Source organism: Trichosurus vulpecula, chromosome 1 (assembly GCF_011100635.1).
Source record: "Trichosurus vulpecula isolate mTriVul1 chromosome 1, mTriVul1.pri, whole genome shotgun sequence".
Lineage (NCBI taxonomy): Eukaryota > Metazoa > Chordata > Mammalia > Diprotodontia > Phalangeridae > Trichosurus > Trichosurus vulpecula.
In genome coordinates this window covers 190376531-190448619 of record NC_050573.1, presented here as the reverse complement: position 1 = coordinate 190448619, position 72089 = coordinate 190376531, and the positions used below count along the sequence as shown (strand labels likewise).

Here is a 72089-nt window from a genome sequence, read left to right as displayed (position 1 = left end):
ACTTTCTTTTTTTTTTTTGGAGGGGGGAAGGTAGGGCAATTGGGGTTAAGTGACTTGCCCAAGGGTCACACAGCTATTAAGTGTGTCAAATGTCTAAGGCTAGATTTGAACTCAGGTCCTCCTGATTCCAGAGCCGGTGCTCTACTCCCTGTACCACCTAGCTGCTCCCTAGGCACTTTTTATAATTATCTCATTTAATCCCCACAACAACTCAGTGAGATAGATGTTACACATGAGGAAAACAGAAGTTAAGTGACTTTCCTGGGACCGTAACGTTAGCAAGTATCTGAAGCTGGATTTGAACTTGTGCCTTCCTGACTACCCAGCACTCAATCCACTGTGCAACTAGCTCTCATTCTGGGCCCATTTCATTGTCTTCTACAGACGTCCAATGCTGATGGCTCATCAAAGTATGTGTTATCAAAGACTAAGCCACCGGGGTGCAAACTCTGGAAGCTTCTACCAATTTGGAAAAAAAATAAATTCTAGTCCAACAAAAGACTTAGCCTGCTAATCAAAGACCAGCCCAATTAAGAAGAGATTCATTTACCAATACTTTGGCAATTTGATGACTTTTTTTTTAACCACAGCAGCCGAAAAAATAAACAAAAATTTTGAAATGATCTTCCTTTCTACAAGGTCTTCTTCTGCTTCCATAATGACAATGAAAGATTGGTAGGAAAGATGGAAATGCATGCAAAAAAAAAATCACAGTTTTAAATAGTCTCCAATACTCTAAAGAATGTGTGACTTCATCATTGTGTGTATTCCTTCTACAATGCATCTAAGCAAATGAACCATGCCTGCTCATCCTATGTGACTCTCATCACTAAATTCCCATAATCTGATGCAAGGGTCGCTCCAATATTCTGGGAGGCTTTCTCAGGTTTTCTTGACACTTCATGGGTACCAATGTAGTGTTGGTTTGCTCTTGGGCTAAGTTACTGACCCGGATTTGGGAGTGGGTGGGTCCCCAGTCATACATTTGTCTGATGACATCCTTTAGACAATTTCTATATAATTCCACCTCTGTAATGTTTTGAAGCCTGCTTATACCCACCATGGGACTTCATAGATCAGCAATGAAAATCAGTTTAACTCTTGGTAATTTAAACATATTCATATTTATGTGTAGATAACTTTAAAAGGAAACTAAAAAGCTAGAGTATTCGTATGAGAGCATTCAGAATGGTCTTGAGTCTAATCTCACAGGAAAAACTGTTAAAGGCACTGGAGACGTTTACCTTCAACAGGACTGGAGGAGGAGAAGATAATTCTCTTTCAGCATTTGAAGAGTCGCTATGTGGAAGAGGGAGAATTGTTCTGTTTGGCCCCAGAGGGCAGAACTGGAAGCAAAGGGGAGAAGATGAAAAGAGGCAAATTTTGACTTTTTTTCAGAGAAAGACTTCTTAATGGTCAGAGGCAGCTAGATGGAGCAGAAGACAGAGCAACTGACTGGAACTTAGGAACATTTGCATTCAAATAGAGCTTTAGAAACTTACTAGCTCTGTAACCATGGCCAAGTCACTGACCCTCTGTCTGCCACATCTGTAAAACAAGGATAATAATAGTACCTGGGTAGTTCAGTGGTGCAGTGGATAGAGTACTCGGGCCTGAGTTCAAATTTGGCTTCAGATACTTACTAGCTGTGTGACCCTGGGCAAGTCACTTAATCCTGCTTGCCTTGGTTTCCTCAGCTGTAAAATGAGCTGAAGAAGGCAATGGCAAACCATTCTAGTATCTTTGCCAAAATCCCAAAATAGAGGCACGAAGAGTCGGAAACAACTGAACGGTACCTACCTCCCTGGGTTACTGTGAGAACAAAATGACATAGTATTTGTGAAGCACTTTGCAAACCTTGGAGTGCTATATACATACTAGCTATTATTATTACTATTAGAGCCATCTAAAAGAATGAACAGTCTCAGAAAGTAGTAGGTTCCTCTTCATTAGAGCTCACTGAGAAGAGCCCAAAAAGCCACTTGTCAGGCATTTTATAGTAGAGCATTTCCTTTGGTGATGGAGTGCACCAGACAGCTGCTAAGGTCCTGTCTAATACTGAAGTTCTGTGATTCTATGATGTGATCAGTGTGTGTGTATGTGTGTGTGTTTAGATAATACCTACCTGTTTATTGCTACTGACACTCTAGAGTGACAGTGAGAAATGAAAATATAGCTTCCGGGAAGCAGGGCCAGAGAGTCCTAGTGATTTTGGAGATATGAGAGATAGTCTATAAAGCTCTATTCCTATAGTAAATATCATGGAGGCTGCAGAAGGGAAGAGGTACCAGGAAGTATCTTCTATCTGGTTATTTCCAGTTCTAGATGAGGACTTAGATGAGGACTTTCACACTAAGCAGGAGCAAATCCACTGAACCACTTCAGTCACTAGAGTTGCTTCCATTCTCCAAATACTACCAACTTTCCTTTATTCCATACTGTACAACTGGAGAGGAAGAGGAGGACATTGAAATACATGTGTGCATATGTGCGTGTGTGTGTATTACATGTATATAATATATGTATATATAGTATATGTGTGTATATATAGTATGTATCTATTGTATATATGTATATATTATACAATATGCATATATAATTGTAATAGTAATGTAAATTTGAAGATCTCTCCTACCCATTAATAGGCCCATGTGATCTGCTTAAATCACAGGAAGCCTAAGTCACATGTAGTGGGAGGAGCTTGCTGACCTTGCTGAATGAGAGGAACAGGAAAGGGTAGAGCAGAAAATGCTCAGAGCAGTTGGGACGAAGGGTGAGAGCAGACCCAAGTGGGCTAGCTGTGCTGTGAGTGTGTTTATGGGAAGGCCTCAAGTGGGGAGGAGGAGAGGCAGAAGGTTATAGGATGGTGAGGCTCCATGCTGTGATACTGTGTTTTAAGTTCCTTGCTGTTATGATAAAGTGGGGAGTTGGTTGCTGCTTGGATGGATTGGATTTGTTGGTTTTGGAATCTGGTTTTCTGGTGTCTGGATAAATATTTTATTTCTTCTACTTTCTATATGAGTCTCATATTCTGCGACAGGGCTGTCCAAAATGCAGGCCATGGGCCGCATGCAGCCCAAAATGCAATTTATGTGACCCACCTACAAGCATAGAAATTTACATAAATGCTTTAGTAAACGAAGCCAAGCTACTGCAGAGTTCTCACTAAAATGGCAAATCAAACTATATTGTCTATTCTTTCAATAAAAACCTAAGGTTGGACAGCCCTGTTCTGAGATACAGAACCACACAGGCATATTCACAATTATCATCGATGTTGTGCTTATTGCCTTGCTAATATAATTGGATATAATATATTATATATATACATATATTATACATGTAATATATTTTGTTTAAATTAATTAAATTAATATATGTTTAAATATCTGTATGTGTATATACAAATTACATATTTTTAAAGTGTGTGTGTGTGTGTGCATGTACGTGTGTATGTGCTTGATGTAAGAAAAAATTTCCTAACAAAGCCTGCCATCCAAAAGCAGAATGGGCAGGCAACCTCATGAGGTAATGGATTCCCACTTGTTGGGGAACCCAAGGTAAAGACAGAGGATCATTTGGAAGGCATAGGATGGAGGGAGTTCCTTGAATTCAATTTCCTTGTCAGTTAATCTGAATATTATTTTATCTCTATATTTGGGAATCGCATTTCTGTATTTCCCCTGATGTGTCCTTATCAGGTTTGTTGTCATACTTATTATTCTTATTTGTCTTTTAAGAATAGATTATAATAATGCCTTTGCCAGCTCTGTCATTTCAAAATTACTCATTTTATCTCCTCTGTTTTAAATGTACTACCTCCTGACATCCATTATCATACTTGTATATTTTATATATCTATGTCCTAAGTTCTCTTCTGCCTACCATCACACATCCCACAACACCAAATTCTAAAAATCCATCATTGAAACATATTTCAGATTATTGTTTTAAAATTTTATCCCTTTCAGATTGGTTCCAAAGGATTTTTCTTCTCTCATTTACACTGACTACTATGTGTTCAAATGTGAAATATAAAATATGATAAAGAATTCTGAACAACATGGCTACCCAAGGCCACCAAACTAAGCTCTTACAAGGAAGTTTCCAATTATCCTACCCCTACTACATTCTTTCTAATGAACGGAAATTGCAATCAGTAGATTAACCATGGAGTAAATTCATATAAAAAGTATCATTAAAGCAGATTAAATTAAAACAGATATAATTAAGGCCTCTGAAAGTAATTTTGACTAATACTTTGTTTATTCATAATATAGATGTAGCAACCACTAACCTTAGGCACTTTCAGATGCTGTTCTATATTTTAATTATGATATGTGCTTTTATGTTTCAGTTCAAAATATCCATTATAGGCTTGAGTAGCCAATAGTCTATAGCTAATGACATTTAAAATGATTTCAATGTTACTGGCCAAACGCCACAGAGGTACACCAATGCTTCTAATTTGAAACCTACAAACAGAGCATATATGCACACATATAAAGCAGACTTCTGCAAGGATATTTTAAGTGTATTTTTTATTCATTATATGTTCATTTTTTATTTGTTCTTCAGATACCTTTATCTGCACTACCATGATCACAGAGTCTGAAGGAACCTTAGAGGTCATGTAGTCCAATACCCTCATTTTACAGTTGGTTTTGCTCTGCTTTAGGGAGTTCATTCCCTTTGGTAAGGCAAAAGTTTTCAACATGATGAAAAGAGTTTTTGTTTGTTTGCTCTGTTCTTAATTACTATCCAGCTCAAGGTGACCCAACTCTCTTCATTTAACACCTTTACTCTGCACAGACATGTCTGCCTAATTTACCAGGCAAGTCAGAACGCCAATGAAAATTATTCCTTGACCCTACCAAAGATTCATCTGAAAGATACCAGTGATGTTGGAGAGAACTTTAAGTGCCTGCTTCTTCTCTCAGTCTCAAATTGCTCCTCTCATCCTCACCCCCCCTCCTTTTTCCCATTAAATTTAATTGTTTTTCAGGGTTATGAAATTCAAGTTCAAGATGCCTCATTCTCAATTGGTGGTCAACTTCTAGATGGTACTTAAAACCTGAAAGAGCAAGTCAAATCTCAATTATTCAACTAACTGAGGCAGGAGGTTGCTGACATCCACAGATCATCCAAAAGCCAATGCATTTGACTTCTTACCATGATTTAAAATGATCAAAATTGTCTGGGCTGATTTCATCTCTATGGAAGGCCCTAAAAATACAGAGGGAGGAGGGTGTGTGTGTGTGTGTGTGTGTGTGTGTGTGTGTGTGTGTGCATGAGACAGAGAGAAACAGAGACAGAGAAAAACAGAGACAGACAGAAGAGACAGAGATGAGAGAGACAGAGAGACAGAGACAGAGAGAAAGACAGAGAGAGACAGAGACAGAGAGAGAGAGAGAGACAGAGAGACAGAGAAAGAGAGAGAGAGAGAGAGAGAGAGAAGAGAGAGATTGCTTTGGGGAACAAACGTCCATGAAAATGATGTGGCCAAGAGAAAGGAAAAGGCTGCCAAAATCCACATAAGTTTAGAAAACTCTAACTTACAAAGAACTTACTAATAACTGGAGGCTTTCGACAATGGAAGTGGTCATCTCTTAAGGTGGTAAGCATACTGTCACTGGAGATACAAAGGTAGAGGCTAGACAGTCATCTGACAAAGAGAGTGCCAAAAGCTTATGTAGAAAATTGGACCACATGACCTCTGGGGTCCTCCTCTTCTAGGAGAATGGCAGCTACCCCATCAGGTCAAATATTGACTAGCCCCTTTTCACAAGCTACAACCCCCTGGTCTCATTACCAAACTCTGTCTGCTCTCCATGATGCAGGGGTATACATGTTAGCACTGAATATAAATAAACATAAACTCTTGGACATAATGATACTTCAAAGATCCGGCTGCTAATATTTCTCTTGAACTATAGCAACAACATGATGACCAACTCTTTTAGCCAGCAAATCTCCTCAAAAAAAAGTGATCCGACAGATGCTGAGAGGTGAAGAGGATCGCAAAATTGAAATGTAACTTATAAAACTAAACCTGGGAAGGCTTCTTTAAAAAAATTGAGAAGTGCATTTTGGAAAACAGAAGGGAAGGGGATAAGAGAAAAAGAGCCGGGAGTAATAGAAGAGAAGGCATACTGGAGGAAGGGGTAATCAAAATGCATCTGTCGAGGGGGAGGGGGAGGAGAGAGATGGAGAGAAAATTTGGATTTCAGAATCTTGTGGAAGTGAATGTTGAAAACTGAAAATAAATAAATTTATATAAAAAGAAGTGCATTTTGCTTTTCAAATAGCTAAATCCTTGGTGTGGGTATTAATATTTACATATAAGACATTCTCCTTTTACCATCTCTGCATTATCACAATCACTAAGGCATTAAAAAAAATCCACAAGGCTCTCAGAGAACTTCACAGTACAGTAGCAACTGGGAATGAATATTTCTTTCATTTTGTTTTTAACAGACTAGAGCACAAAGACTCAGACTAAGAAAGGAGTTCCACATTTATACCTAGAGACCATCCTTCACATGCCTACTAAGGTACTTCAAGAAAATGAAGAGATTTAATGACCACGACTAAGTATCAATTTTACCCTCTGGGTATGGTATTTATTTACTCTATTTAAATTTCAGGGAGAGGCAAGTACACTTTCCCATATTACATCCTTCTACCTATTTATGACCCTGTTTCACTTGCATGGGTTATGAAGATACACATTAGCCTGATAGACTGAGTTAGGGTATAATGATTATGTGGCAGAGAACTGCTTATTTTCATAATGGCAGCTCCCAAGATAGGTGTAATCCTCAAGGAAGGGATATCAGATTATGATTCAAGCAGTGTGCCTGGGGGCCTATTTGTTTGTGAGAAATGCCCAGAGGTACACAGAAGGCCTCTTTATTTTAAACTATTAAAAACAAACAAGTATTAACTTTTCTGGTGAAACCTAGGAGTGGCATTCTCTTTTATTTGTAGGGCATTTTATTCTAAGGCATTTCCCTGCACTCCCTTTCCATTCTGAGATCAGCAGCTGCTGGGCCCTTTTTTTTGCCCATCCCTTTCAATCAAACTTTATATGGTTCTCACCACTAGCAAGAAAATCCTTTCTTTCAACAACAATCTATTATAGATTTACTATATATGAACAGTCAAATTCACTGTCCATCTAATTCAGAAGATGACAAAAAATTGTTGGGGCTACATTACACCTAAACACTCTTAGAGTTCCTCCAATGCTGAGGTTCTTGGGCAAACTAATCTGAAGGTATCTAAAGGTGTTACATTGATATCAAAACCCAAGTGTGCTTCAAAAAAAAGCTTCTATTCTCCATTCTTTGTGTGTATTCTGCTGCCCAGTAACAAAGTTCATTGGTGAAGAATGTGATCAGCTTTACTATCTTATTCCATAGGTTCTTGCAATATTCCTAGCCTGAATTCTTTAAAAGAGATAGGTGAAGGAGAAAACTATGGGGCGGGGAGGGGAAGGGAGGAGAGGGAGGGGAAAAAAAGGAAGAAGGATGAAAAATGAGGGGAAGATAAGAGGATAGATAAGAAGAAATGATACCTTAGGCATGTGTACCACTTTGTTACTACGGGACAAAATGAACTCAACTTTACGATGAATCCTAATAGAAGTCTATTTTCACACAGAGATTTTACCTCTGCTAGTCCAGGCTAATTCTGATTTCCACCCTCTTCAGTATTTGTCCATTTTGAGATACTATGAATAGGGGCAGCTGGGTGGCACAGTGAGTAGAGCACTGGCCCTGGAGTCAGGAGGACCTGAGTTCAAATCTGGCCTAAGACACTTGACATGTACTAGCTGTGTGACCTTGGGCAAGTCACTTAACCCCAACTGCCCTGCCAAAAAAGCAAAAAAAAAAAGGGATACTATGAATAAAAAAGAAAATATTATATAAAAAGGGTTCTACAAATAAAAGATATATAGTATTCCCAATTCCCTATCCTACTCCTCACAGGAGTTACTCCAAACCTCTTCTCCTCAAGCTGCCCACACTTTCCCCCTCCCCTAACCTTCTCAGTTGAGGAACTCACCTCATCCTTTATTTAAAAAAACTGAGGCCATTTGCTTGTCCTCTTCTCTTCATCTCAAAAACTCTTGACATTATCTCCCATTGTAGATATCCTTACACCTGGCCATGGCCAACTCATCTACATGATGATCCTCCTGTCTTCTACAGCATATTGCTGCTTCAGTTAATCCCCCTTTCTCTAATCTTTAAACCCTCCCTAGTTATGGTTTCTTTCATACTGCTTTCAAACGTGCCCAAGCTTTACCATCTTTAAAAAAACAAAATAAAACAAACAAAAAAAAAACCTTTAGTAGGCACTATCATCCCCTCAAGCTATCATCCAATATTTCTTCTCTTATTTTCAGCCAAACTTGAAAAAATACTGTCTAAGCTTTTTATCCCTACGTCTTTTCTCCTCACTCCTAAAGCCTTTGTGATCTGGCTTTCAACCTCTTCACTCAACTGAAACACCCCTCTCCAGTTATCCATGAACTTCCTTATTGCCAGAGGCTATGGGCAAAGCAGAATTGAAACAGCTCAAAGGAAACACAGGATGGGCAAGTTTGGAGTATCCACCCCAAATGTTCACAAGGACTATTAGTGCCTCGGCCACTGTCAGACACATTGAATCTTGACTCAAGCATAGTGATGTCATTTTGGTCCTCTTCGAAAACGAAGGCCAACAACCAACCAACCTACTGCCCGATCAGAAGGTCATCTTTTTGTCTTCAACTCCATGAGTTCTCTGCTGCATTTGACATTGATGACCATCCCCTCTTCCTAGATAGCTTTTCCTCTCTGGATTTTCATAACACTACTCTCCTGGTTGTCCTCCTACCAACCTGATGCTTTCTTCTCAGTCACTTTTGCTAATCCATTAACCGTATCATTTCCCCTAATTTTGAATTACCTCAAGGATCTGTTCTAAGGAACTACTCTCTATATACTCTATGTCTTTATGAGTTCATGAAGTCCTATGTGTTTAATTATCACCTAAATGCTAATGACTCAGATCCATAAAGTCAGCTCCAGTCTCTTTCCTGAGCTTCAGTTCTGCAGTACTAGATAAATAGGACATTTCAAATCAGATGTTCTAGGGACATCTCAAATTCAATATACTCAAACCAAAACTAGTTATTTTTCCCCCAAAACCCATCTGTCTACCAAATGTTCTTATTACTCTTAAGGATGCCTCTTTCAGTTTCCCTCGTTTGTAAACTTGGAATAATCCTCAACACCTCACTCTCTCTCACCCAACATATACAATCTGTTGCCATATCTTGCCAATTCTATCTATACAAAATCTCTTGCATCTGACCCCCTTTTCTCTACTCATATAACCAATATCTTAGTTGAAAGACTTACTGCCTGAACTATTACAATGACCTCATAACTGGCCTCCCTGCCTCAATTCTCTTCCCATTTCAATCCAATCTCCATACACAAAAAAGTTATTTTTCTTAAGTGCAGATCTGACCACACTGCTCTCCTACTCAATAAACTACAATGCTTCCCTATTGCCTCTAGAATAAAATATAAATTTACATCATGGTCTTGGACTATCTTTCCAGAACACTACTTTTCTTCTTTTACTCTATTGTCTAGCCAAATTGACCTTATTTATGGCAGGTTGTTTCTCATTTCCAAAGAAATCTTTGCACTAGCCATCCTTCATTCCATGAATGTATTCCCTCCACACGTGTGGTTCACTGGATCCCTCATTTATTTAAAGACTCAAGTCAAGTACTAACTTCCACATAAAGCCTTTTCCTACTTCCTCCCAACTGCTAATGCCCTCTCTCCCTCCCTATCTAGTTTTTAATCTTTCTATTAATTCTGCATATATTTATCCTGAATATACAAATATATATATATATGTGTGTGTGTGTACATTATATGTGTATGTACATATACATATACATAAATATATGTGGGTATATCTACATCTATATCTATCTATATATCCATATCTATATCTACATATGCATCTTCCCCGATAGGATGTAAGCTCCTTGAGAGTAGGAATTGTTTTATTTTTTTTCTCCTTGTGTCTCCAGGGTCTAACACAGTCCCTAGAACATAGCAGGTACCTTAAAAAATGCTGATTGATTGACTGATTGACATACATCACTTGCCCTGAACTGCAGATTTGCCCCCTTCATTCCATCCATTCTTCCGGGGAGTTAATGATCATATTCAGTACCATGTGTTCCCCTTTTCCTCATGGTAACATCACAATCTCTAAACTACAAAATTCTATTGACGTATCAATAGCCCATGAGTGCTAGCAATAAGGATGCCACAAAAATGTCTCCTAAGAACCGTGAAATCCCAGTACTACCCTCCAAATTAAAGTCTCCAGTTTTGCAAAGGAAGTTGAGATCTTCAAATGAATTGATTATAGGCTGCATAGACCCTACTCCTCAATAGCTATCAAGAAGAGTTAGACACAAAGTACAGAAGTACCTAGTGGCACAACTCCCTATTTATATATTTATCTGAAAATGCCCTTGACCACAGTATTAAAAAAAATCAAAATCAGCTGTCAGCTCTCAGTAGGTGAAAGATTGCTTTACTCTATGAATGTTCATCTTCAGAACTCAGCATTTCCTTTGTGAGGAAAATCTATTCAAGCATCCATTTCTCTATAGGCTACATACTTTGATTCAGTCAGGGGGCCAACAAATGCTGATATTTCAAGAAACCTAATCTCTTAATGATTGGTATCAGAGAAAGGAGTATGACCTGGAGAGAGTCATCTTGAAACAAGCCCAATCGCAAGAATACCTGAGACTATAAACATTGCAGAAAGGTAGTCTTGCCACCAACTTAGCATCAACTGACTCTAATCTGTTAGTAGAGGGGTGTTCCATCCAGAGAAGAGGAATTCCACATTCCATTACACACTGGGATGCCATATTCATTGGTTATCCTATGTGGCAGAGGCAGGACCTCAGTGTTCTTAATTCCAAGGCAGTTCTGCCTTTCATCATAATTGATATCTGATTAATACACTGATCACAATTTACACTGCAGGTATACATTGCCTGGGGGTAGTGGGGACACTGACAACCAGGTACTAGCCCTTCTCACACAGTCTTCCTCAAAAGCAGTCACAATGCAGAGCTTAGGAGAGGGCATGGAGATTACCAGCTCCTTTCCTTACCCTGTAATGCACTGTCTGGACAAACTGAGACCTAGCAAAGACCTTATTTTAGAAAATTCAAGGTCACCCATAGCATCCTGGGCCATCACCAGTCATCTTGACTTTTGTCTTGCCACTGGACTTCAATGACTCTGGAGGAGAGAGTGAGAATGACTTTGCACAACTCTGCCTCACTCAAGTCCAAGCAATTTACAAGTCAAAACATCACCCTCCTGATGTCATTGGTCCTTTTCGAGAATGAAGGATGAACAACACTGGTTCTTCTATTGCGTAAAAAGCACAAGTTCTATTTGCTAGCCCCTATGGGTAGCATGGACAAAGCTAGCCCATGAATGTATGAAATAATTTTATTATTATAAATGCAGATTATTATGCAACAAAGTGATAGAAACTACAGAATACATTGCATCAGGTTGAAAATACTACAGAATACCTAGCAAGAGGTGACCTGATGGATAGAACTATACATCAAAAGTTCACTATCTTTCACGGACTGAGAGATGACAAATCTCCATACTGCAAATACAAACTTCAAAGTATCCGTAGGAACTCAAACATCAAACTATACTAGAACTGGAGCATTAATCACTCAGCTATCGTACTGATGCATAAAAAAATTTGGGAATAACAATTTCAACAGATATTACCATACCAAGGATTAATTTCCAAGCTATGTGTAATGAAAAAAATTCGAAATATAGAGACCTCCTAGGTCTTCCACTAGAAGTCAATATTATGTGAAAATAAGACGAGGTCCATATCTCCCTTGTCTTCCTGCCTATATCTGGAGTTATTCCAAGGATTGTTTTAGTGAGCCCAAAGAAGATGAGTTTATAAGCCAGGACTTTTATTCAACTACAAAAAAACACTTATCATTAACCATATGCAATAATCCACAGAATATTAAAAGAAAAAATAAATGAATGATGACAAAATAGTGATTTTTCTTGGGACTTTGCATCTGAACCCAATTAAAAAAGATGAGGAAACCAAGACAACAGTAGTAATAATAATAATAAATTCAATAATAACCTGGAGTTCACATTTACGTGGCACTTTAAAGTCTGCAAAGCACAACCATGTCTCCCACAAGACATCAGCAGGTAAAAACACAAGAGGGAAGAGTTATGGAATTGCCAGTGTCTATATTAGCGAGTATCAATCATGGAAGGCTTCCTTAACTGAGAATGAGTTTTCCCTGAATTTTGATGATGGTGAAAAGCACTCTTCAGTAAAGAGTGGGGAGAGCAGTATTAGATTTTGATATTTTGTCTTCACCAAAAATACAAAGGTGGGGCCAAGCAGATCATATGCAAGGGATAACAAACAGCAGAGTGGTTCCCATTAAGGAGCCAAGGAGAGAGGAAGTTGTTGCAGATGGGGAGGTCAAGAGAAGAAACTCAAGTTGGTGGAGGTCTTGGAATGCTGATGTGAAGGGTTTAAATATGCACAAGATCCTATCACATAAGAATCTGATGGGCCAGTTCCCTTCAGGCTTACTCCAAAAACAAAATCTCAATAAAAGCTCAATTGCCAAGAATCCCTACCCCACAGCTTTCTGTTTGGTGTATTTTAATTAAAAATTAACCAAGGTGTTAGAGAAGACTCTTTCCACTGTTTACTGTAGCAGATACCTTTTTCACCTTGTGTTAATGCATCTGGTGGATGTAAACTATTTTTAGACTTAAAGCTGATCTACCCCAGCTCTGAGAGGCAATAAAGGATGGTCTTATCAAGGAGAAAAGGGCCCTTGGGTACAGAATAGCTTCACATAATGGCCTGGACATAAACAGTGTCATTCTATTTCCTTCCTGAATAGAACAGTGGCAGCTTTCAATTAATTGCAGATGGGGGTGGGGGGCGGGGAGACCTGGGGTGTGTCTTAAGGAATTCTACCCCCCAAAATTCTCTCGCTCTTTTAACTATTGAGTTAAAATGTTAAATAGGAATGGGAGTGGGCAGTGGGCAGAGGGCACATCAAGACAAACTTGGCATGAAAAATCTAGCTCTATTTCATGAGTTTATAAACAGCAACTTCCCCTAGAAACTAAGTAGAGACCAATAGTCTGTTCCAACCTGATGTTCATTGCTACAAGGCTGCTCTTCAGCCTTGGAAACTCAGAGACAGAACTATCTTTGTTCTCCAGATTGCCCTAGCATATAGATCCATTCCAAAATGAGCAAGATTCTTGTGTTCTTAATTAAATGTAAAACTGGGGGAGTCAGAAAGAAAGAAACAGCTAAAGGGTGGTGGGGGGTGGAATACCACAATTCAGTCCTGCAAAACAAGTGAAAGAATCTATTTGGCAATCATTCATGTTAGCATACTAGGGGTGATTTTTTTAGAAAATAATTTTCAGAAATCTGTGACTTTCCATGGGCCAGAAAATTACATAATCAAGGTGTAGAGGGAAACATGAATAAAGTTGATGAAGTTTACTATAAGTCTAAGTCTAAACCATCAATGTTGGACAGAAAGATTCTGAGCATTCAACACCCCATTCCTGCCCTAGACAGTTAACTTACCTGCAGAAGCTAACACACCCTTTTCCTGTCAGGCCTAGTTAATAAAATGGGGAAGTAGATCTGCAAATTCAGTGGGGGGCACTTTGTCATTTGAACAAAACAAATTACTAACCTATTAGTACAAAGAAGGTTCTGAGGAGGGTTAACTCTGTTCCTTCTTGCTTTCTAGCCTAATGCTTTGTTACATTTAGAAGGCTCTTAACATTGACACCTACCCTCCTAAGTTTCCTTCAAGTGGCATAGTGTAGCGTAGTGATCAATTTGGAGTCAGCGGAATCACAGCTATGCCACTTGAATGACCCAGTGCTTAGCACACTGCCTGGTATATGGTAGGTACTTGTTCATTTGATGACTTGAGGCAAGTCAAAACCATTTAATAGTTCTAAGCTTTGGTTTCTTCATCAGTAAAATGAAGGGGCTGAACTCAAAGTTTTCTTCCAGCTCTAAATCTATGATACTAAGTTCTAAAGTTCTATGATCCTATCTAGTTTGGCTTCTGTTTTTGACAGATTGAAAAAAAAAAAGACCTAGAAAGATTAAGTGACTTGCCTAGGGTCACATAGGTTGATGGCACAAATAAGTTAATTCTAAAGCCATAACTGGATTTCTAAGGCTCCTGGCCCCCAGTCCAGTGTTCTTTCCATTACACCACGGTCACTATAACTAAACTCCGAATCTCCTCCAAATTTAGTAGACAATCTAATTCTAGAATAAATACTAGCAACATTAATTCACAGTACTCCATACATAACAGAACATATTTTTTCTAATGGTATTCAGAGTCAGGGAAAATCTCACTATTTCTAAGACTAGTATTTAGAAGGTACTTTCTGACTACCATTTTTATTGTTCCACTACTGCCAAGATAACCTACCTCTGCCAGGGACTAGTATTAAATTCATCTCTTTAGTAAGCAAATATTCATATCATGTCCTTTTTTTATTAGAAGACATTTTCCTCATCTATGTGATTCTTTGATGGCCCTGATACATAAATAAATCCAAAGATATCTAAAGGGTTTCATTTCTCCCCATTAGCCAACTTTTTGTTGGTTGTGTCTTCTCATCATGTCAAGTGATGACAGATTGAAATGGAATGGAATAAGTCAGCATGCCTGGAAATGCCTCTATGTCATTACACATTCCCACTTCAGATTTAAGATGTCACCAACAATAACCTATACTGTATCTGGGTATATGGTATAACTATTGCTGCTGCTGGGCATTGACTTCAATGGAGAAAGTCATGAAATGGAGCTGGATTTCATCCACTAAAAATTTAGCTGGGCTCCCACCACTGCCAGAAAGTTCCCTTACTCTACTCTTATTTTCTCCTTACCTCATTCCTTAAAGAGACCATTCCAAACTTCTGCCTCAGTTTTTTAAGATCCACTCAAAGCACCCCTCTCATCTATCCTTGGCAGGTGTAACAGATGGCTTAACTTCCTTTTCTGAGACCAATAATAGGAGCGGCCTCATGTCCCTTCTTACATACTTCAAAACTTTCTAGCATCATCATCAATTCCCTTATCCCTATCACTATCTTCCAGAGGAAGAGGTATTCCTACACTTTGTTAAGGCTAATCCTTCTTCAAGTAGAACCCATCCCTTCTTGCCTCTTCCCGGATCTTGCTCTAGCAATCATCTTTCTCATGCATCCTCTGATTTCTCCTTATCCACAGGCTCTTTCATTTCTATTCAGGACTTCCCACCTCTAAGACCTTTTTTGACCCTTCAACCCAATCCAGCTACCATCCCAACTATGTCTCATCTTCCCTTCATAGGCAATGTTCTCTAAAAAAATTGTCTACTCTGGATGTTTTTACTTCTTCCCCACCTATGCTCTCCTCAACCCTTTATAAACTTTATCTATGCTTCCATCCACAAAATTCTACTGAAATTGTGCCCTGGCCTCCATTGGCTCTGTTTAGGTCAGGGTTGTAGGGGACTGTCTGCTCAGTACCAGTGGTCAGGTGTGTCAAGAAGAATTTTCATGAAACTCTTAAGAACAACCAAATAATGTGGAAGCAGGTTAAGCAAACAGGCTCATTAGCACAAACCCATGATCTGAAACAGGTTGGATAGGGAAAGGAATGCCAGTGGGATATGTTGCCCTCACATAGAAAATGGCACCAGAATTTTGACCATATGGGGCATACTACCTCTTTTTCCTATTATCACCTGGCAAGAAAAGGTACCAGACCCTGGGGTCTTTTCTCAAGCTGAACTGCCAAACATTTAATCTCTACTTCAAAGAGCACAACTGTGATGGGCTGGCCATGTCGCTCAAAAGCCAAACATTTTCTTCATCTATATGATTCTTTGATGGCCTCAATACATAGATAAATCTTAAAAGACTATTGCTTTCCTAAAAGACCATTTTACGGAGAACTGACATAAGGCAAGCACTCACAAAGAGGTCAGAAGAATTGATACAAGGACATTCTCAAGGCTCTCTGAAGAACTTTGGAATCAATTTCACAACATGGGAGATACCGGCAAAAGACTGCCCAGCATGGTGTGCTCACATCAAATATGGTACTGTACTCTATGAGTGCAACAGAATTGCAGAAGCTCAAAAGAAATGTGCGATGTGCAAATTTAGAGATATCTCCACTACAAATATTCATGTGGACTATTTGTGCCCGATCTGTGGTAGAGCCTTCTGAGCTCATATTACTCTGATCAGCCACTGCCAGATACACTATACTGTGCCTCCAACATAGTGATGTCATTTTGGTCCTCTTTAAGAATGAAGAACAGCAACGAACCAACCCCAACCAAACTAGGTAAGATCATGTTTTATCTACTTTTTATATTTCCCTTAGTAGCTATAAAAATGCATTAAAATAATTTGTTGAATTGTTTATTAAAAGCCTTCAACAGAATTTTGTAGAGGGGCCCTCCAATGTCCATTTCAAAAAATCCATTAATTATTTTAGGTATAATCAAAGAAATGCAGAATCTCAGAGCTGGAAAGAACTTCAGAGCTTATCAGGCCTAACTCTATCTAAATAAGAATTCCCTATATAATATATACAACCATTGTTCCTCAAGCCTCCAGGAATGTGGAAGCCCTTACCTCTTGTTGTAGCCTCTTCCATGTCACCTCAGAGTGCTGCTACTACCTTTCCAATTCATTATTTCTTCCACAATCCAATGACAAAAAAAGAGCTATCACTAAGATGAGGTGGCTGAACAATGATCTTAAAAGATTGTTCAATTGTAAAATATGCTACCTTTGGGCAATACTTTTAGTCTTTCAGCAACATAAAAAAACATGCCCTCTCCCCCTCTGCAGGCTAAACTGATCAACTGAAATCTTATCACAATGAAGAATGAGTCAGATTTTGATTATACCTTTTCAATTGACCCTCAGTTGCCTCTTCCCTTCTGATTGGTGGCCTGGAGTGTGGAGCACGGAACTGCTCCCAAAGCCTTCTTTTAGAGGGTTCACAACATTCCTAGGAACTCTTATTTTTTACCGGCAGTTCTTCTTGGCTTTCTCTTGACACCCTCTGGCGTTTGCCTCTCCCACTCCCTTTTCAATTTCATTCTATGTGATGTCTCACCCCATTAAATTGTAAGCTTATTGATGGCAGAGAAGACCTCCTTTTCTTTTTTTTAAAATTTATTTATTTAACATATTCAGTTTTCAGCATTGATTTTCACAAGAGTTTGAATTACAAATTTTCTCCCCATTTCTACCCTCCCCCCCACTGCAAGATGGTGTCTATTCTGGTTGCCCTGTTCCCCAGTCAGCCCTCCCTTCTGTCACCCCACTCCCCTCCCATCCCCTTTTCCCTTCCTTTCTTGTAGGGCAAGATAAATTTCTACGCCCCATTGCCTGTGTATCTTATTTTCTAGTTGCATGCAAAAACCTTTTTTTTGTTTTTGAACATCTGTTTTTAAAACTTTGAGTTCCTAATTCTCTCCCCTCTTCCCTTCCCACACACCCTCCCTAAGAAGTCAAGCAATTCAACCTAGGCCACATGTGTATCATTATGTATAACCTTTCCACAATACTCATGTTGTGAAAGACTAACTATATTTTGCTCCATCCCAACCCATCCCCCTTTATTGAATTTTATCCCTTGACCCTGTCCCCTTTCAAACGTGTTTGTTTTTGATTACCTCCACCCCCATTTGCCCTCCTCTCCATCATCCCCCCCTTTTTTTTCCTTCTTCCCTCTTCTCTCCTGTGGGGTAAGATACCCAATTGAGTATGTATGGTATTCCCTCCTCAGGCCAAATCTGATGAGAGCAAGATTCACTCATTCTCCCCTCACCTGCCCTCTCCCCTCCTCCCACAGAACTGCTTCCTCTTGCCACCTTTATGCGAGATAATCCACCCCATTCTATCTCTCCCTATCTCCCTCTCTCAATATATTCCTCTCTCATCCCTTAATTTGATTTTATTTCTTTTAGATATCTTTCCTTCATCTTCAACTCACCCTGTCTCCTCTCTCTCTCTCTCTCTCTCTCTCTATATATATATATATATATATATATATATATATATATATGTATAGATATATAGATATATAGATATAGATATAGATATATGTGTATATATATACACACACACATACATATATACATACATGCACATTCACTTATATATATATATACACATAAACATATATATATATATATGCATATTCCTTTCAGCTACTATGTTATTGAGGTCTCATGAATCATACACATCATCTTTCTATGTAGGAATGTAAACAAAACAGTTCAACTTTAGTAAGTCCCTTATGATTTCTCTTTCTTGTTTACCTTTTCATGCTTCTCTTGATTCTTGTGTTTGAAAGTCAAATTTTCTATTCAGTTCTGGTCTTGTCACTGAGAAAGATGGAAAGTCCTCTATTTTATTGAAAATCCATATTTTGCCTTGGAGCATGATACGCACTTTTGCTGGGTAGGTGATTCTAGGTTTTAATCCTAGCTCCATTGACCTCCGGAATATCGTATTCCAAGCCCTTCAATCTCTTAATGTAGAAGCTGCCAGATCTTGGATTATTCTGATTGTGTTTCCACAATACACAAATTGTTTCTTTCTGGCTGCTTGTAGTATTTTCTCCTTGATCTGGGAGCTCTGGAATTTGGCAACAATATTCCTAGGAGATTTCTTTTTGGGATCTATTTGAGGAGGCGATCAGTGGATTCTTTGAATTTCTATTTTGCCCTGTGGCTCTAGAATATCAGGGCAGTTCTCCTTGATCATTTCTTGAAAGATGATATCTAGGCTCTTTTTTTGATCATGGCTTTCAGGTGGTCCAATAATTTTTAAATTATCTCTCCTGGATCTATTTTCCAGGTCAGTGGTTTTTCCAATGAGATATTTCACATTGTCTTTCATTTTTTCATTCCTTTGGTTTTGTCTTATAATATCTTGATTTCTCATCAAGTCACTAGCTTCCACTGGCTCCAATCTCATTTTTAAGGTAGTATTTTCTTCAGTGGTCCATTGGACCTCCTTTTCCATTTGGCTAATTCTGCCTTTCAAGGCATTCTTCTCCTCATTGGCTTTTTGGGGCTCTTTTGCCATTTGAGTTAGTCTATTTTTTAAGGTGTTGTTTTCTTCAGTGTATTTTTCACTATTTTTTTGGGTCTCCTTTAGCAAGTCATTGACTTGTTTTTCATGGTTTTCTCACATCCTTCTCATTTCTCTTCCCAATTTTTCCTCTACTTCTCTAACTTGCTTTTCCAAATCCTTTTTGAGCTCTTCCATGGCCTGGGACCAGTTCATGTTTTTCTTGGAGGCTTTTGGTGTAGGCTCTTGCACTTTGTTGACTTCTTTAGGCTGTATGTTTTGGTCTTCTTTGTCACCAAAGAAAGAATCCAAAGTCTGAGACTGAATCTGGGTGCGTTTTCGCTGCCTGGTCATATTCCCAACCAACTCACTTGACCCTTGAGTTTTTCAGCGGGGTATGACTGCTTGTAGACTAAAGAGTTCTATGTTCCACATTTGGGGGGGGGGGGAGGTGCCAGCTCTGCCACACCAGCACTCCTCCTTCCCCATGAACCCCCAACCCGGACTGGGCTTAGATCTTCAGCAGGCTGTGCACTCCTGCTCTGATCCGCCACTTAATTCCTCCCACCAGGTGGGCCTGGGGCCAGAAGCAACTGCAGCTGTAGCTGCCCCACCTCCACTGCCCCGGACAGTGGCTGAACCGTGAACTCCTTCCACTCCTGCAGCTTCTCCCACTAACCTTCTCCACTGTCTTTGGTGTTTGTGGGTTGAGAAGTCTGGTAACTGCTGCAGCTCAATGATTCAGGGTGGTAGGGCCCGCTCCCCGGGCTCCTGGTCTGGTTGGTCCACGCCGCTCATGCTGGGCTCTGCTCCGCTCCCAGCTCCCAGCTCCCAGCTCCATGTGGGTTAGACCTCACCCAGAGACCATCCAGGCTGTCCTGGGCTGGAGCCCTGCTTCCCTCTGCTGTTTTGTGGGTTCTGCAGTTCTAGAATTGGTTCAGTGCCATTTTTTTATAGGTTTTTGGAGGGACTTGGCAGGAAGCTCACGCTAGTCCCTGCTTTCCAGCCGCCATCATGGCTCCGCCCCAGACCTCTTTTTCTTATTTGCATTCGCAGCTATTAGGACAGTGTATTTAGTAAATATTAGGTATTTAATAAATGTTTACTTAATTGAATTGAAGTTGGTAGCAAGCCAGATTTGTTAAAATAGTAAGCTACCAAATGTTGAGCTTCCCCTGTCCCTCCCCTACCTTCTCCTTGGCACTTCGGGTGAGATTTTCCCTGGCTTGACCCCTGCCCTGCTCCCAGCTGGCATGTAGCTTTCCCTCTACACCATATTAGATCAGTGTCCTGGTGTCTCCCTTCATGCTCAGCTGAATTAGTCTCAAATGCTTCCTGTATATATAACATGTATTGTTTTATACAATAAGTAAAATTACAAAATTGATTTGAAGATCCATTTTGTGCTGTTTGTCCAAAGTAACAAAACCACTAGCTGTAGCTTTTTGATCATACCCCGTCTGGCTGTGTAAGTCCTGACTAAGAAATAGAGGGACTTCTCAGAATGTCAGTCAACAATATTAATGAGGGTCCCTATAATGCAGAACATTATAAGGGTAATATGAGATGTGCTCCTGTTTTACAGGCACTTATAAAGTGTGATTCTCCATCTGCAAAGGTTTCAGAAGGTTTAAGATCTGTTCAGCAGGGCAAAACTAGAAGTGGATGATGTAATGTTAATGGAATAGGAAGATCTTCCCTGTTCATTAGTAGGCCTATGCCACCACATGTGTTCAATCACAGCTGTGATACATCCTGAGTCACATAGAGCCCATTGGGGGAGGAACTTGCCTAAGGAGGAACTTGCTTAAAGGGGAAGCTTGCTTGCAGGAAGACTTTCATACCTTTTGCTACTAAGCTAATTAGGCACTGAGTCACAAGAGTTGTGATGCATTCTGGCTCTGAGAAGCGCATATATATTCTGAGGTGAGATTTTGCTTTGGGGGTTCGCTCATGAGAAGGACCTTTTGATTCCCTAGATGGGACTCTGAGTAGCCATTTGTTCAGAGCCCCCTGACTACTCTGATGTATCTGTGTTCCCCTGATCCAGTGGTACATGTGGTGGTGTATTACCTTGTTCAGACAGCTGGAGCCCTGTCTGTTGGTCTTTGTGCTGATTTCTCTGCTTGTAATTTCTCTGCTCGTATTTTTTCTATGTTCAGGGTGCTGACCTTCCCCCTGAACTAGCAAATGTTATTAAAGTAAGATTGTTGACCCCTTTAAAAAGTTGCCTTTCCTTTAAAAGCAGATCCAAGAACCTGTGACAGCAGGACATCCTCAGTGTGCTGGAGTGCTCACTGTTACAGATGATAATACTCTGACACTTATTATATAGAAATGGCTATTTGCCCACTAGCAAGGAGGGAAAGGAAAGAGAGGCTAAAAAAGATGCCAAGAGAGATGAGGGAGAAAGTGAGAGCTGAAGTCATGGGTTGAGGAGAACAAAGGTAGATGCCTACCTAGTATTTTACTGTAGCCCAGGTTACCACAGACAAACATGAATATTTTTAAGAGCTTTTTTTCTCACCTTTGGAATGTAAGAAAATGTGGGAGATTCTAGTGTAATGCTCTCACTTCCTAAAACCATGTGAATCTATATAATGCAAATTGCTTTCATTTTCTCCAGATAGCAATTAAAAGGGTTAAGGAAAGGTCAAAGAAGTCCCTCCTTCAGATTTCTGGGGATAAAATGCCCTGGGCTGACATCCATCAACTGCTAAAAAATTTACCCAATTCAACTTATTGAGTGGCTGAAATACTTAGACCAAATGTTCTGTCAATCAAAATAGGGAAAACAAAGTTTCAGAGGCATGTGACCCTGTGCTATGTGTCAAAGGCAGTCTGATTGTGTCTAACTGCAGATGTCTGAGCCAGCAAGTATTACCCTTGAAGAAGAGTACTTTCTGGGGAGCATCTTTTTTGGTGAGAAGAATTGCAGCAGTTCATAAGATATTTTAATTTGCCATACTATATTTTTATAGACATCTCAGAACAATTAAAACACTGTATTGCAAATTGAAATTGCTCATGCCTAGTTGCAAATTTTATTACCACAAATGTGGTCCCTCTGAAGCACTATTAACTTTAATGGCGACATGTTGCTCCCTACTTATGAGTCATCCTCAGTAAAGTAATTCAAAGATCATCTCATCAGTGGTAGAGAAAGAATGAACCAAAAAATAAGGGGGAAGACAAGAGCTAAGGGAGAGAAAATAGAACACAAATTCAAAAGAATAAGGACAAAGAAGGAATAAGCAAAGTGCTAAAACAAATAATAATAACTTGAGAAGAAAATAAGTTAAGCCTAGTAGGGAAGAGATAAAAAAAAACTCTGTATTATCTTACAAAGGATCTTAGTATAAATTCAGTGCCTCTGGATAGAATCACAGAGGTTAAAACTATTTCTAGAAACTGGTAGAGCAAGGACCTAAAATTGGATCCTCTGAATCAGAGATATGCAATTGGTAGAGATCCTCATTTTTATAGGTTGAGGTAACTGAGGCCTAGAACATTTAAGCCAGCATTTGAACCTTGGTTCTCTAACACCATACCCATTGCCCAACTGATAAGCTCTGCTGAATTTTATTAGTTAGACACAAAAGTTCTAAAACTCCTATAGATCCTCAGAATTACACTGAATGGGGAGATCTATAGAGACTCTTGGAATAAGGGTAATTTTTATTTCTTTAAAAAACTTATGTAATGCTAATATTTATATGAATTATATGAGGCAAAACATGGAAGAGAAAAAGAAAAGGCTACAATCTAATCCTTATTATTCATTAAAGTCTTTGAGCAAATCCAATGCATATCTCCACTATTCAAAGTCATGGTGTCTTAAAGTAAATTTGTCACGTGGAAACAGATATCATAGTCATGACATTTTTTGAAGAATCCTCATACAAATTTATGCAACTACAACTAATTTTGCCTTTTAATCTTTCTTAGTCTTCATTGTCATAGGCATTAGAGACTGCACTGTGTCCTCAAAACATTCTTTATGCTGTAATTTTTCCTTCCTAAGACTTACTTAAAAGTTCTTTATTAAGTTCTTCCATTGTAAATGAAAAAAAAGCTAGAAAAAAGTTCAGAAAGTTGTGGTCAGAAAAAAAATAGAAGCAAGCCTCTAGCCTCCATATTAATCATGTTCACCACCATCACTGAACTTTTAGATGAATTTTAATTTCATTTCTCATAGGCCTCCAGGGTAAAATCACAGCCAGTGAAATAAAGTCACTCTTTCAGCAGAACAAGGACTGGAGTTTAGAATTAGCAGTGTGCAAAGAGGAAGAGTGGAAGTGGAACCAGGAGTTCACAGAAAAATGCCAGCGAAAAGAGAAGCCAAAGGCCAAGTTTACAAGGGAAAGAAGGAGCAGGAGAAATATTCTCTTAGCAACCTTCCTATTTGTTTCTGCTACCTAACTTCCAGGTCTCTTCTGAAGCTCTGCCACGAAGCCAAGGCAGCTGGGTGGGTCAAAGCAAGATGAACTAGGACCAGAAAGTCTGGAGAGAAGTTTAAAAGCCCTGCCCTAATAGTTTAGCCTTTCCACCCCCTCGCACACCCCTCATGGGGCCCTGCAGGGTCACTTTTTTCTTCCTGTGGTCCCTCGAACCATAAGGTCATCCATAAGCTTGGCACAGCCTCTCATTCCCACAGTGAAAATAGGCCTCTGAAGAAGGAAGAAGCCACAGCCAGGAAAGCACCCTTTTGCAGACAGACTTCGAGGAGAAATAGCCTCTTGAAATCTTCTTTGCAAAAAAAAAACTCACCATAAAACAACTTCTCCTTAATGTTTCAGGGTTTAATTAGCCCCAAGGCCCCTGATGGACACAGAACTTCAGGCCAATGATGTCCAACCTACTTTGCTCTTCCCTGCATAGAACAATCCCATAAGTACTCTTGGTCAGAACTAGGTCATAAACTTATCCACAGAGAAGAATTTATTGTCATTTCAAATGGCTTAGTCTGTTCAAGAGGTTACAATAATAAAGGAAGCCTGAAACCATACTTCCAGACCTTGGCAGTCTGGCATGTGCCTGCCAGTCTGGAATATTGGCTCAATATTTATCATCATTTGATTCCTCCATTCTTCAGCCACCTAGGATTGGCCCTTTTTTGTCCCCCCTGGACTAAGATACTTTGATGGTACACCATATCTGGATAAGCATAAAAGTATCAAAGTTTATTTATCATTTATTCCAGCTTCATATTCACAGTTCCATGAACAGTTGTCATCATTTCAAAAAAAAGTATTAAAATGCTTAACTCCTGCCAAAGTTTATGGGCTAGTTACATCCTGCCACAGAAGGGGAGGGAGATGGGTAGTGTGACTAGGAGAAAGAGAGAGAATCACAGAATCAGAGAGTCTTAAGAGTTGGAGAAATGTTAACTCTGGTTTATTTGGTATTTCTTTTCTTTCTATTCCATAAAGACCCTGGCAAGAAGCTTCCCACCGCCATATACTCCTTCCTTCACCCTCCCTGCAGAGGAGGATGAGAGGAAAAATGGAATACCTCTAAAGAATAATCAAGCTGCCTCACTCACTTTCTCTCCTCCTACACACCTAAAAGTTCTTCTTTCCTTCACCCAGGGACCACAGGGATAGATGCCAAAGCAGTATGTCTCTTCTTTCTTGGGTGGTGAGTCACTTCAAAGAGTGGTCTAATAGAGCCCATGAGTTTTCATCCATTTCAACCAGGCTGCCCCCCCCACAACCTTCCTCCACCCTTGCATACTCCGGCCCCAAAGGAGTACAGCCCAAGGTTATGACAGTACTGCTGTGAACCCTTTTCCAAAGTGAGAATGTTGTCCCTGTCCCACTCCCAGGAATATGCTCAAACCCCTCCCTAAATGAAAGAGGAAATATTTCAAGGCTGCTCATAACCAGGATCTCTAGTGTGGACGCCTGTATTGCAGTCTCAGGAATTGGGCCCCCTCTTCCTTTCCTCCCCCTCAATAATTCCATCAGGAACAGGATAGGGGGTGGGGAAGAAAGAAGCAAACAGCTGCATCCCACTCCTACCCTATCTGATCAAAGGCTCCAATTTGTTAACTTAACCTAGAAAGCCCCCGAGGTATTATACCAGAGAGTTCCTCCACCCAGACAGAGCCTCTATGTTGGTTTTTTTTTTTCTTTTCAGTGGGCAGGCAATGTAAAGGGGAAGTAAGGACAGATGTGCTCAGAACGGAAATACTGCACAACACTAACTTGGCTCTGGGTAGAGTCAGATTATAGGCCCGACACCTCCAATTCTGTCCAAATGGAAAAAGAAACTACAGGGTGCAACCTTTCTCCAGCTGTGTGAACTCTGCTGCCCAGGGACTCTGCCAACCCAAGAGGATCAGCACAGCGCTGAATTGCTATCCTCAGTCCCCAGCTGCCCTAGATTTTTTTTATCCTCTTGTTTTTTAAGTTCTTTTGGTAAACTGATTCCCTCCATGGCCCAGGCTTCATTGTTATTGTAGTAGTTTCAACAAGGTCTTATGATTACTTTAAAACTTGTTTTCTTGGTGTGAAATTATTCAGTGTTATTAAAAAAAAAGAAATTATTCAGTATTAGCATGAAAATTAAAGAAAAGCCCTCTCTAGCAGCTGAACTGTAGCCAAAGTGTTCATATTAATGCTGATGTAAGAGTTCTTTAAGCTGTTTAAGAAGTGATAGACCTAAGAGCCTTCATTTTAGTCTCAGAACATGCCGTGTTTCCCATCTTTAAAAAATAAAGGGCAGTTTTTCAATATCACCTTGAGAGGGCACATAATGGTCACACAATAAGGTCAAGTTACAAATCTCAAAATGCATGGTCAGTAAAATATCCCTAACTCAGAATAATAATCATAAAGGCTAACCTGAATTAAACTATTTAGAATGAAAACCAATCTTATTACTTTCCACTGAATTCAGCAGGATATAAGACTGACAGCAGGTACTGTGGACAGGTACCAGATTTGAAGTCTAAGGATGTAGGTTTCAATCATGGGACCCTGGCAAGACTTACTCTCTTGGCCTCAGTTTCCCAATTTATGAAATTCAGGAATTGGGCCAGATAATCTTTAAGGTCCCTCCTATGTCTAAGAATCCTACTTGAATCAAAGTTAACAAAAAAGTATCAACCTAGTTGAAGTTCTTGGGAAACTACAGGAAGAAATTGGTGACAACTGTTTGTCATTAAAATATCAATTGTAAATATGTAAATGTTTGCTACCAAAGTACATACACAGGAAAACTATATATCTGTACTTTTAACTCCCTAACGAATTTATTTATACCATTCATTTGTTTAACAAACTCCTTCTGTCAAGTGAAGGTAAACTTCTAGAATTCCAAATTGCAAAGGCGTCAGCTTAATGTGATGTTAGAATAGCTCTTCTCATTTTACACTCTGCATCCCACAACTGGAGGAAAACAGATAAAGGAGAGAAGAAATGGTAGGATGAGTTTAAATAGAAGGTTAGCATGTCAGTACTCCTATGGAATAAGGCTCATATATTCCTGGACCCTTAAAAACAGAGGTAATGTGATTTGCATACTAATTGTTACATATATTAGATGAGGACTTGACAATCAGACCTGCTCAAAAAGGAACAAAATTGAGTAGTTTCTTCTTTAGTAAGAGTATAGGAATTTAGCCACTGTAGAAAGCAGATAATTTATTAACATAAACTTGCTCTCCTTCCCTACTGATAGAATTGTCCAAGTTCTCCCAGATCCATAGGTTTGGCAAGTCAAGTCAACAAGCGTTTAGTCTACTATGTGGCAGGCAGTCTACTAAACACTGGGAATACAAAGAAAGACCCTCTCCCCACCCCCACCCCCAAAAAGTCCCTGATCTCAAGAAGCTCATATCACATTCTAGGGCCCCAATGTACAGAGTGCTGGACATGGAGTCAGGAAGACCTGAGTTCAAATCCAACCTCAGATACTTCCTAAATGTGTGATCATGGCAAGACCTTTAACCTCTGTCTACCTTGGTTTCCTCATCTGTAAAATGAAAATAAATAATAGCACCTGCCTCCCAGGATTGCTGTGGGGATAAAATAGGACAATATTTACAAAGTGCTATACAAATGCTAGCTATAGCTATTTATTCTAATAGGAAAGATAATGTGCAAACAATTATGTACAAACCAGATACAGACAGGATAAATTGGAGATGATCCCATAAGGAAAGAATTAGCATTAAGGAGAACCAAGAAAGGCTTTTTGTAATAGGTGGTATTTTACCTTAGATTTGAAGGAAGTCAGGAATGCTGTGTGGCATAGACAGGCAGGGACAGAATTCCAGGCATGAGGGACAGCCAGTGAAAATGAACATTCAGGAGATGAATTGTCTTCATCATTTTGGAAAGAAAGTCAGGGTCACTAAATCATAGAAAACATGGAGGGGAGTAAGGCATAAGAAGACTAGAAAAAGTAGGAAGGGACCAGGTTAAAAAAGGTTTCAAGAGCCAGAGGAATTTATATTTGATCATGGAGATAATAGAAAGTCATTGGAGTTTATTCAATAGGGGTCAGATCTGTGCTTTATGAAGATCAGTTCAACAGATGAGTGGAGAATGTACTGGAATGAAGAGAGAAGAGACAAGGAGACCAACCGGCAGACTATTACAATAGTCCAGGAATGAAGTGATAAGACCCTGCATGATGGTGGTGGCAATGACAGAAGAGAGAAGGAAGCATATACAAGAGATGTTACAAGGTGGAATAAACCGCACTTGGTCAGTGATTGGATAATTGGAAAATAATTTGATGAAACAGAAATGGAACTTTATACACTTCAGTTGCATGCAGTGGTTCCTGGGCTTCACTTGAACAGATGAAGCTACAAAGAACTCAAGTGCTTCCATTTCAATTAGGCCTCAAAAGCACAGTGCTGATTTTGTCCCATGAACAAGACCAATAGAGTACTGCAGATGTTCTATCAGAGTCAAGGGCACAGGGCCAAAAGCTGAGTAACTCTCACCTCCTAACAACAACCTCAAATCTTCCTGGGATATGCTGCCTGAAATCTCTAACAGAAGCAATACACGAAACTGGATTTAAATGTCTCTGGACCTCAGTTTACATAGATACAAATGAATACTCCTTCCCAAATCATCTTCTGCAAACATCACCCATGAGGCTATGATATCACGATAACTACTTACAAAGCTTTATTTAACCTTCTTAGATCTAGTTCTCAATTCATTCTGAATCTCTAATAAACAACACATACATAATATTCATGGATCCAAATCTCAGCAATGCTCCACATAATGAAATAAACCTTAAGTGATATCATTCCTATCACCAGCATGCAGAAGTAGAAAAAAAACTGCTTAAATGGAGTCTGGCATTGGAGGAAGGCATTCCTCTTGTGCACAAAATAGAAACCTCAGAATTTTCCAGTCAACAATACCCCATAAAGCACACCTTCCAAGAAGAAAAACAAAGAACATCCACTTTCAAGAAGCACATGTTGAAAAGCCAAGTGTTGCTCTAAGAGGTCACAAGCCTAAATCACCCTGGCATGTAAGCCCTGGGAAGGCTATCAGGGTTCCACTTAGCTAACCCTCATAGCTACACAAGGATATGCACCATCTTGGCTGGACATTTGCCTATCCCTCCACCCCACACTCCCTTAGCCTACTTGCATAAGGGAACCTGAAAGAGGGTTTTTAAGTTAAAGACCCAAGTGCTTACATTTCTGAACATGCCCATTCAGGGTCAAACATTCCAGGCTTTCAGCAATGGATGACTCCACAACAAGCTTCCTTAGAAGTACAGGGAAATGAATTTAAGGATGAAGAGGAAGAAAAAAGACATTGGGTCATTATGAACTAAGCCCATTACCTAGAGTTGACAGAAGTCCCAAGTGTACATCACACCAAATGAAGCACTATTTTGTTTTGCCTCATATTTACTTATTTCCCTAGTGTCTGGGTACATGATGGTTTCATTCTGCCACAGTCACATTAAAACCACAAATTTATCTCTTCCTGTAACATTTTCTGCAGCTCCATTCAGTTAAATCTTGTTCTTCAAAATATAGCAACCCTAATATTGACTCATGAATCAGGGAAAGGGCATCCTAACTTAAATAAGGGTGCCAATATTTTAAAAACAATTGATATTGTGAAAGATAAGGGTCCCTTTATGATGTGGCATGGTTTTTGTTATTAACAGAGGCTAATCTGGACAGAAAACTCAACAAAGTCAGACATAAAAACTCTAAGTACAATAAAACGTAACCCATGCTGGCAATCATTTCCTCTCCTACCTGAGGAGCACTTATCCGTCATTCTGGATGTCTTGTGATCATGCTTCAGTGGCCACTCAGTAAAAATGAGATTTAGCCAATTCCTGTGCATTTAAAAGAGAAGGGCAAACATGTCACACTATGCAAAACACAGCATCACAAGTATCAAAAAGGCTTTTAATGATCTGAAACAAAACAACCAATCTTAGCAAATACTGAGAGATGTAATAGCTATTAGCAGAACCTTTGGGCTGTTTCTCTACTATATTGTACTTATCTGATCAATTCCTATTTTTTCAGTAGTTTTGATTTCCAAACAGACTTTGGATATACTGATGACATGAGGATGACATCATCCTTGGACAGGAGGCTCACAGGAAAAACAATATTCAACAGCAGAAAACAGCAATGCATTTTCCAGACATACCCTGAAATGACAGCCATTACATTGTGTCAAAATAAAAGCCACTCCTGGCTTCTATTCTTTTGCCTACAAGAACTTTTACTGCAGTTCACAGCAAGAGCAAAAAAAAAAAAAAGGTTTCCAGTTCTCACAGGAAAAGAATGACTTTCAAATTATGTATTTTTGAGAAAATGACTTATTAATACTAAATATGAAACACATGTTTCTCTCAGAAGTTGTTTTCTCTTCCAATGGGAAGGAGTTCCATGTTTCACAGCTATGCCTTTTCTCATGAAAAGGAAAATAATTAATATTGGCTTAGTCTGTGCCAGGCCTATTTATTATACTTTAACTAATGAAGATCCCAAAGGCAAAACTGATTGTCTCACTTAGAAGACAGACACACCAGCTAAGAGTTAGTTGGCCTGACCCAACAACAAGAGATATTTACCTATAAAGATTCACCAGGGACTTGGGGGAATGGGAGATTTCAACCACCTGAAGCCATATTTTCTTTCCAGGGATTATTTTCTTCCCATTTCAACACTGAATCACTGCATATCTCTCCAGCGTTTAGACACTTGGACTGTTAATAGGAGAAAAGAGGTTTTTCCTCTGTGTGTGTATGTGTATGTGTCTGTGTGTGTGTGCGTGTGTGTGTGTGTGTGTATTTCTGTGTCTGTGTCTGTGTGTCTGTCTGGGTAAAAATGAGTAGAAAGGGAGAACTTCAAGGATATAGGATGCTTTCTAGGACACAGAAAAGGTACCGCTGTCCACTGATAAGCCCAAAGGCCCATGTGTATAGAGGACACCACAGAGAGTAAATTCAACCTTTACCCATCATTCCCTCCCTGCTTTTTCCTAACGTATGCCACAGAATTGTCTTGGGGGAAGGTGTGAGATACAATTTCTCAGGAGGTCCTATCCAATTTCCTAGCAATCTGTAACACATGAAAGAGCACTCTGCATTCTGTCACTGTGATACAGTTCCTTCTCACAGATACCACAACTGTCAGTCTCACCCTAAATAAACAAACAGAGTGAGCTAAGCACAGGTCCCCATGCAATTCATTCAGAGGATGTGACTGTAATGGCAATGTCTGGTGATTGCACTCATTATCCCTTGTTGTTAACAAAAGCTACAGGCAGTGGAAATAATCCCCTTTTCCTACCTGTCTCTCTCATAACAGTCTGTTTATCACTAAAACTGTTTATGCATGGAAGGATTAGTTAGGGTCATCACAGCCATCCAAAATCTAGGTAACTGAAAGTAATTCCACTGTTGTTTTTGCACTGTTTAAAAAAAAATCATGATTTCTGGAAAACTAATTCCATCAGGAATCTTGCATATCTTGGCGGCCTTGGTTTTTTTTTGTTTTTCTTTTTCCTTGTTTGGACCTCTGATTACATCTGTATAGGGATCTTTCTCTATGAAGAAATTCCATTTGTAAATACATATCAGCAAGTATTCTGCCTAGAGTTACACTGTTGATAAGTGCCAGTGGCAAGATCTGAACTCAGATCTTTTTCACTTTCAGTCTCACACGATATTCATCACTCCACCTAGCTTGCTTTTGATTTGTGGATCAAAGGCAAGACTTGAATGTCAATTATCTTGACTCTAAGACCACCTTTCCATCCAGTACAATGTACAACTTTAAATTAGCTAGCCACTGCTAGTGAATTAAGTGACAATTTTTAATTAATTCCTTCTCTTAAAAGAAACAGCATTGTCAATACTTGCTACAGGGGGGTCAAGAAGACTGTTCAAGCCTCACCTCTGCCATATAATAGATAAAGCAACTGATCTTCATTGGTGGAGGAAGTGTCCACACCAAGAGCCCTTCTACTGATAAAATCACAAGAAAAAAAAGAAGAAAAAAATAAAAGTCAAATAATAAAATTCTGTGTACAGTTGTATTAATCCTGGCAAAAGCACAGTCCCTGAAGAGTAGAAGTTCAATAAATATCTGATGATCTGAATTTGAAAGTATTCAATTCCAAAATCTTATAACTTAACTCTGAAAAGAATAACCAGTGAGGAATCAGGAAACAGACTTTTATCCACACTCATACTTCAAATTAGCTGGATGAGATCTTGACTAACTAAGCCACTTAGACTTTGTGTTTCAGTTCCTTTATCAATGGAAAAAAAATACTACCTGTTCTACTTATCTTGATTTTTTTAAAAAAGTTATCTTACATAAAGGCAATATATCATTTTTAAAAATTTAATTAATTTATTTATTTTTGGTTTTCAACATTCACTTCCATAAGTTTTTGAGTTTCAAATTTTCTCTGCCTCCTTCCCCGCCCCCTGTCCCAGGACAGTGTGCAATCTAATATAGGCTCTACATCTACCTTCTTATTAAACATATTTTCAGATTAGTCATGTTGTATCTAAGAATTAGAATGAATGAGAACAAGAAAGAAAAAACAAAACAAAACAAAAAATGAGAGTAAATATTATGCTTCAATCTGCATTCAGACTCCAAAGTTCTTTCTCTACATGTGGATGGCATTTTCCATTATGAGTCTTTTGGAGTTGTCTTAGGTCCCTGCATTGCTGTGAAGATCTAGGTCTCTCAAAGTCAGTCATCACACAATGTGGTTGTTACCGTGTTTTCCTGGTTCTGCTCACTTCATTCAGCATCAGTTCATATAAGTCCTTCCTGGTTTTTCTGAAGTTTGCCTGTTCATCATTTCTTATAGCACAATAGTATTCCATTACAGTCATATACCACAACTGGTTCAGCCATTCCCCAATTTCCAGTTTTTAGCCACCACAAAAAGAGCTACTATAAATACTTTTATACATGTGAGTCCTTTTCCAATTTTTATAATCTCTTTGGGATACAGCCCTATAAGTTGTATTGCTGGGTCAAAGGGTATGCACATTTTCATAGCCCTTTGGCCTTCCAAATTGTTCTCCAGAATGGTTAGATCAATTCGCAACTCCACCAACAATGCATTAGTGTTCTAATTTTCCTACATTTTCTCCAGCATTTATAATTTTCCTGTTTTATCATATTAGCCAATCTGATAGGTGTGATGTGGTGCCTAAGAGTTGTTTTAAATTGCATTTCTCTAATCAATAGTGATTTAGAGCATTTTTTCATATGATTATAGACAACTTTAATTTCTTCCTCTAAAAACTGCCCATTCATACATATCCTTTGACCATTTATCAACCGAGGAATGACTTGTATTCTTATGAATTTGACTCAGTTCTCTATATATTTTAGAAACGCGGCCTTTATCAGAGACACTGGTTGTAAAAATTATTTTCCTGTTTTCTGCTTCCTTCCTAATCTATTTAATGTAATCAAATTTATCCATTTTGCAATTTATGATGTTCTCTAGCTCTTGTTTGGTCATAAATTCTTCCATTCTCCATAAATCTGACAGGTAAACTATTCCTTGCTCTCCCAGTTTGCTTATAGTATCAGCCCTTATATCTAAATCATTTATCCATTTTTTGACTTTATTTTGGTATATGGTGTAAGAGATTGGCCTATGCCCAGTTTCTGCTGCACTGTTTTCCAGTTTTCCCAGCAGTTTTTGTTAAATAGTGAGTTTTTATCCCAGAAGTTGGAGTCTTTGGATTTATCAAATAGCATGTTACTATAGTCATTGACTACTGTGTCTTGTGTACCTAACCTACCCCACTGATCCACCACTCTATTTCTGAGCCAGTAACAAGTAGTTTTGATGATTGCTGCTTTATAATAAAAAATATGGAATGTTTCACGAATTTGTGTGTCATTCTTGTGCAGGGGCCGTGCTAATCTCTGTATCATTCCAATTTTTTAGTATATGTGCTGCCAAAGCAAGCATGGCAATATATTATTAATTCAAGATATGTCTAAATTGAATTTCAATAAAATCATCTCCTATTGATTTACACTGAGAGCAAAAGATGGTAGATCTTGCTTTTTATTTTACTTTTAAATAGTAGTGACAGCTATTCCCTTAGATATGTGCACCTTGCCTCCCTCAAGTAATTTGCAAACACTTAAAATGCATTGGCAAGCTCCTACTTTAAAAAAAAAGTAATCTGGATTTATTATTTTACCAATCAGAAGAGTTTCTTGATCAATCTAATGAGTTCCCTAATCAGTTTATTTGGCTTACATGGTCTGAGTCTTTGAAGTCAGGAAAACACATCCTTGTGGAAAGTGTGGGCATGCCCATTTGGTGCCTTGTTAAGAGGATAGAGATTGGTGCCTGACTGGGTTTCGTAGACTGGGGCTTCCCCCAAGAGAACGGGCTAAGATTCTGGGGGCAATTGACATAAGTAAGAGAAGCAATTCTCTCTCCAAAGGCCTATGAAAATAAGGTGACAGAACTATTTAACCACTTCAGACCTCTTAATTCATTTTTTCTCTCTTTAGGGGACAGAAAAGGGCAAATCAGAGCATACCTATGTGCTGTGTGCAGGGTAAGGCTGTGCCTAAACAATCTTATCCTCATTAAGTCAAAACAATAAGCATGTGCCAGGCACTATGCTAAATGTCAGGGATACAAAGAAAGGCAAAAAATATTACACCCCAAAGAAAAGTAATGACTGCCTTGGAGCTGGAAGATATGAGAATTAAAACATGTTTACCCACAGCTTTCTGAGCATGGATCTGAAACCAGAAATCTGAAAGTGGACTTCCCAAACCTAAGAAATGAAAGCAGCTGAGACAATAAGAACATAACTGTAGAAGCCAACTTGCTTGCTTACTAGGCCCAAGACAGACACTCATGGATGATGTTTCTAAATCTCAGCCCCTGTGTAAAAGGGAGATTTTGATTTCTTAGGCAGTGTGATCCTGAAATTTAGCCATGCCACAAAAGAAGGGAGATTTCTTGGGCAGTTCTTGCCTTGTGGAGTTGCTTTCTGGATAATTCCAAGATCCAGAGTCACAGAGGGGTTTCCTCAGTAATATGATCCTGGAATCTCACTTTCTGACCTGGTAAGAGAGAGTTCTAAGAAAAGGAGTTTCAGAGCATCCCATATGGAGAAAGAAGAGGATTGGCCACATGGCCCCTGTGCTGTAGCCAGAGGAGCAATAAGGATTAGCCACTTCATCAGCAAACAAGTGACTGGAACCTTGACACTACCACAATCTCTCTCTCTCTCTTTCTCTCTGTCTCTCTCTCTGTCTCTCTCTCTGTCTCTCTCTCTCTCTCTCTCTCTCTCTCTCTCTCTCTCTCTCTCCCTTTCTCTCATAGTTCAAACAGCACACCAATAGGAAGGGATTACCCATCCAGCAGCTCCAGAGTGCATTTGCTTCCCAAGGGAAGTTCAAATCACATAAGCACTATGAGTCTGAGAGGATCTGCATTGGACCCTTTGGGGGAATTAAGAGTTATGCCAAAATACTGACCATAATTCCAAATTCAATTCTTGCTAAGAATAAAATACAAAGAGTGTTTCATGTGATTTAGATTTCTACATGTGGGCTAGGGGGAGTCTTTTCTATCTTCTGCATTTTCAGGTAGAGTGAAACAGAGGCTATCTTAACATGATACTCATTGGTTACCTTGAGCAACAATCTGTGGAAATCTAGACAGGAGCTAAACCTAAGCTATATTTAGAGATTTTGCAAGAGTAAACTCTGGTGGAGGCAATAAGCCAAAGAAAGAGATTGGACCTGGTCCACATGAGTGGAGCAGATTGTGAGGCCCTGGACTACAATTTATACAAATAATCTTTTTGCAAAGTGAGAGTGCTGGATGTGGTATCAAAGGACCTGGGTTTGAATCACAATCTACATTTAATACCAGTTTAATATTGGACAAGTCATTTTACCTCTCTTGGCCTCAGTTTCCTAATTTGTAAAATGATGAGGTAGAATGGATGATCTCTAAGTTCTTTTCCTGCTCTAAAACTTATGAATAATCAACTCTTGACACTTAGTAATACTCAATAAATGCTTTATCTATGTATCTAATATTTAATTGAGCTATTTTGTGACCAGATTTTCATATCTGTGTTTTTCAATTCATTCATGAATTGAAACACCTGCAGTGAGGTCAGCACTATGATGGGTAATAAAAAAAATTGGTAAAGTGATTTCTGCCTCCAAAGTTCTAGTCTGCTTGAGTTGTTTTTAAAAGCAGGCACACTATAGTTGATGTCTTACTAATTTAATTTGTGTCCATGGTTTTCTTTTTCAGAGAAAAGGAGGGATTTAATTTCCTTTTTAAACAAAAAGAAACAGAGACTCCCAAACTAAACAGGTAAATTCTTACATGGACAGAGATAGAAGGTTAAAAGCATAACAAAGTGAATGAACCAAAAAAAAAAACCAGGAAACTTCATCAGTTACTGACTGATATCTTGCACACCCAACCACAAGAATAAGCTAAAAAGCTTCCTCCCACTCCTTTCCCCCTATACTCCTCCAAAAGAAAGAAATTATAGACCAGCATAACCCCTCTGATACTATCTGCTACTTTTATAAGACAGCTATAATTTGTCCACTTTTTTACTTATCCTTTCGGACTCTTTTTAATTTTCATTTTACTTATATTAGTTCCAAAAAGAGCAGCATTACAAAGTCACTTGGAGCAAATATGTAGAGGTTGGCAAACATGCCCAGACACTCACGTATCAATTTGTTAGGCTTGTGGTTATTCAAAACCTAGTATGAGACATTTAATAACAATAGATTGGAATGAATTTACATGTGCAAAACTCAATCTCTGGTTACTCTTCTAGAGGCAAATAAAATCTAAAAACTGAGTAGTTATTTAGTGAATTGCCCTAGTGTGTACTACCACCTTCTTTGAGCTTATAGTATATATTAAGCAAGAATCCCCATCAAGTTACCTGAAGCTAACAATAAGAACGTTCATACCCAAAGGAGCACAGCCCAGAAGGGCAGATACAGGAAGGAGCCCTTGAAAAGTTGTGCTTTGGGACTCCAAAACAACTTAGGGAATCAAAGGACACACTTTGGGTAGATATGATCAAAACCGGCTCTCTCCATTGCCAAAATTTTCAGTCAACTTTTAATCATAAAAGGCATCTTACTTTTTTATGGTACCTTACAATCTAGCAAGGTAGGTGTTCAGGTCAAAGTTAAGGATGGAAGAGATCTTACAGATCATAAAATGCAATCTTCTTATTTATAGACCAGAAAACTTATTCAAGGTCACAAAGTCACAACGGTAAGAACCAAACACAAATCCTCTAAATACAATAGTCTTTTTTCTGTATTAACAAATAATAGTCTCTCCTTTTTACTATCCATTTCAAAAGCAACAACAAAGAAAAAGTAAAACTTCATAATACACGTGCATGATCAAGTAAAGTAAATTCACTCATTTGTCATATCCAAAAATAAATCACTCATTCTGTATTTTGGTCCATTGCCAGTCTTTCAGAGGATAGGCAGTGAGGTACATCTTCAATCTTCAGGAATCATGGCTTATCAGAGTTTAGTCTTTCAAAATTATTCTTTCTAATGTTGCTATTATATAAATTTTCCACATGGCTATGCTCACTTCACTCTGCATTAGTTCATTTAGATCTTCCAAGTTTATTTTGAAACTGTCCATTTCATCATTTCTTATGGGACAGCAATATTCCATTACATGCATATACCATAATTTGTTTAGCCACATTAATCCCAATTTTTTTTCCTCTCTGCTATGCTACCACTCAGTTATTTCCATTTGACTAATGAGGAAACTAAGAAATTTAGTTTCCCCAAATCACAAAGCAGGTTAGCTGCAAAGATTGGAGTAAAATCCAGATATCCTGGCATGCAGTTCACTGCTCTTTTGAACTATGAAACTATTTATATAGGGCCTCTTTTGAAAGTCTCAAATGTCCCTCTCAGAAATGTAAAGACCAGAGCTGAGCAAAAACAAAATGTTTATATGTAAATTTGAAATTTGAAGAAAATATCTTAGACTAATCAGTGCCTCTCAAGTATAAATGGCAAGTTGATTTAAAACCCAAGTATTTGGGTAAGGCTACTGCAGTCTACTGGCAAGGCATTCCCAAAAATGAATTCACAAGGAAAAGTAACACCCTTTATAAAAATATATTAAATTCTAATAAGAAATTTCTGAGTATATGGTTGGTTGGCTTTTCTTGTGGAACGTTTCTGCCCATGAAGGTGAAAAAAGGGGCAGTGCCTCGAAGTTAACTTTTCATAACTTTCCTTTGGCATTGAGCTGTCGAGTTATTTCCTTACCCTTTCAGGAACATGGTAGGACCCCAGAACTGCTGTGAAAGAAAGATTAAGTGTACACACACACACGTGCGCATGTGGGCGTACACACACACACACACACACACACACACACACACACATCCTTCACTCACCCTGGAAGATCTCTCCCCTGTGCTGCCCCACCTACAATTGTTGCATTCCCCCAGGAACCTCCATTTTGAAGAAATACTCAGGTCAACCACACTGGCCCCATTCCTGACTCTCTGGTCTTTTCCTCCACATCCAGCACCTTTCTCACACGGGAAGATGCCTCCACCACCTTGACCCTCTCCTGCAATTGTGGGAGTGTCTCCTGAAGCCTCCATTTTGAGGAAGTACCCATGTTAGCCACTCTCAATCTAAACCTAGTTTTCAATCATGAATCCCTGGACTACTTCTAGACCTCTCCAATCCTCTCCCCAGCCTCCATTCCTTTTCAGCTCCATTTTATGTCTTCTCCATTAAACTGTAAACTTCTTAACAATAATGCTGTTCTTTTCACTAATATTTGTATCATGCTTAACAGAGTGCCTGGAACATAGTACATGCTTAATGAACGACTGCTATTATTAGTGGCCTAAGAGAGTAGCCCATGAACTATACATATTAATTCATCTCCTACTTTCCACCTCAAATCACTTCTACTTTGCTTCCCATTCTCTCTTCTTTTGCTCTATTCTTGGAAGAAGTGGCTTTTCTTGCAATATGTAACGTCTCTTCTTGGCTTTTCAATTCTATCCCTCCCTATCACCACTGTAAGCTTATCTTTTGACCATCATTTCTCTAACTAAACCTACTTTTCAGTCTCCACTGACTTCTTTACTATGACTTACAAACAAGCCCAGGGCAACTCTGTCATTTAAATGATAAAGTCCAAAATCACCAACAGCCCAATGAATGGTTCCAAAAGCATCTTCCATTTCAATGTGTTCAAAACAGAACTCATTCTCTTTTCTCCAAAGTCCTCCTCCTTTTCCTAACTTCCCTAATTCTTATGAGGCCACCAATATTCTTCTGGTAACCAAAGTCCACAAATTCGAAGTCATCCTTGACTGTTTCTTCACCTCTCATCTGTAATCAGTTATGAAGTCATGTCAATTATATTTAAATATATCTCACATCCATTCCCATCTCTCCACTCAAATAGACACCTCCCTGGTTCAGGCTCTCTCACCTGGAATGCAACAACTTCCTAAACTGGTCTCCTTGCCTCAAGACTCTCCCCTCTCAATCCAACCTGCCCACAGCTGACAAAATGATATTCCTAAAGCAAATTCTGACCATGTTATTCCCTGGCTCATTGGCCTCCCATGGCTTTCCCTTGCTTTTGAGATAAAACACAAACTTCTCTGTTTGGCTTTTAAAGTCTTCACACTCTGATTCTAATTTACCTTTCCAGGCTTATTGCATGACACTCTTATGATCCCACCAAACTTGCCTACCCATACTTGACAGTCCATCTCTCTGTCCCATGCCTAGAATTCACTCTCTTCTCATCTCTGATGGATGGAATCTCTGACTTCCTTCCCTAGATGAGACCTATTGAATGTCTTTTCTGATTTCTCCCATTCACTAGTAGTACTCTTACCCTAGGAGTTACTTTGTGTCTATTTTGTGCATATTTCACATTTAATTTTCTGTGTATATATGATTCCCCCTTCCCAGTAGAATGTAAACTTCTAGAGATCAAGGACTTTGGGGGGGGTTGTTTTTGTTTTTTCTTTGTATCTCAGTACTTAGACAAGGTCTTAGTCTTTAGTTGAATTTTGAATGAAAGAAAAAGATCTTACTCATTAAAAAAACCTTAGAGAAAATGCAAATTAAGTGAATACAGGAGAAAAGCCACAGGTAGATCCATAATGATACGTGGTTCATTGATTTGCTTCCTGGTCACCTCTTCACCATGCCACTTGCATTCTGGGACTCTCCTGGGATACCAGGCTTTGATAGATGAACTTTCACCATTTTCAGCCAGAATCAACCATAGTTCCAAACCACATGCCTGCATTTCATCTCCTCTTATTGCACTGCCTCCCCCATTGAAGTGTAAGCTACTCCTTGAGGTCAGGAACTATCTCTCTTGCTTGTGTTTGTATCCACAATGCTTACCAGAGTTCCTAGCATATAGCAAACACTTAACAAATGTTTTATCTAGCATTTATTCATTAATCCATTCCTAAAACATTTATTGAACATCTATTTAATGGCTAGGACTATTCTGGGCACTTCATAGATAAATGTTTGCTTAAGAAAATAAAAAATAAAGCAACAGGTCCTGAAATAAAGTCCTTGCTTAAGAAAAACCAGGATGGCAGAATAAAGAAATAAGTTCCCAAAGCTTCTTAAAGTTAAAGTTATTTAAGACAAATCAAACCCAAAAAATGCAGTTAATGACTAAAAAAAAGCCACCAAAATGCTTTAGAGCTAATGTTGAATATATCATTTGACAATACCATGCTTGCTTTAAGGTGTCATAAGAATATGAGATAATGGGGCAGCTAGGTGAGTACAGCACCAGCCCTGGAGTCAGGAGAGCCTGAGTTCAAATCCAGCCTCAGATACTTGACACCCTTACTAGCTGTGTGATCTTCGGCAAGTCACTTAACCCCAATTGCCCTGCCCTCCCCCTCCAAAAAAAAACTGAAACAAAGAATATGAGATAATATTTGTAAAGTAATTACTTAGCACAGTATAGCACATAGTAGGCACTATATAAATGCTTATGCTTATCCCCTTCCCATCCCCCTCTTCATATTCTAAAATAGCTAGTAAAAGAAATTATTCAAAGGTCTAAAATTCTTCTTGGATTACTTTATAATGCAGATGAAACTGGACTCCCTTTGAATTAGATAATCAATCCAAATCCTAGATTTCCAATTGGATTCATTCCTGGGATAGTGCTTTTGCAAAGGAGAAATGTTATAAGACCATAGATTTAAAGCTGGAAGAAACCTTAGAGATCATCTAACCCAACCTCCTTATTATACAGATGATGAAACTGAGACCTACAGCATCAAAGTGATTTTCCAGAGATCAAAAAGGCAGTAAATGGCAGAGCTGGGATTGCAACATGAATTCTCTGATTCCAAATCTAGCATTCTTGGCACTGGGACCATCCTGTTTCAGAGTTTCTTTAGTGTCTCGTATCTGTGTTTTTAAGGAAAAGTCCCCCTAAAACTCCTAATATTAACAAATAAATCACTTCTTAAAATTTGTCCTATATAAGACTTAGTGCACATAGTAGAATGTGCCATAATATTTGTAAAGCCTTTGGCACAGTGTCTGGAACATAGTAGGCACTTAGTAAATGTTTGTTCCTTTCCATCCTCACTCCACCCACCCCAACCTCCCTTACCTACCCACCTGCACTACTGGGGGAAGGTGAAGATAGCTAGCATTGATGAAACTTCAGAATTATACACTAAAGTAAGCTAAAACTAATCTATCATGCACACTAACTATCACCTATGTGGTGAGCCCCTATGAGAATGGAGGGCCACCAGGATGCTTGTGGATGGACAAATAGTCCCAGGTTGGAAATAAAGCCAGAGTGGACTTTCCATGTTGATCCACAGTAGTATTGGGGCAGAGAGTGGCCACAGAGATTCAATTTAAAGAAAAAAAAAGTTTTAATGAGATTACTGGTTAAATTAGGTCATAGCATATCATGTGATAGTGGGATTTTAGAAGCTTCCCAAATTGCCACCTGCTTAAATGACAATGAAAAACCAGGTCCTCAACAGTAGACTTTGTCATCCTAAAGCCAATTATTCTTTAATACCTCAAAGAGTTATATAGTTTGTTTGTTTGTTTGTGTTTTAATCTATGTGTGTGCTCCTGGCAATGCCACAGCAACCTGTCTATGCCTTATTAAATGGCATGCATGAATTACTATGAATGAAAACTTCACAATCCCATGGTCAATGTTGTGGACCACTGTCTATACATAGCTAGGGTAGAGTGTGATTAATCTAGACAGTTTGTTGCCAGATCCATACTACAAACCTTCCCAGTTTGGTAACAGGTCTTAGATTTTCTATTTTACTAGAACAATCTCAAGGACTCAGAGTTACTTCTAGGCCAATATAAGTCACCAAAGCAAGACTTAAGTGGAAGAATTCCAGGTATATTACCCCCAAAATGTAAACACTGCATTCTTACTGAAACTAAACAAAAAAAAACACAAAGTCAGACCGGAACACTAGGGCCAAGGATTAGTTTACTTTTGTAGTTAAATCTCCAGAACCTAGCACGGTGCCTGGCACATTGGAAGTGCTTAAGAAATGCTCGACTGGTTGGTTGCTGTCAGCTATCAAATTTTAGCTACTTCATACTCAAAATTCATGGGCTAAGGAAGATTTGTATTTAAAGGAAAAGCATCAAGCCATTTAATGCATAAATTAACACTAAAGGAAGGGAGGAGATGGCAATTAAGTAAAGAATTTGGATTATGGAGTGAACTAATCTGGACAATTCAGAACCAAATGAAAAACCCACAGTGAAGCCTCAACCACAAGCAGTGATTGACTATGTGCAAACCTTTAATTCGATGGAGAATTTATCACTTTTCTTTCAGACCAAGATTTAGTATCCAAATGTGTGAGGGAGAAATAAATTAAAAGGAGATACACTCAAGTTGCACCAATATTCCAAATCACATTTCTGCAGTCATACCACAAACAAGCTTTGTTTGATAACTCTCGCTGTGTCTTAGGTGAAGCAGCATTATGACTGGTGTGCAGCTATAATTACAGAATCGGTAGCGGCAGTCTCAAAATAGAACTTGAGCAATCCATAATCTTGACTGTCAAAGCAAAGCCAAATAAATTTCAGTTAGGTTAATCCCATTAAGATCTAACATTGTTATCCACTTTAAGTGAAAATGCATTTAATTAAATCAGAGGAATGAAGAAATGCTATCCTTCTGCCATTCCAATATCTGTTTCTTTAGTACCATGGACCTGATGTGTCTATGGAGAGTAATGTGGTCTGACTTTTGGCTTTTTCTTTCTACTCACTACTTTTCTTCCTTCTTTTTACCTCTCTCCATCACACTTCCTTATTAAATTATACGGTGCCTTTTTCTGAAAAATAACTTATAAGGGGAGTTTAGGACCTCAGTAAGTAAAGAACAGTAACAGCATTTTCTCCATTAATACTGCATTCACAGAGAAACATTTTAATGGCAAATTCAGCCCTTTGCAAAATGCATCCCATAGGCTATTTGTAGTCAGGAATGTAAATGTGCTATATGGAACTGAATACGTCACCTATCTGACTTGGCCTCAGTCCCCACTGCTTTCTCTTATCATACTGAATAAATGATAAATAGGTAAACTGTCTTAAAGGTTGGATGTTGGGAGGATTGTTGCTTTATATTTGGGAGTCTGAAGGAATGGGAAATCAGTAAATGATATTATGGGGTGGGGAACTAAGGTGGTCAGGACAATCTTGGGCAAAGCAGAGTACTTAGTTATTGAGAGCTTATAAATAAGCATTGTTGTTTTGTTTTGCTTTTCTTAGATAGTTGTGATTCTATAGGATTCCATATAGACACTATAGGAGGCAAGCAATAGCATATAGCCCACTATCGGGATTTAAACTGGGAGGGCCTTATGGAGCCCTTTGTTGCTACACCCAGAAAAAAAAAGAAGGGTAAAAAACACATGGAGGACTCTTGTTTTAACTACAAATCAGTCTTAACGGTGCAGATCGTAGAGTTAGGCATTCTAAGAAAATATTGTGGTATCTCAGGTGTTATTTGTTCTGCCCTGGTCCCAGGCCCCGGGGGATGATCATGTTGCATGTTGTTAATGTTTTAAAATGAGTGCAGAGCCTTCAGTTATTGAAACCCCATAATGGGATGGGCTAAATATACCAAGGCCCTCTTTTGGGAAAATCTTATATAGCCAATATCAAGAAAAGGGGGTAGCTCTTTGAATTTGACAAACTATTTATTTCTATACAATCTATTTGTTATTGATCTGGGTATCTCTCAATGAGTAAGAACTCAGAGAACTGTACCATTATATGCTTGCTGAATATTTATTCATCTATCTTTGCACAGCGTGTGTTTATGTTTAGTAAAAAGGGTTTTGTTTTCAATATTAATTGTCTCATTGATTCAGTCTCTCCAGATCTGCAACTTGCCTTTGGGTCTAGTACACATCTGGCCTAAGATGTGATTAGAGCACAAAAATATTAAAGAACAATAACTAAGGTACAGCCGCAAAAAGCTTTGTCTCAGGGCATAGACATCCAGGAGAGTATATTTACTCCCCTTCTGCAGTAGGGAGTTAACCAGTCTCACACCTTGGAGGGACTGCTGTCTCCACCTCTTATGGTCATCTGCTGGCCTATTCTGCACAATAGGACTCTGATACCTCATATAATCCCATCCTTAGGGTCATGGCACCAAGGCCTCCCCTCTCTCAAAGGTCTTCCTTCCAGCTAAAGCCAACTAGAGAGCACAGATCAGCCTTTCTGAGGAACACATTGCCCCATCTCCTGTTACAACTGCCCCTGTGGTTGGAACTCCTCTTTATCCTCACTGTATTTCTTTATCCTGATATTTTCTATACTGCACCCCTCCATCACTGATCTCTAGTGCCACTATTGGCCCATCCCATGACTCCTCTTCAATTGAAAGAATTCAAAGTTACAGCTCAAGAACCGAAACAATTATGAAGTTGGCAGATACAAGTCATTCAAACACTAAAGCAAGAATATCCAGGAAAAGTAAATTTAAATAAATTCATTGTCCACCTGCCACATCTGTCCAAGATAGGTGTACCAATGGACCAACTCAGACCCTATGACCCAATAGCTGCCCATCCAACTACATGTCATAATCTGGACAACAGAATTTTTTAGTAATTTCATTTTTTAAAATTATATGGATTTTTAGGCTGGTCTCTTTTGAATGGTTGTGAATGTAACAGAAGAAGCCCAGTGGCATTCTGGGACTTGATACAATCAGCATAAAGGTATCTAGAAACAGAAACATCTTGAGGGCTATAACATCTATTGAGAATCCTTTCATTTTCACTATGCTTAGTATATCCTACAGGAAATGGTGAACATCCCCAAAGAGCATATGTCTCCTTATTTTATATCTCTGTTAATATTAACAAATAAGAGGATTACTCAATAAAGTTATCTCTCAGGCTCTATCAATCAAAGACTATTGTAACGGATGGTGAACTGGTTCCCAAATTGAAAAGGAGGAAGACAGTGGGAAACTGCAGAGGGTTTCCCATGCTCCCAAGCTGCTCCCTGACATAAAAGCCCATCTCTTAAATGTGAATATTCTTCTGTTGATGATGTATATAAGGAATCATGCACACCACAATCTCTAAAGAAATAAGACTGCAGATGACCCAATGGGGAATGTAAAGGCATAACGTAGGCCAAGATAGGCCATAGCATGTATTATACTAATGACGACATGGCTGCAAAAAGCATTGTAAAATATATATGACGTTTATTATCATCTTATAGAGTTAGGGAGAAAAGATGGACAGTTTAAGGGCTGCACTAGTACCCACAGGCTGTCAGAAAACCTAGAAGGAGGCCTTTGGGACATTGGATTGCTCTCCTATGAATAATTTACGGAAGTATACGTACCAATAAGATACAGAATGAGAAGGCAAGGATGGGTTACAATCTACGTCACTGGAAGGCATATTCATGAAATTGCAAATCCACTGAAATATAGAAATGAATAAGAATTTTACAATTTGCAAAGTGGTTTTATATGTATTTTCTCATAATGATCCTCACAACAATCCTGTGGGGCAAACAGAATAGGTATTATTACTAGCACTTTTGTTGTTTCTGTTCATTTCATTACAAATGTGTATGATTCCTCATGACTCCTTTTGGAGTTTTCTTGGCAAATATACTGGAGTGGGCTGCCATTTCCTTCTCCAGCTCATTTTACAGATGAGGAAACTGAGGCAAATAGGGTGAAGCAACTTGCCTGAGGTCATACAACTAGTAAGTGTATGAGGCCAGACTGGAACTCACAAAGAGGAGTCTTCCTGACTCCAGGCCCAATAAGCTATCCACTGTACCATCTAGCTGCCCTATTACCAACCTTAACATCAGCACTTTACAGATAAGGTAGTTGGGACTCAGAGAAGAAATTAAAGGACTTTCATTTTCCACCATTGCACACCTTGGACTTGGTGTCCCCCATTATTATTGTCCCAGGAAACCTCTTCACCAGGAAATTCACCATTCTGGGAAAGTGCATCATCATGTTTCATATTTACACACCTTCAATTCCCAGTATTCTCTGCCCCTCTAATTGGACGGTGGTGCAAAGAATTCCTTCCAATGCCAGAATTTAAAGAGAACTCACAGACCCACCAACTCTTTATTTTCTACCAGCTACAATCCTTGGCTTGGGCTCCATCATGCCCCACCCCTCCCCCCCAACTGGGTATTTTCATATCCCCTCCCTTTTTTCAGCTTTCTTTTGTGGGTTGTCTTCCCCCTTAAAGTGTAAGCTTCTTGAGGGCAGGGACAGTCTTTTTCTTTAATTTGTATCTCCAGGGCTCAACACAGTGCTTGGCCCATAATAGGAATGTTTATTGACTGACTAAATAACTGATGTGGCTAAGGCCAGGAAGTGACTTTTAGTCACAGCTAGAGTAAGGTAGGTGGTACAGTGGATAGAGCTCTCAGCCTGAAGTCAAGAATGCCCAAATTCAAATCCAGTCTTAGACACTATGGGACCCTGGGCAATCCACTTAACATTTGTTTGCCTCAGTTTCCCCAACTGTAAAACAAGGATAATGTCTGCACCTACTTCACCAGGTTGTTATGAGGATCAAACGAGATGTATACAGTTCCTGACAAGTAGCAGGTGCCATATAAATACTTATTCCCTTTTTCCCCTGCCCCACAGTGTTCAGTGACTGAGAGACTTTTAGAAAGAGCTACAAATAATCTTTAAAGTTAATCCAATCTAACCTGTTCATCTATAAAAAGATCTCAAATAGGAGGACCACAGAAGTGATCTATTCAAAGTCACTTAACTAATTAATGGTGAAGGCATGACTCAAACACAGCCATCCTTAGGCCCAATTCTATGCTCTTTGTATTATACCATACTCCCCTTGCCATCATGCATCATTTGAGTCAACTGATGTATGAGTCACCTAATGAATGTGTAGGCAAGAAATATACCCACACTGTATCATCAAATATCTTAATGACATGAGTAAATGATGTTGCTTAGGGGCAAAGACGTGCTAACTGAAATAAATTATTGACTGACTTACTGACCAAATTATTGGCCAAACATGAGATTGCAAGAAATAATAATAACCAAATTCTGTGGTATAATCAGAAAAATGGACATTTCTCAGTGAATGAGAAAAGATAAATAAAAGGAAGAATAATACATAAGATTCCATCCATTGATTCCCACTTTATGACTTTTCATTGAAAAGAGGAAAAAAAAATTTTGATGCTACCATTTTAAAACACTGAATCCTTTGTAATGACAGACCCATCTATTGAATTATGTTAAAATAATATTACAAATTACTAACTGATCCATCTGTCTATTAAGTATAGCACCTACTATATTCCCCACACTATGCTAAAAGCTGAGGCAAAAGACACAACAGGAATATAAGCCATTGTCTTCTGGAGGAGTAGAGCTGACAACTTAACTGAGAGGAGACTAACACATCCACCAATTAGAAAACAGTATAAGTGTGCTATGTGTAATTAAGTGTTAAGTTGTGTGGCACAGTTTTATAAGTACTATAGGAGTATAGTATCCCAAAATAGAAATATTGCTTAAAAGATGCTATCAATGAGTTACTTAAGGAAATCAAAGACTGAGTGCCAGAGTGGCTAAAAGGCCAGCCTAGGAGTCGGGAAATCCTGCCTGTGACACAATGGGACTGTATTACCATGTGCAAGTTATTTAACCTCTCAGTGCCCCCAGGTAACTCTAAGATTATAAATTACAAAAGAATCACTGATAGTCATCTATAGAAGGAATGTCCACACCAGGAATTCCCTAACCTGATGAAATCACAGGTCAAGACAAAAAAAAAAAGGGAAAAAACCCAAACCCTAAATGAAACACCAGCCCTAGAAAGCATATACTGTTACAGAAATAACTGGGGTGGGAACAAGAGTCTTTCAAGCTGGAAATAGTCCCATAGCTTAGAAAAGAATGAACAAATGGGATGAAACATGATCCTGCATGGAAAAGACCCAAAGAGAAATCCAGTTATCTCAGAATAGCTCTAGGGAGACTTAATACAAAAGCAAAAAGTTAGGATCACTTAGACTGAGTGAACTAAATAACGATAAATATAAACCCAAATGAAACACGTCTGAAACTACTACTTTAGTAAATTCTAAGAGATAAAGAAAATTAGCATAGGAAAAAATAAAATTCCAGAATAACTGAAAGAAATTCTAGCAGAATTTTACAACAGCCAAATATTAGTGGAAGAGACAAGACAGAGCTACCATTGATTCAAACATTCAAACATTAATCAAGTGTCTAAAGGTTGGCTTGGGAGCCAATGAAAGGGACATAAAGATGAATAAGATATGCACAGTCCCTACCCTCAAGAGCCTTACAATTTCATTATTATAGTAAGAAGAGAAAACTTCCAGATACAGAAAACCAAAACTGTCACTTATGTTAATATCTGTACCAGAAATTATTAGCAAAATCAGAGCATTGTATTCAGTGTCAAGAAAGTGCCAGACCCTGATTTGCTGCAGAATTTATGGTCAAGAAGGAAGTTCATGACGATAGAGAACTAACTGCTAGTCTAGAGATTGAAAATTAGGCAAAAACACATGAAAAAATTGAAGCAATCAATCAAGCAATACACATTTATTAGGTGCCTACTATTTGTCAGGCATGTGCTAAGTGCTGGGGATACAGAAAGAAGCAAAAACAACAACAACAACAAAACAGTCCCTGCTCTTAAGGAGCTCACAATCAAATGAGGGAGACACTATGCAATGGATAGAGTGCTGGACTTGGAGTCAGGAAGATCTGAATTCAAACCTAGCCTCAGACACTTGCTGTGTGACCCTGGTCAAATGACTTAATCCTATTTGCCTCAGTTTCCTCATCTTTAAAATGAGCTGGAGAAGGCAATGACAAACCACTCCAGTATCTTCACCAAGAAAACCACAAATGAGATCACAAAGAGTCAGACACAACTGAAAATAATGCACAATAACAAAATAGAGAAACAAGCTATATACAAGATAAATAGGAAATAAATAATAAAGGGAAGACACTAGAATTAAGAGGAGCTGGATACAAAGAAGTTATCGCCCAGTTAGTTAATAGAACAGTTGGGTGTAGAACCCAGATCTCACATCTAGCTCATATAAATTACATTCGTTTCATTTGTCAAATAGTCACGAGGCAGAGCTCATGATCATGATAGATATAGTCCTCCAACCATGTGACATTAAGAATGGCTAGAAAGTACAAATTAAAAATTCCTCAATACGTTCAAATTGTATTTCTAACCTTCAACGGATAAGAAGGTGCTTCTGATTTCTGATTATGGGTCTTCCTAGAAGTTAAAAAAAAGCAATCACTTAAAAACAGGTGGCAATATTTAGTATCATTGGGAGCTAGCTTGCATTTCAATGTAAAACAAGCATTTTCTAATCACATAAATCATATACTGTAATCACATGAAAATTAGTTTTTTCCTCTCAGCTAGAAACACAGTAACATTCAAAGACATAAGTCTTAGCGAGCCCTCAGGCTACCTTGTCTTTCACAACTTACTATATGTAGAGTGATTAAATGTGTGTTGTAAAATGGGTTTGGGAAATATATATATATACACACACATATATATATATATACACACATACATACATACATACATACATATATATTTGTGTCTATTTTCCTGAAGGATATGTTTAAAAGCCGATTATAATTTGATCAGGTTTTAATAGTCTGGTACCAATTAAAAATAACTAAATCCCTAAATCTATTGATTAGTTTTGTTCCATCTTGGAAAATAAAATTGAACCTTTATTTTTGGCACATTCATCCTCAGAAAAAAGGGAGAAAATGTATGAAATAAACCACCACCTATTTTTTTAAGTTGGAAAAATAAAAATTTGTTTTCCAATGAGGTATCTAGCTTTTTTAAAAAATCTGTTTCTACTCAACACTAGAATTATATTTATTTTAAAATGAGGCATACTAACCTTCCCAAGTGCAACACAGATTTACATCTGACAAACCCTCCAAATGTGACCAACCAAGTTCATGCTATTTATTTCTAATGAGTTCTGTGATTTTTGGATAAAAATTATTCTGCTAGTCAACAGAAGAATAAGTTACAGAAGTCTCAAGAAGCTAGTGTGAGCAAAACCTGCAAGACAATCTCCAATTGCATTTGCCAGAAGCTTTTTCTCTTGGAGGGAATAAACTGAATAATCCCTGCCAAGAAAATCAGGAACAGGGCCTTGTTTTTCCTTTTTTACCCCCATGAAACATTCAACACTCAATCAACAAATGTATCCTGACAGTTCCTTGGTGATTGTACTAAAGAAATGCACAGTTAAAAAGTAACCTCATTAGAGAATCACAGTTTCTTAGAACTAAAAGGAAACCACATCATCTAATACAAAACTAACCAAAATCCCTTTTTCAGTATCTATAAGAAGTAGATTCTACAAGAAGAGGAAACCCACTAACTAACAAGGAAGTCCATTCTACTTTGGGAAAGCTTTATTTGTTAGGAAGTGTTTCCTTAAATACAACCTAAATCTTCCTGCCTCTTAACTTCCACCAATAGCTCCTTGTTCTACCCTCTGGGGTCAAACAGAACAAGTCTTTCTTGCTCTTTCACATGATAACTATTGAAAAACTGGAAGACAATTATTATGTCCCCTCTCAGTCTCTGCAGACCAAACAACCCCATGTCCTTCAACTGACTGATCTTCATTATGGCATATTTTCCAGTCCTTTCTTCATCCTGGTCACATTCGTTTTGATGAACTCTAGTTCTTCAATGTCTTTCCTGAAATGTGGTTCTGAAAATGGAGCACAATACTCTAGCCATGGCCCAATTTGGGCAGAGAACCATGGGACTTTCACCTCCTTAGTCCTAGACATAATGCTTCTCTTAACATGGTATAAAATTCCATTCACTTTTTGCTGGCTATTGTTGACTCATATGGCATTCTTGGTCCCCCAAAAATCCCAGATCTTTTTTCACAGTAATTGTTGTACAGTTATCCCTTCCATTCCACCAGAGATAGGGGTGCAGCACCCCGACAAGTTGGGAAATGCACATAAAATTTTTTAACCCTTCCTTCATACCAGAGAAGAAGTCTGAGTTATTATGGTGCTAAAAGATAAAATAGGTCGATATTATACGATACCATACATATATTTTGTGTATTTCTGAGTTTCTAAACTTCTTCTGTGGCAGTGACTGGCCTTTGTGTATTATCTGCGGCTTCCACAAAATTCCTAAAAAATGTCCGTTTAATTTCTTATCTGACCTGCAATATATCAAAATCATGATGGGGAAGGTAGCAATGTGAAAGGGATAACTGTATAGCTATATAGCATCCCAACTTGAATTTCTGACTGATACTTTTAACCCAAGTATAGAACCTTACATTTGTACCTATTAAAGTTTTTCTAATTCAGTTCTGCCTTTGTAAATATCTTTTTGGATGTGTTCTCAAAAACTATCATATTATGCTGTGTTAGCTATGCTTCTCTTGTAGCCTTGTCATTTAAAGCAGCATTTTCCAAACAATGGCTTTGAGGCCATTAGCTGTCACCTAAATAGCCAGTAACCGTTACCATCTCTACTAATCCTTTCTCCTGTGCTGTTGTGCAATTTCTCTTTGTGAAAATATTTCAGGCATAGGGACTAGGCGGTGTGTGGGTTAATGGCAGTTTCATGCCATCTTCAAAACTGATGGGCATGGTATCTATGGCTTGATTCATATCATTGATTAAAAAAAGGTAAATAGCTCTGGGCCACTGGATACTTGGATACTCCTTGGATCCTCCCTTGAAAAGATCTTCTTACAGTCGCATTGACCATTTTACCATCATTCCTTTTGGTCTAATCATTCCACCAATGCCAAATCCTCATAGCTGTACCATCATCCAGCCCCGCAACTTTCTCTCTTGTCCACAAGAACAGCATGAAAGTTCAGTTGTTGTACTATCAACACAACTTTGTTCTGTCTACATCCATTTCTACTGGGTTTTTCTTAGAGGCATATGCCTCTGTGTGCATGTATATGTGTGTGTACACATATATGTACATACACACATGCATATAAACAAATATTTACTTCATATGTGCTATATCATACTGTATTATATTATTATGATATATTAATAATGCCACATATTACATGCTATACCTTATACTAATGACACACAACTCACCTGTACCTAATTTCATTCACACACACGCACAAACACACACACACACACACACACAAATTATTTGATGGTCATTAGATATCCTATGAAGTGAGATTTTAGGAAAATTCAAATTTAAAATATGTTATTCCTACCATTTAAGATATTTCTTAATTTTTAAGGACCATACACCCACCCTGCCACCCCCATCCCTGAAAGAATTTCACAAAAGGAAGTTGCACAACAGCATAATGAAAAGGATTAGAAGAGATGGCAATAACCAGCTATTCCAGTAGCAGCTAATGGCCTAGAAGCTACTGTGTAGACTAGAGAATACCACTTAAAATGGTGTTCAAGATACCCATAATTCCAAAAGGAATTTTCCCTATTCCCCCATCTGGATCCTTGTTCAAATGTATTCTATCAGTTTAAGAGAACTGCTCCAAGAAAACAACCTATCCCCCTCCCAAATACCTATAAATCCCAGCTACCGTACTGTCCATTTTACTATTAACCTACCAGCGCTCCCCCACCCCATCCAAGCCTTACATGTTTCCTAACACTAAGTATTTTGCAGTGTAAGAACGGGCAATGATCTCATTAGTTGTACTCAGTGCAGCTAGAACTAAAGATTAAAATGGCACTAAAAACTGTAAGAGAACAGAGGTTAACTTTTTTATTGTCTTGGTCATATGTAAGAGAGACTGGGACAAAAGCATTGGGTCCCATGATGAAAAAATGCTATCAACCTCCAGAGAGAACTGAAGCATGCTTTTTTTTAAAAAAAAAATTTATTTTTCTTGTTTTATTATTTGTGTTTTCTTTTGCAATGTGACTAATGTGGAAATATGTTTTGCATGACTTCACACGCATAATTGATAGGAGGGGAGGGTACGCAGGAGGGAAGGAGAGAATTTGGAACTTAAAATTTTTTAAATTATTGTTAAAATTATTTTACACGTAATTGGAAAATATTTAACAAAATGAATATATTAAAGAAAAAACTTTCCACCAGCAGGCTACATGTGGCTCCCAAGAGTCCTGAGGGAGCCCAAACCAAGGTAAAATGTACCTAGAAAGTGTTTAATAAAATAAACAGAAATAAAATATAGGGGGGAAGAGAGCAACAGATGCACTCACACAGGTCTCCAAACTTCAAATCCAGTCCTCCTTCCACTTCATCCTAAGTCTCATGCAAGGGAATGATGATATAGTCAAATGTTTCTGTGTATTTAAAATACATCTAAGCAAAAATATCTAAATGATGGTTTTGTATACAATATGTGTATCTACTATAAAATCCTAGTACTTACAAAGGATCCAGGATAGTACCTATCCTAAAATGGAAAAAAAAATCTCTCTGGCAAAGAAGAAACAAACTTAGTGCAGCAATAAAAACAACCAACTACAGTCAAAGACCCAAAGACACTCCATCTAAAATGATGTGATTGAGCAGTTCACCCGCCAGAAGGGATGGAACACTCTGATTACCTATTAATCTCTATAAAGGGGCAACATATTTCAAGGCACCAAAAAATGGGAGAAGCAATGGGTAATTGGGTGGGGGGAGACAAGAAAAAGCAAAGCAGAAAGAAGGAAGATAGGAGCAAAATTAGACACGGCAACACAAAGAGATTATAAGTAACAAGCATGTTACAAATGACAATCTGTACGCACAAAAAAGTGAATAAAACAAGGCCATATTTGGATGGAAAAGAGGGTGGTGTCATGTAGCAAAGATGAATGACTACAGATGGATAGCCCAAGTGGTACATCTGTCCCTGTGAGATATTAAAAGAAAAGGAAGTTTCCACTCCCTTGCATAAATCCACAGCAGTAGATATAAAAGAAAGCTGGAGAAGAATTGCATAGGATAAAAAAGTGTGTGTGTTGAGGGAAGTAGGTAGCATTAAGGTCTGCCTATTTTCCAGAAGGGAGTACTCATACATATGAAATCAGATATGCAACAAAGTACCTAAATACCAATTGTAAGTGAACTGTTGCAGATAGTATATGCATCGTATATAGAATAATTGAACCTTTTTCTGAAAACTTAAGACAGTAAGTGAGTTGCCTCTTTAATATAGTTCCTAAATATCATATCATGTCATGAATCAATAAAAACAAAATATGAAGTTTAGAGTAAGTTACTTTGGATGAAAATTGGAAGTCCACTAAAATTTTTAATGGTTTAGACCCCAAACTATTTGTTTTCTAAGTGCCATTCTAAGAGAAAACTTCTTAGCAGGCCATAAAAGATAAAAACTTTTCCTATAGACTGTATTTTAGAAGAAACAGGAAAATTCTAGTCATTTGTAAAATTGGTATGCGCCCTCTTTATGCAATGACCCAGACACAGAAATTGAAAGCATTGCATAAAGCACAAGAGCTGGCCCCGGGGATCAAGGTCATTTTTCTATCCATATAGGGATCCATGTAATTGGCTAAGCGCATTCCTCCAATGAATTAGGTGGCAAGACAACCCATTAGATGGATCAGTGGTCTGATCTAGGACACAGCTGCTCTGCTCCTGTCAGGCTTAAAGTAATTCAGCACTCTCCACCTTGCCCATTAAGTACAATTAATTTTATGAAATGGAGAAAATAACCATGGGTAAACAAAATGGCTGACATGCTGCAAAAGGCAAAAATACCAAACTTGCAGATGGTGCAAGCTGAGTTACCATCGACCTCGAGGTGCTAATGAGGTAGTTCCATGAAGAATGCATTAAAAAACACCTTACACTTAGCAATCCCTAGTCCTAACCCAAACTTTTCTCCTACACAGCAGCAGGAGGGCTTTGCTAATTGGAATCTGTGGAACACATGGGCTGGAATATGTCCCAGCTGCACATACCTCAGCTATGAACTATGAACATACACACACACAAAATCAAATCTCTCTGTTAAAAAAAGGTTTTAAAAATATTTCTAAAGCATGTGAATAGGTAATAGTGAGTATATGGTGTAGGGGAAGCTTTATCTGAGTGTCATATTTCCAAGAACATTGACTACAATGGCCAAAGGTAGAAACAACAAAGATGCCTGATGAAAAGGGGCCCTCTGATCATATTAGCTTGTAGCTCTGAAGGATGGTAGCTCTGAATTTCCCTTTATACATAGCAACTTCAAAAAAAAGAGAGATCCTATTTTCTTACTGAATCTTTATGTAAGAGAGCCTGCATGCCTTTGAAGCCTCAACACAAAACAAACAAGAGTCTTTATAACTCCTGTCTGACCACCCAGGGAGAATCAAATAGTGTTTTCTCTTCAGTAGGCCACCCCAGGATACCAGAAGGAAAAAGGGAAGGGAGGAATTCCAAATGTAACCAGTACATAATATTTTTCTAGTGAAGCTATTACACTATTTTAATCTCAACACCATTTCATATTTTTCACTAGTGAAGCCAAAAGAGATGGAATTATTCATTTATTGAACAGAGACAATTTATAAAATAGCAGAGAACAGGTTGAGACATGAAGATGAGATAGAGGGAGGCATGAGGGGGAAGCTAAAGGAATTCCCTCTCTTGGGGCCTAAAGACAAAGGGGGAATTTTTAAAGTACAGACTGTTTCAGAATAGAAGGATTGGGAACCAGTATGACTTGGGATAGAAATACTGAATGGCTTAGACAAGAAATGGCCTTATGAAGGGGGCATTTCAAACACTACAGTTAAGTGATTTAGGGCATGAAGTTAGTGGTCCAGGAATAATAAGCAGGCAATGGCAGGAATGACCACTCGATGCAGGGAAAAGAAGATAATAGAGAGAATCAGAGGACAATCTGTGTGGCCTTGAACAAATCTCATCCCCTCTGTGAGACTCAGCTTTGTCAACTGTCAAATGAGGGGTCTAGACTCCATGACCTCTCTGATCAAATAAGATAATGTTCATAAAACATTCTGTAAATGTTCAAGTAATATACGTGTGAGCTATTTTCCTGCTACTTTTTTAAATGCAGGCCTGTGATTTCATTTATGTAGGACACCCCCAGGTGACAAAACTCCTACAAATGCAGATGCATAACTTCTGCAGTTTACAGGCTTGGAAAATTGCTTGAGGTTCTGAGAGGTTAAAGGGTCAGGTAGCTAAAATGGATCAGAAACAGCAACCATGTTTTCCTTCATAAAACTTAAGACTTATTAAAATAGACCTTACATTACATTCAAAAATTGGAGACATAACGCAAAATGCAACTATTTATCTTTATTTAAAAACTTAATCTGCTCAATCAAATAGAAAAGTAGCAGCAAAACTTCTGGAATGACTATTACATTATCTTGAAAGTATATGTGACTGAAGGGTTGAAAGTAATAGGGAAGAATATGGGATTGGTAAGGAAAACATAACATTCTAGTCATTTCTCACAGTTTGCCCAATTTCCCCCATACTTCCTACACTTCAGTCAAGGATTCTGAGTATTATTCCTTTCAGCTTTAAATGCTATGATGCTATAATTCAGACAACCAAGTAACAGAATGAGTATAGTGCCCTTACTGAATGATAAAATGTACGCTCCTTGAGGTCAGGGACTTTTTTCTGTATTCTCAGTGCCTAGTACAGAGTAGACACTTAATACAATGCTTGTTAATTGATTAATTGAACAAGCTTATATAAATCACTTTAGTGGTCTATTCTCCCATCTACAGATTAAATAAAAAACTAAAGTATATTAGTGAAACCCTTTTAATGAAAATCCAGATCAACAGAACAGACATGTCCATTTTACAAAAGAATTAACAATAGGATTACTATTCAATAGCAAGATCCCCTCACTGATTTAAAGTTTGACTCAATTTACAAATTTCCATATTGACATTTTACCTTGGATTTGCATGCTACTCCAAAAATATTTTTGAAAGCTATTTCAAATCTAGGTCTATTTGCAAAGATGATTAGAGAAAAAGAAAAAGAACCTATATGTTCTAAAATGTTTATAGCAGCTCTCTTCATGGTGGCAAAAAACTGGAAATTGCAGGGATGCCCATCAACTGGGGAATGGTTAAACAAGTTGGGTATGTGATTGTGATGGAATATTACTGTGCTATAAGAAATGATAAGTTCAATGATTTTAGAAAAACATAGAAAGACTCGCATGAAATAATGAAGAGAGAAATGAGCAGATCAAAAAGAACATTGTATACAGTAAGAGCAATATTGTTTTAAGAATGACTTTGAGTGAATAAGTCACTTCGACTATTATAAATACCCAAATTAGCTATAAAGGATATGTGAAGAAAGATGCCATTTGTATCCACAGAACTGATAAATAGATGTATAGAATAATTTTGCATATACGTGTATGTGTGTATATATGTATAACATATACATACATATATATGCACCTATCTGTGTCTAATGGTAGCCATTAGGGTGGGGAAGAAGGAGAGGGAAGAAAAAAACAGGGGAGAAGGAAATTTACATGATAATTTTGTTGCATATTTAAAAAGAATTATGAATTGTACATAGTGAATTTGCAGTTTCATGTGCAATCATCTTTTTTATTGTACTACGTTATGAAATTTTTGTCTTCTTCCATACATTTAAAAAGTATTTTTAAAAAATCTATTTCATATCTCTCATCTCATAATACTGTATAGTTAGAAAGAATAGGCAGCCATCATTATCCCCATCCAAGACAAAAGGACACTAAGCAGCAGATGAGTTCTGTGACATACTTGTCTAGTGTCATGTAACAAACCCATGCTCATGAGAGCCAGACACCTAAGTATCTGCAGCCTACATTTATTTAGTAATGTAAGCTATACCATGTAGTAAATGCCATCCTAGGTATGCATCCTGAGTTCGTATAAAAAGGGGGTGGGGTGGGGTAATAAACTGGAAAGCACTTTGCAGAATCCCTTAATACATACTGAAGAAGGTTCCTTTGTTCCTATACTCCCCAGGATTTAGGAGGAGCTAGAAATCTCATGTAGGAAGCTCCAATGTTCCAACCATCCTCAAAACATTCCACTGTAGAGCAGAAATGGAATTACCTTGGGATGAAGAGTGTAAGTAAGAGTTGTGGTTGGGAAACTTATACATTCTCCCCCACCAGAGAATTTTTAAATGAAGGACAAGAGAATAAATATGAGTTATAGTGAATTTAACAGCCTGAAAGCCTAAGACAAAGAGAGGAATTTTGTAGAGAAGGCCATTGACAGTTGAAGAGAAGATGCAAAGGTTTCCATCTGACCATAAACTTTTACTGTGTGTTCTACTAATGCAGACTACCCTCTTGTCTCATTGTGAGATCGTTGAGAGGACTATTCCTAGCTGGATGAGACCTTATTGTGACTGAACAAGATACAGATACTCAGAACATTTCATTAGGATATGGGAGGTTTTATTTTATTTTAAGACAATTTTTAAAAATATTCAATCATAAAGGATGTCACTTTTATTCATCAAATGAAAGATACAAAAGCTAACCTACACTTAATTTTCTTTTAAAAACTAATCTTTCAAAGTTTTTTTTAACTTTACCTTAAAATATAATTTTTAAATGAGATACAAAACACCAATTTAAAAAAATATTAGGGTGTACCTGCACAGACTGGGCATATCTTTTACTCCAATTATGAAGGCAATGTTTATTTGTTTCACAGAGTTTATAACTAGTCACTTTGTTACTTACTGTCCCTGGAAAAGTTTGGGGTTGTGACTGGTGATAGATCTTATTCAAAAATCAGACCAGGGCAACATCCTTTCATGGAGGCAGTGTGCTAGCCACAGTTTCTCCTCTAGTAGCTAATGGTAGCATAGTGGTGGATCTAGTTCCCATTCTCCTACCCAGAGACTCAAGGCTACAGTTTATTGAGATTTCATTAGTCCACAGGATGTACAGGTTATGCTTTGTTCCTATCATCTTGGCTCAGGACAAAATCCCTTCTGGTCTGGCAGATATTGGAAGAGGCTCCATCACCTTTCTAACTCCAGGATCTCTCAGACATCATATGCTATTGACCATTTTATGATTATTAGTAAGGGATTCATGGGACAGAAATTTGAGTTTAATATGGACCTATAGCAAGAAAAAAAATCCAGAAAACAGTATACATGGCAAAGAGCCAGGACATTCTAATTGATAAATTATTGGATACCATACCTATGTGATTATCTGTTAAAGGGAGGGGTGTCTATCGCCCATTATACCAATTTTTTGAAAGATTTATTGATGTGCTCAGGGTTGATTTCCCATGCTCAGTCTCATCTGGTTCATGGTCAATAAGCCTACCATTATGTATCCTTAAGTTAGTTAAGGCAGCCTCCAACCTCCCTAAGCAGTCTTTGAAGGTTGCACAAGAAATGAGTATGAGAAAATACAGAAAGAGAAGCTATAGTTTGCACAAAAGGGTTAAGAAATAAAATTATTTTAGCAGAAATCCACTGTGAGTAGTAGAGTCAATTAGTTGCCTTACTCATATGAGGATCTAATAACGGAGAACAAGAGTACAGTCAAGAGTATTGGTCAAGAAGGCCATCACTGCACAACGTCTTTCCACTGGATTGTGGGTAGGTGAGACACCGTGGAAATCGAATTTTACCAGTATGGTCTTGAAGTGTGAGACATCCTGGATCTCCTAACAAGAAATGAGGAGGGAGGAATGATGATCAGTCTGGGAAATTTTTTAAAGAAAAGAGCATGAATCATCAGGAATAGCCAAAGATCCAGCACTGGGGAGCAAATTAGCCATTTTTGCCATGTCGTCCACATCCAACATAATAGTATCAGGTCTTTGGGATGAAGTCAGGCCTTTGATGATATCCAACCCTGAAAGGGGCTGCAATGAGACTGACATTTCCCCCTTATATGAGGTATTTGTCTTCACAGATGTCATAGGCCTGAATATCATTCTAGATTATCACATGAAAAATACCTATACGGTGAATAAAAATGGGAAATGCTATGTAAGGTTTTAATAGGGCCATGTGGCTAGCAATAAGAGTATTGCACAATTCACTGGATCTCCCAAAAGAAGATGTACAAGCATAAGCAAAAGCACAGCCACCTTCCCTTCCCCATGTATGGGAGTCACACTGGCATATCAGATGTAGTAGATCTAGTTGTGGCTAAGTGGTTGTGAAATTCATATCTGCAGGAGTGCTCACTAAAGTGGCTGATCCAATGGGCATTCAAATTCTAGTTTCCACGGTCACACATCTGCCCAACACCCTCCTCAGTTTGCATTGTTCCAGAATTGAGAACATGCTAAAGTAAACCTGTATTAAAATACCACTAATATGTGAATACCTAATAAGTAATCTAAAGATTCTACTCATTTGTATTGTTGGCAGGAACAATGATGCGGTGCCAGTTTCTCTTCAGGCAACGTCTTTAAAGCTTCAAACTTGGCCTTGACTACAAAGAGCTCTTTCTCATATAGTATATTTTTTTCTGACTGAGGTCAGCTTGCAAGAGAAGTATAGAAAAGGAGGCCATGATATGAAAGGGAGCAGCACAGTGTGTAAGACTGTCTCCACCATGACACTCTATGCATCAGATCAAGACAGGAGCCAAAGTAAAAGGTTACTTATGCTAGTTCAATGCACCCTCCCCCATTAGGATCCAGTATGTGTTATAATGAATTGGCAAAAGGCACTGTCAAAGCTGAAATCCCAAGGATGCAGGGCCAGTAATACCCCAACTAAACTAAGGAATTACCTTGGGTCTTCTGTCAGTGTAGGTGTCACCTACTCTAATATGGCCTCTACCTTATATATGTCCATTTCGCATCCCCCATTGTCCTGGTATATACTCTAGAAATTTCGTATTCTCCCATTCAACCTAGTACATCTACAATTTGGTCAACTCTTTTTGGTGTAATCACTAGAGGGCATCCTGAGCTGATTTAATGGGATAGGTGGGATCCTGGGAATAGATAAGAAAACTGTGGAAGTAATCTGCCATTCCACAAGATAGTCCATTAGATCTTGAAACAACATAAGAGCTGGAAGGGACCTTAGATATCCAACTACTGTACAGGGTGTTCCTCAAGTCTGGACACATAGGCAAAAATGCATATTTTCAAGAAATGAATGAAATTTTTGACAACATTTTATTTAATTGGAATATTACCAAATAATATCTTCAATACAATTTCCATCATTTGTGATGCAAAGATTGATGCGCTTTGCAAGATTCACATGAACTCGAAATAACTCCACATTGCCATCAATTTTAGCACATTCACTCTTTATGCATTCAATCAAGTGTGTTGCATCTGTGATTTTCATTGAGTTCACCTTCTCCTTTAGCATACCCCAGAAAAAGAAGTCAAGGGGGCTAAGGTCTGTGAATATTCCAAATATTTCAAAATATGCATTTGTCCTATGTGTCCAGACTTTAGGGACACCCTGTAGTTCAACACACTCATTTTATAGATATGGAACCCAAGGCTAAGAATTGAAATCACCTGCCCAGGATCACATTGGTAGCATATAGCAGAGCTTGCATCTTTGACTCCAAATCCTAACACAAATTCTACTGCAACATGTTGTATCTTCTCAAATCCGGGCCTCAGTAAAGGGGTTAATCTAGATGAATTCTAAGGTCTCTTCCAGCTGTGTGCTGATGTCAACTCTAACCAGCAAGAATCCAACTATTAAATTTGCAATCACTATAAATTAGGCCTTGATTTGTTTTGCTGATTGTCTAGATTTAATAAAGTGTTAACAATGCAAATTAAAGTCATAACTGTGCACACATTTTTTTTCCTTCTGGAGAGGCTGGTTGTAAAACATTTACCAGCACACCCCTGTACTGCTCTATAAACATTGCTTTAGCTCAGCAGGATTGCAATAGAAGGCTTGGGGAATGAAGTCATCACCAGAGTAGAGGCCTGGTGTCTGTATGAAGATAATAATGATAATTAACAACAACAACTGGCATTTATATAGTACCTCAAGGTTTGCAGAATGCTTTCCATCCATTATCTCATTTGAGCCCCATATCACCCTTGCTTTCAACCCTGAGATCCATTACGATCCTTACAAATACACCCCAAAGCTATATGTTGGGCCCACAAACCCACCCAAAACAAAGAATAGAAAAGGTCCAAAATATTTGACATGTAATAACCAAGAAATCTACTGAACCATAATAACTGATATCACAGACCAAAGAATATCAGGGAGGGACTATCAAGGCCTACTGTCTCATTTTACACATGGGAGAACTGAAGCTCAAAGAGGATTAGAGACTGACTACTGAGGTCACAGAATTAACTAGTAACCTAACCAAGACCAGAACTCAACTCCTAGGCCAGTATTCTGTCTACTATACCAGTATTGTGTCACCTTGAAAATGCTTGTACACATTCTGGTGCTTTCACATGCATGTACAGAAAAATACACAGTTACTATTACATGTCCAGAGAAGTCCTGTTGCTTATCTGCGCATCTCTGGAAAGTATTCTAAAACATCGACTTCTAATAAGTTGTTTGAACCTGAGTGGACTTTTCAAAATGTTTCATGGCTCTGGAGATGTCTTAGGAATGAGAATAGGTCAGAATTCCCTGCAACCCACCCCAAAGCAAGATTTAGGGACTAAAAAAAATCAGGATTTTCTTGCCCCAGACACTAGGGGCCCCTACTCACAAATTTAATCATTTGATGCTGAGGTCAAAGGGCCTGCTGTCATCAAATCGAGTAATCCTGCCTTTGGAGTTGGTGTCTAACAGCTCTGGGTGATGGAGGGCATGAACACATATGGAATAGTTTGGGAATATGCATTCATTCCCTTTATTTCAGTTTGGGCCTCAACTATGAAGTGTGAAATATCTTCCATATGCGTGCACAACAAGGAGGACCCAGTTCTACCTAGTTAACAGAATATAGTTAAATCAGAGATAGGGAGAACATACTCATACACTAGACTATTACGTAACCTGAATAATAATTAACCTTTTTGCATTGATAAATATTAGTATCCCATTACAATAAAATTCTCATTGAACTGAGCTCTATAAATCAGATGAAATTGCAAAAAAAATCATTTTTTAAATTGAGAAAACCTAAAATTTACTCATTTTTAAAATGCATTGTTTTAAAAATGAGAAAACTAGAATTCCTAGCAATTGTGTATTTGACCTTAAAAAAAGAAGTGATTATAAAAATGCCTTTTTGTGCTCCTATTGAATATCTGACTTTATTTTGAAAATGGTAAAAATACAATAGGTAAACAATTAACTTAGTGACACAACTTTTACAGATCTAATTTTTTTCTTGTGTAAGTACATTTTCATACAATGGCATATTCTGTTCATATACAGTATGTTATCTGAGAAGAACATTTACATCTTTTTAGCAGGCATTGCTTGGGATATCGTGCTTGTTGCTTCAGTGATGACTTTTATTCCAGTCAACATTAGTCACACATTGTATATTCCACTCTCTTCTCTCCCTCCTTTCCCCCGCAAAAAAAAAACGCTTGAAATTTTTCTCAAAGGAAATGCCTCAGTTAAATATATTTAACCAAAGACAAAAATCTGTACACTTCAAAAGTTTATGTCCTTCCTACAATGACAGAATACCATATTTACATTATATTCTCCCATATTTACAAGAAAAATGAGATGAAATATATGCTGTTGAAAAATTTCACAGGGTTTCTCCCTCTCTGTGTAAGCAAATCTTAATTTTACTTCCATGTATAAACACAATTTCTAATTCTCTCTTGCCTCCCTTAAATGATCCTGGAATTTGAGAGTGCAAACAGCAAGATTCATAACACCTACCACAGGGCTATGCATGTGGCAGGCACTAAAAAATATCTGTTGAATGAATAAATTAACAAAATAATGATATCAGACTACACAGGCAGGCTTGATGCAGAGTTGAGGAAGACAGCAAGCAGTAGGAATGGGCCTTGGCCACTTGACTAGACTCTAATCACATTGAAATTCCCAGGAACACTTGGATCAAAAACAAACTTCTTGGCAGAGGCCTAGGAAGCTATTTTGAGCTACTGTTTCTCTTCTTTAAAAAAAAAAAAAGGTTATGACATCATGCAAGTTTCCCTCCCCCTCTCATTTTTTCACCCAGTCTCTTCTCCATTCATCTCTTGACCAATCTCCTTCTCTAGCTGTCCTACTTCTATTTCCCACTTCTTTCATTCATCACTGTAATCAAAACATTTTAAAAGCTTATCTACATGTAACATTGTGCTAGACATCATATAAACTGAATTTAACAGACATAGTCGCTTCTTTCTAAGGAACTTTCCCAAAGGGGTGATTGTTTTATTTTATGTTTTACTACCAGAAAAAAAAACCCTCAGAGTGCATGCCCTATTAACAGTGGGTCGGTAGCATCATCTTCAGGTACAAAGGACAACACATTTTATAAGCTCTATAAATCAACTTCAGTACCTCTGAGGAAAACCACTATCATCCTAAGCTGTAAATGGCTTTCTAAACCAACTGTTCACAAACTACAGATCCTCACAAACTACAGATCCCCTCAAAGCTCCCCTTTCTCATGCAAACAGGTTGTTCTTTCCAACTCCTGGCAATACACTCCTGTCTAATACTGAATTTTCCAAAGTTAAGTATAGACACAATATTATACATGTATATCTTTTTTTCCTATCTTCAACATTTCTTATTAACATAGGTATTAAGAATGCATTTTGTAGGATAATTCTTCATCCAATGGATTGATTCAACTGCAAGAATCAGAGGGAAAGAAACATAATGATTATCAAATGGGGAGAAGAAGCTCAAGGACAATTCGACTTTTTCAAAGGAATCTTCCTTTAAAAAAAATCACCAAGTAAAAAGTTAATTTTTCTTCAAGAACCATCCTCCTCCCTTGTGTCCTGAAATACCACAGGCTTTGAATCATTGTAGTCCAGAAAATAAAATTTCTGAGCCCCATTTATAGAGAAGTTCAAGTGACAGAAGAACATTTGATATTTTCAGTTGCACAGAAGATCAGAGGGACTTTCGGAATAATGCATTTCCCCTCAACAAAGAGCATCTGCAAAGGCTCAGCCTACTGAAAAGAATCATTCTGACAATCTTAATGTATTCTTTTCAAGGAAGCCCTGTTCTGAGAATTACACAGGAGGCACATCAGCACCTCAGACAAGCACCCAATCTATACCATTAGAGCTGCTTGTAAACAGAGGGAACTGAAAATATTTTCAAAACATTCTACAGGCTGGAATCAGCTGCTAGATTAAAAATAAAGAATAGTATGGATAGCCCTTCATATTACATTCTTCTAAGTCTTCATTCGCAGATCAATATAAAAATAAATATTTGAAAGGTTTGCTGTTCTTTTCAAGAGCATAAAAACAGGTTACTCATTCATTTCACAAGAAGGACTCAACTTTCAGAATCATGCTGTATCAAAAGAATTCCTAAGAAAGCAGTACAAAGTAGGAAAATGCTCCATTGATGTTGTTATCGTTACTATGAATTTTGGGGGTAATTAATGATAATAAGGAGGATGATAATTGTATTTATGCAAATATACTTCATCTGGGAATTTAAAATGTTCTGTAAAGATGGTCTTAATTTTCATGATTTCTGTGAGCTAGGGTGCTCTTATTTAAACCTTGCTCCTTTTTTAATAAATGATGAGCTATTCCTAGGAAACAGAATCGTTGGAAAATTTGAGAGACTTGTCTCAGACCACATAATCAAGTTATTGATCCACCAAGATTTGGATATGGCTTGAGTGTTCTAATTACATGATTGCCTCTCTCCCTTTAATCCTTTTTTAAAAATATAATTTTGAAGTTATTTTCAAAGAAGTCTTTAGAAAATCAGACTCTTGTCTATATCTCCCCAAACTGACATTATAAATCTTTCTTCTTCACTTCATATCTTCTCCAAACACCTCTTTCTTCCCAAAGTATCTCTATCTACTGCATGTATTTTAAATAAAAAATAAGGAATAGGGTCTTTACATCCTAGTACCTAGCATTGTGCCTGGCACAAAGTAGGCACATAATAAGTGCTTGTTGGCTGACTGATTGAGTCGCTGATCATTTGCCTCTCTTGACTGCTGATACCCATATTAAACTGCCATTTGAAATCTTAGAGCACTCGGTCAGTAATCATACGTGGCCTTGGGCAGTACAGTGTATTTTTCCGTAGGTCTTATTTCCCTAAAGGCAAGGACTGTCTTGGTATTACCTCAAACTCAATATGTTCAACACTGAACTCACTTCACCTGCCCTCCAAATCAATTTTCTTTCCCCATATTTCTTCACCATCATTCTCCCATTGTTCGCAGTCACCCAAATTAAGAAACTAGGAATCATCTTCAATTTTCCCAACACTTTATCCCCTACAACCAGTCTATGACCAACTTCTGTCAATTTTCCCTTTGTCCTCTCTCTATGTGATTCACTCCTTTCTCTTAATTGTCATCACCACTTCCATCACCACTTGATGCCTAGAGACAACTCAAGTCAGTCACCTTCTGCATGAGGCATTTCTTGGCTCCGCCTACCCTAGCTGCTGTTTTCTCCATCCTTCAAATTTATCTGGTACCTGGTCTTGTATTTCTACATATATATGTCCATATTGTCTCTCCCATTAGAATACAAGTTTCTTTAGGGTAGGGACTACTTTATGCCTTTGTGATCCTGCACCTAGCATAATACTTGGCACATAGTAGGTCCTTAACAAATGTTTGTTCACTGATTAATAGTAATGTATATGAACTCCCTGTATCCAGTCTCTCCTCCTTGATTTTTGCTGGCACACTATTGTTACCAGGTTGACCTTCATGAAATACAAGTTTTCTCAAGTCATTCATTCCTCTTGCCCAGGAACCTATGATGGATTCCCATTGCTACTAGGATGAGATCAAATTTCTTCTTATTCAAAGGCTTCCATAATCTGGTCCTAGTTCATCTATTCAGTCTTAAATCCCACCTTCCACCACAATGTAGGAGAAAGAGTGCTCGATTTGGAGTCCAAGAGGCTGGACTTGAATCCCACTCTGATACTTATTTCCTGTGTCACTTTGGGCAAGTCCCTTCCCTTTTCCTCATCTGTAAAATCAAGGGTTTGGATTAAGTGACCTTAAAAGTCCCTTAGAGCTTTACCTCTTTGATACCATTTTCCTCATCGTTCTCACACCAAATCTGTTAGCCACCTGCCATTGTCTGCTAAGAATGCCCTACCCAAAACTCCAACTACCCAAATTCTACTAACTCTTGGAATTCTTAAGTTGGAAAGTATCTCAGAGCCCATGTAGTTCAACTAACAAATCCAAAATGGAATTATTTCTACAAGATTCCCATTATATGTTCACCTGGCAATTGCTTGAATGCTTTTAGTGATGTAGTACTCACTACTTCATAAGAACATCAATCCCTTAGTTATATTATGGTAGCTGCCAGAGCTCCTGAAGCTTCACAATGCCACCTAAGGATAACAAGAAGAAGAAATATCCCAGCAAGTCATCCAAAACTTGGGGAAGACTTTGTATAGAGCCAAACCTAAAACAAAGTGGTCTGAGGGAGAAGTTCAAGATGAGCTAGATAATCTGGTTCTGTTGAAAAAACAACCTATGACAAGCTCTGCAAAGAGAAGCCCAGCTAAAACTTATCAGCCCTGCAATAGTCTCAGAGAGACTGAAGATCTAGAGTTCTCTAGCCCACAACCTGCTAAGACAAAGTCTGATGAGGCTCATTTCCAAACACAGAGCGTGAATGTTTCAGACCAAGAACACAATAGTGCAAATGCTCCAACTAACTATAAAGATGCATAAAATGCTCGAGCAGTTGTATGTAAATTTTAACAAATTAAATTATCAAAGGAAAGGAGAAAAAGAGAGAAGTCCTATCTCATTGTTGAACACTTCAAATCAGGAGATTAATCAAGTTCTTTATAATGAACTAAAATTTCCTACCCTGTTTAACTTTGGCCCATTTATCCAAATTCTCCCCTGTAGGCCAACAAAAAGTGAATCTACTCTCTCTGCCAGGTGACAACCCTCTGAATACCTGAAGATAGCTACCATGTACTCCCCTACACCCAGGTTTTCTCTTTTTCAGTCTAGGCCTACCTTGTTGCCTAAATTATACTTTATGTGGCATAGTTTCTAGGCCCTTCACCATCCTGCTCACTATCCTCTGGTCATTTCCTAGTTTATCAATGTTCTTTGTTACCCAGAATTCAATACACTATTACTACCAGTGCCTTTCAAAGATCTAATCCCAATCTCCTGTGGGCCTTAGAAAAATAATCTTGGTTCAGTTCAACACTGGTCTTTCCTCTCCTTGATCTTTTCTAGCCCATACATTTTGGCAAAAATTTGTTCAACTGAATTACTTCTCAACAGAAAAATAGTCAGGTTTTCTGTGGTGGAGGGATAGTTAAAAAAAAAAAAACGCAGACTAACTGGAGAGGCATAACCCTTACCTGAATAGGAAGCTTGCTATCCTGCCTGTTTACTCATTCAGAGTCTAAACAATGACACAGACTTTCAGATTGGAGAGTCCTGTACAAATAAACTCTCCCAGACAGCACTAAGACAAAGAAAAAACATGGAACTCCCTTTCCTAGATGGGCTATTAGGCACAGGCACTCAGGCTTGGTTATAAACACCATTTAATGATGCTTTATGGCTTTAAATAAAGGCATCCTTTCTAATTAAAGTTATGTTTATTCTTAAGTTAGACAGTGACACTTAATACATTTTGCATCAGACTATGGTAAGGGTGGGGGAGAAATACTCTAAATATTTATTTTAATTTAAACGGTATTTAAAGCATGTGATTAAGTATTGCTAGCTAAAATAGGCTCTGGGTTATAATCCTAGCCTCACAATAAGGTCAGGGTTCATGTATTTCTCCCATATCCCTTCCTGTCCAACTAAGATGTTTAAGATGTAAATATTCTTCCTTAACCACAGAGCTGAGTCAACGTTGGAGATCCGGACTGGAGCCTTCCTCAATCTTCCATGGGAAAGAGTCAGACTGGCTTATCTTTCTACTACCCTACTTAAAATTCACTGTGAAAAGAAAAATCCTTAATGTAACAATCCTATGATCAAGTGAATTTCATCCTTTTCTGGAAAAAAGGCTTCACTTCCTTTATTTCCTATTTCTTTCTTTATTTCCTCCTTTTTAACTTCCCTTTTTTCTCTCTCTTTCTTTCTTTCTTCCTTTCTTTCTTTCTCTTTTTCTTTCTTTCCTTCCTTTTTCCTTCTAGCTGCCTTTACTTGCACAGATAAGTTTAAGCCTGTAAATTTGCAATTGATAGATTAATGAGTAGAGAGTGCTAGTCCCTCTGGACTCAATCCATTTTTAAGTGAGCTATGAGAACTTGGACATTTTACAGATCCTGGAAGAATGAAATATGAGGCGAGAAAGGGAAGTTTGACACATACACATAGACAGTGATCTCTAGGGTTGAGGGGGAAGGGAAAAGGGAGAAAATATTAAGACAGGATGCATACTATAGACTAAATTGGCTGATAATGACAATGGAGAATAAGACCAGCTTTCCTATCAAGTCTGAAAATTGAGTAGCTAATTTGAAGCTGTAATTTCACACATAAAAATCTTTTGGATTAAAACATTACACAAAAAAGCATTCTGAGGCTTTAGTCCCAGATCTACAGATTATATGTGACTTTTCAGGAATCCCAACAACCAAAAAAAATCCTACTATTAATTTTAATTAAATTAATACAAGAATCGATCCCAAATTATTCTCCTGCCTCCACTCTTACCTACTTTCACTAGTAAAAAAGGAAGAAGATAAAAATAGGTTTATATGAAGGTAAAAAAATTATCCTGCCCCCAAATAACAGAGGAACTGTAATGACTTTTCCAACCATATCTAGTCCAAATTATGAGGTAGGTATTGTCTTTGATGACAGAGGGGCAAACCTGGGAAACAAATTATCACCAATTCTATAGAAAAGATCTAACTTCCTTCTGCTACATCTGAAGCACATTTTTCTATGCCAAGAAAGGGAAGGACACTATTATTTTCAGATGTCACAGAACTATATAAATGTATGTAGTATATATGTATATAGTAGTATATATATATATAGATATAGATATATATATATAGTATCTATATACTGAATAACAGATATGAGAGAAGCTCCTCCCTTTATAATGTGAACATGGTAAGAGCAGAGAACCAAACATAGGTTATTTGATTTATACAAATTTTGAAGATCACTTAGGAAAGAAAAGTAGCCATTAACTATAGACATGTGAATGGGAACTGAAGGAGTCTAAAAGCAATGACCTAAAAATAAGATGCTGTAAGAGAAACAGAAAGGCCTAGCATTATGTTGGGCACATAATAGACACACTATAAACATTTATTAAATAATTCTTTGCTTTCTAGTATTCTTGGAATTTAAGAAATGCAAAGAATGATATAATGTTTGCTTTTGGATATGTTAAGCAGTGGGGGAGAATCACATTACTGTTTTGATCTTCCAATGGTTAAGGTCCAAGGGAAACCTGGGTTTAGGAAACTTAGACACACCACATATCTTAGTAAACACTAAAATTACAGTAGCAAAAATTTTAATGTAAATTATCACTTATGTAAATTTTTAAACCACTTAAATGTTAGAATCACTTAATGTAAATTTTAGTGTAAATTATCACTTACATTACTAGGGCTTTTTTTCTGATAACCAATCCTAACTTCTATCCATTACCTAGAATCATTGATTTACAGCTAGAAGGGACCTTAGAGATCATTCACGCCAACCTCCTCATTTTACAGATTAGGAAACTGAGGCTCAGAGAACGTAAATGACTTGCTCAAGGTCACATACCTAGTAAGTGTCTAAGGGAGGATTTGAACTCAGGTCTTCCCAACTATAAGTATGATTCTGTCTTCACCACACCACCCCGCTGCCTCAAATCATTGCTATGATTATACTACTAAAGTTAAGAAGTAAATAAACAAAATTTGTTTATGAACCTACATTTTTAGTTTTTGTCTTTGTATATGCTGTGTTCTGCATGTAGGAGATGCTGAGTGAATAATTACTAAATTAAAATGGTAAATTACATTACACAAAGAAGTGTTTCTAAATTAGGATGTTCTCATTTGGTATTTCTACAAGAATTTTCTCTTTCTGCGTGTGTGTGTGTGTGTGTGTGTGTGTGTGTGTGTGTGTGTTTAAGTCTTACCCAAATGGAAGCATGATTCTCTTTCTGTGTAAGTATCTAAGTAAGCAATTTGTGTTCTCCTGTTATAACCTCTGTTGTGACAGGAACTTCTTGCCTTTTCATTACATTCTATTTGTCTACTAGCAACTACTGGCATAGATTAAAATCTTCTGTTACTCTCTACAGGATGTTGGAAAAGATTGAGGGCAAAAGGAAAAGGGGACGGCAGAGGATGAGATGGATAGATAGTGTCATGGAAGCAAGGAACATGAGCCTGGACAGATCTGGGGAGATAGTAGAAGGCAGGAGGTCCTAGAGTGCTATGGGTCATGAGGTCACAGACAAACTGAAAGACTGAACAATGACAACAGGTTTTCTGTTTTAGTGAGGTTTTCGTTTGATTGGTTG

At 38.1% G+C, this 72089-nt stretch overlaps 1 non-coding gene across 1 annotated transcript; it reads right to left on the bottom strand.

The window, feature by feature from the left end:
• Positions 1-33649: 33649 nt before the first annotated feature.
• LOC118835023 lies at positions 33650-33751 on the bottom strand. The gene has a single exon (XR_005009389.1). It is a non-coding gene; the product is annotated as a U6 spliceosomal RNA (small nuclear RNA).
• Between the last annotated feature and the right edge of the window lie 38338 nt (positions 33752-72089).